The sequence below is a fragment of the Lolium rigidum genome, chromosome 1 (assembly GCF_022539505.1).
Source record: "Lolium rigidum isolate FL_2022 chromosome 1, APGP_CSIRO_Lrig_0.1, whole genome shotgun sequence".
NCBI lineage: Eukaryota > Viridiplantae > Streptophyta > Magnoliopsida > Poales > Poaceae > Lolium > Lolium rigidum.
In genome coordinates, this window is record NC_061508.1 from 258,765,669 (window position 1) to 258,836,772 (window position 71,104).

At 44.8% G+C, this 71,104-nt stretch overlaps 4 protein-coding genes, 1 non-coding gene and 1 pseudogene across 7 annotated transcripts; all 6 read left to right on the plus strand.

The window, feature by feature from the left end:
- The first annotated feature begins 20,372 nt into the window (after positions 1-20,372).
- On the plus strand, positions 20,373-20,454 carry TRNAS-UGA. Its single transcript has one exon. It is a non-coding gene; the product is annotated as a tRNA-Ser (tRNA).
- Positions 20,455-27,686: 7,232 nt separating this feature from the next.
- On the plus strand, positions 27,687-30,084 carry LOC124692964 (proactivator polypeptide-like 1). The gene is made up of 6 exons (XM_047226408.1): positions 27,687-27,821; positions 28,131-28,239; positions 28,745-28,971; positions 29,122-29,313; positions 29,402-29,461; positions 29,587-30,084. Exons 2-6 carry the CDS (start codon positions 28,158-28,160, stop codon positions 29,743-29,745), a joined length of 720 nt encoding a protein of 239 aa, XP_047082364.1. The 5' UTR covers positions 27,687-27,821; positions 28,131-28,157; the 3' UTR covers positions 29,746-30,084.
- A 750-nt stretch (positions 30,085-30,834) lies between these two features.
- LOC124692975 lies at positions 30,835-37,728 on the plus strand. The gene is made up of 14 exons (XM_047226417.1): positions 30,835-30,960; positions 31,034-31,198; positions 31,450-31,545; positions 31,874-31,960; positions 32,044-32,112; positions 32,201-32,297; positions 32,389-32,491; positions 32,878-33,085; positions 33,220-33,333; positions 34,536-34,667; positions 35,363-35,443; positions 35,992-36,108; positions 37,109-37,214; positions 37,327-37,728. Exons 1-13 carry the CDS (start codon positions 30,835-30,837, stop codon positions 37,196-37,198), a joined length of 1,485 nt encoding a protein of 494 aa, XP_047082373.1. The 3' UTR covers positions 37,199-37,214; positions 37,327-37,728.
- A 316-nt stretch (positions 37,729-38,044) lies between these two features.
- On the plus strand, positions 38,045-39,322 carry LOC124657925 (annotated as a pseudogene).
- Positions 39,323-42,132: 2,810 nt separating this feature from the next.
- On the plus strand, positions 42,133-48,059 carry LOC124692982 (stress response protein nst1-like). Its single transcript, XM_047226421.1, has 3 exons — positions 42,133-43,513; positions 43,632-44,569; positions 47,708-48,059. The coding sequence occupies exons 1-3, from the start codon at positions 42,155-42,157 to the stop codon at positions 47,853-47,855; spliced, it is 2,445 nt and encodes an 814-aa protein (XP_047082377.1). The 5' UTR covers positions 42,133-42,154; the 3' UTR covers positions 47,856-48,059.
- A 14,618-nt stretch (positions 48,060-62,677) lies between these two features.
- On the plus strand, positions 62,678-65,869 carry LOC124692993 (FBD-associated F-box protein At3g52670-like). 3 transcript variants are annotated; one of them, XM_047226432.1, is made up of 3 exons: positions 62,678-63,788; positions 64,237-64,419; positions 65,373-65,869. In XM_047226432.1, the coding sequence occupies exons 1-3, from the start codon at positions 62,709-62,711 to the stop codon at positions 65,676-65,678; spliced, it is 1,569 nt and encodes a 522-aa protein (XP_047082388.1). In that variant the 5' UTR covers positions 62,678-62,708; the 3' UTR covers positions 65,679-65,869. The 3 variants fall into 3 exon arrangements, with proteins under 3 accessions (XP_047082388.1, XP_047082397.1, XP_047082404.1); XM_047226441.1 differs by having other exon boundaries at positions 65,379-65,869; XM_047226448.1 differs by lacking the exon at positions 65,373-65,869 and adding an exon at positions 64,773-65,146.
- The last annotated feature ends 5,235 nt before the right edge of the window (positions 65,870-71,104 follow it).

A 71,104-nucleotide genomic window follows, 5' to 3' on the forward strand; every position in this document is an offset into this window, starting at 1 on the left:
GCACACGCCACAGAAGGTTCTACTGCCGTCTTCCTCGACTCCATCTTCAAGAGAGATCATTGCATTAACCTTGCAAGACCTGCCCTCGAGGCCACCATGACGACAGACGGCTCCACCATCCTGCACGCATACATCATACCGCATCTGTCGTCGATACCCTGCAGCACCATGCCACCGAGCCTCCACACCAACAATGTGGTAGATGAATACCACTCCACCGACATCCGCCAACATCTAGCAGCTGCTCCAAAAACGATGCCCCAGGAGGTAGAACGACGCAGGGCGCGCCGCCATCGTCCGATCCGGGAGACCCAGATCTAGGGTTTCCCCCGGAGCAGCGCGAGAGTGTAGATGTAGGCTGCAACAACGATGCCTTCAAGAAGGTTATGACGTGTAGCGCCGCCATCGCCCGCCAAGACCGGAGTCGGAGCACGGTTTTCACCGGCAGCTGCGCATCCCCACCTCGCTGAGCGTAGTGCCGAGGCAAGCAAGATGGCGCTGAGCCACCACCGCCGTTCCTCAGATGCTCCGCAGAGGACCAGCCCGCAGCGATCCCCCGCCGGCCCCCCACGCAGCCGCCGTCGAGCCACCTTCCTCGCAGAAGTCGGCCAATCAGCCACCACCGCCCTTGCCGCCACCTGCCCGTGCCGCCCGGAGACGCGCCACCACCACCGTCATCCGTCGCATCGCCGCAGCAGGCCATGCCCGCGCCGGCGCGCCGTGGCCCCCGACGGAACGCCACGCCCTGTCCCGAAGAAGACTGCCCGCGCCCCTCCATCCGAGCCAGAGGACGAGAGGGCCTCGCCGCCGCCGACGCCAACCAGGCTTTGCCCGGCCGCGCCCTCAGGCAGCGGCGAGGGAGGAAGGGGAGGGAGGAGGGGAGCTTGGCGGCGGTGCGATCTAGGGTTCCCCTGGTCGCCGCGCGGGGGCGACGCAGGGAACGGTTCGCTGATTTGTTGTTACTTCTATATGAGGCATGTCAATTAAGCATAGTCCTAGAGACAAAATATCTACAAGGTTTTCTGCAGCGGCATATAGTAGAGTTATTCCAAACGAAGAAACATATGACAGAGAATGGCTTGTATATAGTAAAGAGCTTGACAAAATATTTTAATTTTGTTGCAAGCTATTGAGAAAGGGGCTTGTGAGAGGATTGTTGGCAAATGATGGTTTCAGTGACTAGGTACAGCTTAGCTCTAGACTCCAAGAACATGAACTAGTAGAGAACATGTCGCAAATATAAGCACATGGTATAACTTCGTATGGGGTTGCAGAATAATCAAACAATTGATGAAGTTGCTCAGCGGGAACTTGGAAAGGAAAGGGAGCATTCGAGAAAAGTTTTGTACATGATTCTCTTGATTGTAGAATTTCTTGAAGAGCATAACATAGCATTTCTTGGCACTAATTGTAAGTTGTACCAAGACAGCAAAGGAAATTTCTTGGGACTAGTTCGAATGTTGGCTAAATTTGATCCGGTTATGAAAGAGCATGTTGACCGAATTATCAATGATCAAACTTATGATCACTATCTTGGTCCTTCCATCCAGAATGAGTTGAAAACTCTGCTAGCTACTGCAATCAGGTCAGATATCATTGAAAAGGTAAAAAAGGAAAAGTACTTCTCATCTTGTGGTTGTCATAGGCTGAATTTGACACTATGTGGTATGGAAAATTCTTGTCGTGATGCAACCGATTTTTTTGGAATTATCTAGTGCATCTATACAACATTTGCTAATTCTACAAAGAGGTGAAAAATTCTTAAAGATAATATAACAGGATTGATTCTCAAGTCATTGTTCGCTACTCGTTGGGAAAGTCGTGTTGAGAGTGTTAAGGCTATAAGGTTCCAAATGTAAGATATAAGGGAGGCTTTGCTGCAAGTGGCTGAAAGTGATAAGGATCCATTGACAAGTAGTATAGCTAAATCATTGGCAGAAAATGAACTTGGTGACTTTGAGTTTATAATTTCTATAGTCATATGGTATGAAATATTATGTTATGTTAATGTGGTAAGCAAGGAACTATAATCAAAGGATATACTTATTGATATTTCCATTGAGTTACAGGGGTTAATTTCCTTTTTCACTAAGTATAGAGAAACTGGCTTTTCAAAGGCATTGGAAGCTGCTAAAGAAATTGCAATGGAGTTGGAAATTAATCCAGGCTTTCGCACGAAGCGTAAAATTACAAGAAAAAGACAGTTTGATGAGGGACCGGCTGATGCACCTACTGAATCACATTTTGTGGAGGAATCATTTAGGATCAATTATTTTTCGTGTATTGTTGATCAAGCTATTGCTTCACTTAACACCATATTTGAAAAATACCAAGAGTATGAAAAAACTTTTGGTTTCTTGTTTACTTCAGATAGGCTACGATCCTTGGATGATGAGAGTTTGAAGGATGCTTGTCTAAAACTTGAGGCTACACTTAAACATGAAAAGGTAAACGGAAGGCTTATGGATTTTGATGGAGAAGAATTATGAAGGGATTTAATTCTGATCCAGGAGTTACTTGAGAAATCTACGGCTCCTCTTGATATTCTGATATTTTTGGAGAATCGTCCCTTTTATCCTTTTGCTAATACTGCATATAAAAATTTGTTAACCATTCCTGTTAGTGTTGCATCTGCGGAAAAAAGCTTTTCTAAACTCAAGTTGTTGAAATCCTACATGTGTGCTACAATGACACAAGAAAGAATCAGTTCATTGGCGACAATAGCACTCAAGAATGATATCTTCGAGAAGATCAACTATAAAGATATGATCAAAGATTTTATTTCAAAAAATACTAGAAAATGATGCTTTTAGGTAGAACATGAGGTTTGTTTATTATTTTAGTGTTATATTTATCAAAAAACTTATATATGTTTGAGCATTGTAAGGAATAGTGCACATAGAACTTATATAGTTAAGTGAACTTATGATATCATTTTACTAGTTATTGAGTTTGACAAATAGCCACATTTTGTAAGTCGCACCGAGGCCCCCATTTCCTAGAGACGGTGCTAATGAGGAGACTAGAGTGTACTAGAAAGACACAATGGCTGAGATATCAAAGTCAGTGAAGAAGAGAAATGGTGATAAGGAACACGGTGCTTTATCATAAAGCAGTGGCAGGGCAAGCGCTACCGGCAACAAGTGAGATTGCTTAGATATTTCTATGTTTATTTTTTAAACGAAGGCAAAAGCTTTGCCTCGTTCATTAATTAAAAAGATGGTGTTAGTTTTTAGGAGAAAATCGGTTGAAAACCTACCACAAAGGTGTCAAGCCCACACACTCACATCCAAGCCAAAAAAGACACGAAGCACAAGGGTAGCACCTACTCTAGCCGACACATCACACCACAAATCGACACGAATAAACACCCAAACACGACACGCCAACACCTCACCAACAAGGATATACCAAGACATTGGGTTGGGGGGCACCATCAAAACACTATGGATCTAGGGTAGGTAGCAACCTAGGTGGCGAGAAAACCACGAACCTCTCTGGTAACGACAACTCTAGGTACCGTTGCTTACAGTCTAGACTTAGCAAGCCCAACACCATAAGGAACTACTTGCCTGTCAGAATCAGGAGAAAGAGAGACAACAACATCAACAATAACACTCTTCTCAAAGCCAAGTGCCTGAATCGGCGGAGAAGCCAAATCCAGGATCTCGCGCGAGCCAGACTTCACTTCATCGATGAGAGGATGCATCACGACATCACCACACGACTCTAGAAGCTCAGTCATGATCTGCATGGCCTAAGTTGTGACTGTCGAGCCCACCCTAGTGCGCGGAGAGAAATAGCCATAAAGGCCCGATCCGCTCGCACCCACTTTACCAACAACATGTGGAACCAAAGGATCGGCATGAGTCTAGGAGAGCCCACCCAACACAGCTTATGCCCGCTCCAGAAAGCCCGCAAATGCGAGCAACCAGTCGTGTAGGGAGTCAATGGCCTTGTGGAGAGGGCGGATGGCCATTTGAAACAATGAGCATGCTTCTCCAAAGCAGTAGCATTCGAGTAGAACATAGCATTAGAGTAGAAATCCATAGTATTATTTTATGATAAATTCTTTTTTTGGTTTCTATAATGCATAAGAGCCCATGTACCCCAAAACTAAATTTGTTCTGCTGCGGCGATTTTAGCGCCGCAAAACGTTGAATGCGGTGTGACGGGCAGGGAGCCTGGAGCCCATATCACTTGTCTCAAATAAGTTGCATCTTGATACAACGTTTGCAATATTTGGTATTCCAAATGCCATTTCGGTGGACCAAAAACATAACTCAATGAAGTGCTTATCGTTTCTCCACTCGAGCCTAAGTGAAATTGTTGGAATCCAAATAAAGTACGAAAGTTGGTCCAAGGATTGTTTCCACTCATACGGTAGTAGTTGGACCATTTGCATGCGATGGGCCGAAACGTGAAATTTCCATGCGAGCTACCAATTATGCAATACATGGCCTGCCCATTGTTGGAAAAGACAACGTCTAGGAGATGTTTTAGCACGATTAGGCACTAGGCGATGGATAAACGTCTCATCTAGAGCTTAAGCGGTAGTCTAAGAGCATCTTCACCTGCGTCTACCAAATAGGCGCCGGCACAACATCCTCTATCTGGATGATATTCCCACACCGGTACCCCACCGAACCCCATAAAAAGCCCCAAACTCCAGGAATTCGACGTGAAGTTGTTGTTGAAGAGGCACCGGAGACCCGATCGAAGCCCTTCGCATATGGATTATTTCGGGCGAGCCGGCACTTTTATGGGGCTCCAAAACATGTCAGCGTTTTTTGGAAAGCATCGGTGTGAACGCTTTCTCTCACTAGGATCCTAACAGAGCTATTGGAAGCGCTATTGAGACCGCCGGTGGAGATGCTCTAAGCAGGTTAACCAGGAACTATCTTGTCATATTTTAATGATGAGCTAGATGGGCCATATTACAATGGTAGTTTTTGTAATTTACTTATTTACATGCTTTAAATTAATGTGTTTTCACATATAGTAGCACATATACACACTTTATGTTAAACTATTTACCCGTCTAGGCAGGCACTGGGGGTGTTTGGTGTGGCTTTTTTTGGCTTTTGGCTTTGGCAAAAGCCACCAAAAGCACCTAAATAGGTGCTTTTTTTGGCTTTTGGATTTTGGAAGCCAAAAACAAAGATCCTATTCTTTTGGCTTCCAAAATCCAAAAGCCAAAAAAAGCACCTATTTAGGTGCTTTTGGTGGCTTTTGCCAAAGCCAAAAGCCAAAAAAAGCCACACCAAACACCCCCAGGTTACGCTAGCGCTTTTGTCAACCATGCCTGAACAGATTCAGCATCTTCACTGTTTGTGCTTGATTAGCTTCTCGATTTATGATCAGCCAGAAATTTGCCTGGTAGTCACACAAATAAGTTTTTCAGTTGCAGTGGCTGCATACTAATCAACGGACTGAAAAGCCAAGCCTACATACAACCTGCACGGCCGACTAGTGCTTAAGAGGGTTGGGTTCAGAGATACAATTCAGAACACCAAGCAGACCTGTTGAACTGGAGGAACAGATCAAAAAAAATCCAAGTATGATGTCTTAAAATAAAACTGGGTTACTGCACAATTCCAGAATATGATCTAGCAATTCACACCTTTAACCGATGAGAAACCAAATTCACCTCTTTTAATCAAGAATACAAAGATGAGGAAACCAATCCGTCAAAATTTAGTCCAATGAATCGTTGGACAAGAAAACGAGAAGTATACAGATCCATGTACAACTGTCGGCTATCGAAACTCCTTCCGGAGCGAGTATCTGCCCGCCTTCGATCCCGCGGCAGCAGCAGCAAGCCCGTTCTTCCCGGCAGGCCCCGCCTTTACCAGCTCCGCCGTCGCCGACCCCTCCTGCGGCCGCTGGAGCAGAGCCTGCCGCCACTCGGCAACCGCAGACTCCGCGACGACGAGGTTGGTGATGTCCCGGAGAGGCACACGCCTCCGCACCCTCCCGAGCCGCTTCAGCTTGCAGCTCTTGACAGCGACGCCGTGAAGACGGGCGACGGCGGCCGCCGCCGGGACAGCAGGGGACGGCAGGTTCTCCTTGTCGGCGCGGTCAACTGCCATCTGGGGCAGGAGCTGCCGCTCTTGGAATCGGGGCTCGGTGGTGGACTAGGCGGCGAGGTGGCTCGAATTGGAGCTTGGGAGTTGGGATGGGACTGGGAGGATCTTCCATGGGTATTTGCAGAGGGGGCAGGGAGGGAAGAGAAGGAAAGATTTGAGCTTCGGGGGAAAATTTTGGCTGGGGAGGAGTGGAGGGAGCGAATGGATCTGTGTTTCTTGCCATTTTTGGTCCGAGGCCTACTTGAGCCGGCGAATCTTGAAAATTTTCGCGAAAAGATTGGAGGAGATCGCGATTTGGGACGGGGAGGGAAACGGGGAAGCGGGACGCGCTGAAAACGTTGTGCGGGCGGGGCTGCTGCCTGGGGGTGGTGGGGGCGAGGGAGATTCAAATTTAGTTTTTTGTTGGCTGTGTCCACGCGGACAGTCTCCAATGGAGCAAACCAACCATTTCAGCGTTCGAAAATATTTGCGCGCCCGTTTATTTGCGTCGGCTAAAATGGTGGAAATCGTCTGTTTGCATCGGACGGCTCCAGCGGCATGATGCATTTTTTACCCGAATTATTTTTTATAACATGAAAACATAATTTACATAGTTGAATACATGGAAATAAATCCTAAAACACCGGCGCCTACTGCTTCTACTCATCGTTGTCGAGCACGATGAGCTCAAGTACCACCCACGGTCATTTGGGAACCGGTGGAACGTACGCCGGGCGCGCCGGCGGTGCTGGAGGTGGAGGCGCCCAGGGCTGTGGCTGTGGCGGAGATGGAGGCGCCCAGGGATGTGGCGGCGGTGTAGGCGCCCAGGGATGTGGCGGCGGTTGAGCAGCCCAGGGGTTGTACGGCGGCGGTTATGGCGTGGCCGAGTCCTGGAGCACTAGTCGTAGGGCTTCGTCCTCCGACAGGCCAGGCGGCATGAAGCCGGTGGCGTACCGGGGCAGCGGCGGCTGCACAGGTCGGTCATTCTCGGACGCCGAGCTTCACCATCTCGTCGTTCGTCATGTTATCTGGGAACTCAAACTTGCGGCCCTGCGCCATGGCCAGCCGCCAATCCTGGAACACGACCGCGACGTACTCGTCGTTGTCATCCTTGACCTCCTCGTTGTGGTACTCCAGTGCCTCGATGTAGTAGTCGTCGTCGTCGTATTCATCAAAGTCGTCGTCGTACTGCGCAGGCGTCGGCGCCTGGTGCGCACGCGTCAGCGCGTGCTGTCTTCGAGGACGAGGCGGCGGTGGACGATCAAAGGGAAAGTCCCCGTAGCCCATGAAGCCCGCCCTCCTCCTCCGATCCCTCTCGGACACGAGATACGTGCGTCAGCTATCGGAGTCGATGGCGTACGCCGGATCGGCACGGAGGTCCAGCGGCAGGTATCGCCTCTTTCGCTGGATCTCGGTGCTCCTATCTGTCTCGCGCGTAGGCACCGGAGGGAGGGGCACCCGGCGGTAGCTGAGCCGCCAGCCGCCAGGCATGTGCACGTCCCTCCAGGCGTCGCACGGCGTCCAGTGCGCGTGCATCAGCCTCCCCACCCTAACGGGCAGCACCACCCTGCCCGGCCGCTCCTCCTTCTTGGTGCCGCTGCCGGACGCCTCGAAGTCGTTCTTCTTCTTCCCCATGGTGTTGCGACGGTGGTGGTGCGAGTGGAGGTGTGGGCGATGGAGGAACGGTGTCGGTGGACTTTTAAGGCCGGCTGCGCACGGGAAACGATACCATTGAAGATGGCGCAGAAGCCCAGCCGCCGCCCGCCAGTGCGCGCGCAGAAGAGGCAGCCGCGACATTGATGGCGAAGGCTGCGGCGCAGACGCGGAAGCGCTGACCGCGGAAGCGATGGCCGCAGAAGCGATGCCCTCGATACAGTCTCGCTGCCAGGCATACCCGGTGGAGACGCGAGCGGACACTTTGCGCGTCCACGCAACGTTCGCCTCGACGCATTCCAGGTGCAAATATGCGTCGGGTTTGCGTCGCAGCGGACTGCCCGATCACGATGCGTCGCGCCGCTGGAGGTGGTGCCAGACGCATTTTTCGGCCCGGCGGACGCAAACGGTCGCTCAGCGTCCGTTTGCGTCGCGCCGCTAGAGATGCCCTAAGAATGAAAATGGGAAATGGGGCAGGCGGCCACCTAGACGTCCGTTTTTTACACAGAACATAAACTTCCTCTGATGCATATTACTTCTAAACCAGATATATTTATAACTAAAATGTATCTAGATACATCTATATTAGTATCAAGTAATATGAATTGGAGGAAGTATTAATATTTAATATCGAAATATACCAAATACATGTAGCATTTGCAATAACGCATTGCTTTAATGGCACACAGCCAAGGAAAATATCAGTAAAGAAAAGTCTCCCTAGGGTGATATATTCCTTTTACCAGCTTCTCCAAAAGCAACCTCTCCTACAAGAGGAAGGTATGATAAGCACAGTAGCAAGTTTTTCCTCAGTAAGAATCCAAGGTTGAATCGACCAGTAGGAGAAAGGCGTGACTTCTGAAGGTGTTGCTAGCTGACTAGTGGAAGGGTGCATTACCGACGTCAGCAACAACGTGGAACCTGCACACAACACTACCAAAATACTTTGCCCCAACATACAGTGAGATTGTCAATCTCACTGTTTTTGCTGAATGATACGTCTCCGACGTATCGATAATTTCTTATGTTCCATGCCACATTATTGATGATATCTACATGTTTTATGCACACTTTATGTCATATTCGTGCATTTTCTGGAACTAACCTATTAACAAGATGCCGAAGTGCCGGTTCTCGTTTTCTGCTGTTTTTGGTTTCAGAAATCCTAGTAACGAAATATTCTCGGAATTGGACGAAATCAACGACCCGGGGTCCTATTTTGCCACGAAGCTTCCGGAAGACCGAAGAGCATACGAAGTGGGGCCACGAGGTGGCCGCCACCATAGGGCCGCGCGGCCAGAGGGGGGCCCGCGCCGCCCTATGGTGTGGGCCCCTCGTCAGCCCTCCGACTCTGCCCTTCCGCCTACTTAAAGCCTCCGTCGCGAAACCCCTGATGCGAAAAACCACGATACGGAAAACCTTCCAGAGACGCCGCCGCCGCCGATCCCATCTCGGGGGATTACGGAGATCTCCTCCGGCACCCTGCCGGAGAGGGGATTCATCTCCCGGAGGACTCTACACCGCCATGGTCGCCTCCGGAGTGATGAGTGAGTAGTTCACCCCTGGACTATGGGTCCATAGCGGTAGCTAGATGGTTGTCTTCTCCTCATTGTGCTTCATTGTTGGATCTTGTGAGCTGCCTAACATGATCAAGATCATCTATCTGTAATACTATATGTTGTGTTTGTCGGGATCCGATGGATAGAGAATACCATGTTATGTTAATTATCAAGTTATTACATATGTGTTGTTTATGATCTTGCATGCTCTCCGTTATTAGTAGAGGCTCCGGCCAAGTTGTTGCTTTTAACTCCAAGAGGGAGTATTTATGCTCGATAGTGGGTTCATGCCTCCATTGACACTGGGACGAGTGACAGAAAGTTCTAAGGTTGTGTTGTGCTTGTTGCCACTAGGGATAAAACATTGATGCTATGTCTAAGGATGTAGTTGTTGATTACATTACGCACCATACTTAATGCAATTGTACTGTTGCTTTGCAACTTAATACTTGGAAGGGGTTCGGATGATAACTCTGAAGGTGGACTTTTTAGGCATAGATGCGGTTGGATGGCGGTCTATGTACTTTGTCGTAATGCCCAATTAAATCTCACTATACTTATCATGACATGTATGTGCATTGTTATGCCCTCTCTATTTGTCAATTGCCCGACTGTAATTTGTTCACCCAACATGCTTTTATCTTATGGGAGAGACACCTCTAGTGAGCTGTGGACCCCGGTCCATTCTTTTATACTTGAAATACAAATCTGCTTGCAATACTTGTTTTTACTTGTTTTCTCTGCAAACAATCATCTTCCACACAATACGGTTAATCCTTTGTTACGGCAAGCCGGTGAGATTGACAACCTCACTTTGTTTCGTTGGGGCAAAGTACTTTGGTTGTGTTGTGCGGGTTCCACGTTGGCGCCGGAATCTCCGGTGTTGCGCCGCACTACATCCCGCCGCCATCAACCTTCAACGTGCTTCTTGGCTCCTCCTGGTTCGATTAAACCTTGGTTTCTTATCGAGGAAAACTTGCTGCTGTGCGCATCATACCTTCCTCTTGGGGTTGCCCAACGAACGTGTGAAATACACGCCATCAAGCATATTTTACGGCGCCGTTGCCGGGGAGATCAAGACACGCTGCAAGGGGAGTCTCCACTTCTCAATCTCTTTACTTTGTTTTTGTCTTGCTTTATTTTATTTACTACTTTGTTTGCTGCATTATATCAAAACACAAAAAAATTAGTTGCTAGTTTTACTTTATTTGCTATCTTGTTTGCTATATCAAAAACACAAAAAAATTAGTTACTTGTTTTACTTTACTTAATATCATGCATGTTTTTATTTCACTAGTTAAGCATAATGGAAAACAACAAAAATATGAGAGATCTTTATGAACTTTATCTTGAATTAGGACATGATGTGTTTGAAGAGAGAATTAAAAAACCCATGGAACTTTATATGCATGCTAATGGGAATGTTATTACTATGGATGCTTTGAACACCATTGTTGCTAATGCTATGGAAAATTCTAAGCTTGGGGAAGCTGGCTCTGATGAGCATGATCTTTTTAGTCCCCCAAGCATTGAGGAGAAAATTTTCTTTTATGATTACAATATGCCTCCTATATATGATGATAGCCACTTTGTTGAATTTGCTCCCACTACAACTAATAAAATTGATTATGCTTACGTGGAGAGTAATAATTTTATGCATGAGACTCATGATAAGAATGCTTTATGTGATAGTTACATTGTTGAGTTTGCTCATGATGCTACTGAAAATTATTATGAGAGAGGAAAATATGGTTGTAGAAATTTTCATGTTACTAAAACACCTCTCTATGTGCTGAAATTTTTGAAGCTACACTTGTTTTATCTTCCTATGCTTGTTACTTTGCTCTTCATGAACTTGTTTATTTACAAGATTCCTATGCATAGGAAGCATTTTAGACTTAAATGTGTTTTGAATTTGCCTCTTGATGCTCTCTTTTGCTTCAAATACTATTTCTTGCGAGTGCATCATTAAAACTGCTGAGCCCATCTTAATGGCTATAAAGAAAGAACTTCTTGGGAGATAACCCATGTGTTATTTTGCTACAGTACTTTGTTTTATATTTGAGTCTTGGAAGTTGTTTACTACTGTAGCAACCTCTCCTTATCTTAGTTTTATGTTTTGTTGTGCCAAGTAAAGTCTTTGATAGTAAAGTAAGTACTAGATTTGGATTACTTGCGCAGTTCCAGATTTCTTTGCTTGTCACGAATGCTGGGTCTACCTCCCTGTAGGTAGCTCAGAAAATTAAGCCAATTTACGTGCATGATCCTCAGATATGTACGCAACTTTCATTCAATTTGAGCATTTTCATTTGAGCAAGTCTGGTGGCCTAATAAAATCCATCTTTACGGACTGTTACTGTTTTGACAGATTCTGCCTTTTATTTCGCATTGCCTCTTTTGCTATGTTGGATGAATTTCTTTGATCCATTAATGTCCAGTAGCTTTATGCAATGTCCAGAAGTGTTAAGAATGATTGTGTCACCTCTGAACATGTGAATTTTTATTATGCACTAACCCTCTAATGAGTTGTTTCGAGTTTGGTGTGGAGGAAGTTTTCAAGGATCAAGAGAGGAGTATGATGCAATATGATCAAGGAGAGTGAAAGCTCTAAGCTTGGGGATGCCCCGGTGGTTCACCCCTGCATATTCTAAGAAGACTCAAGCGTCTAAGCTTGGGGATGCCCAAGGCATCCCCTTCTTCATCGACAACATTATCAGGTTCCTCCCCTGAAACTATATTTTTATTCAGTCACATCTTATGTACTTTGCTTGGAGCGTCGGTTTGTTTTTGTTTTTTGTTTTGTTTGAATAAAATGGATCCTAGCATTCACTTTATGGGAGAGAGACACGCTCCGCTGTAGCATATGGACAAATATGTCCTTAGGCTCTACTCATAGTATTCATGGCGAAGTTTCTTCTTCGTTAAATTGTTATATGGTTGGAATTGGAAAATGCTACATGTAGTAACTCTAAAATGTCTTGGATAATTTGATACTTGGCAATTGTTGTGCTCATGTTTAAGCTCTTGCATCATATACTTTGCACCCATTAATGAAGAAATACTTAGAGCTTGCTAATTTGGTTTGCATATTTGGTTTCTCTAGAGTCTAGATAACATCTAGTATTGAGTTTTGAACAACAAGGAAGACGGTATGGAGTCTTATAATGTTTACAATATGTCTTTTATGTGAGTTTTTGCTGTACCGTTCATCCTTGTGTTTGTTTCAAATAACCTTGCTAGCCTAAACCTTGTATCGAGAGGGAATACTTCTCATGCATCCAAAATACTTGAGCCAACCACTATGCCATTTGTGTCCACCATACCTACCTACTACATGGTATTTATCCGCCATTCCAAAGTAAATTGCTTGAGTGCTACCTTTAAAATTCCATCATTCACCTTTGCAATATATAGCTCATGGGACAAATAGCTTAAAAACTATTGTGGTATTGAATATGTACTTATGCACTTTATCTCTTATTAAGTTGCTTGTTGTGCGATAACCATGTTTACGGGGACGCCATCAACTATTCTTTGTTGAATATCATGTGAGTTGCTATGCATGTCCGTCTTGTACGAAGTAAGAGAGATCTACCACCTTCATGGTTGGAGCATGCATATTGTTAGAGAAGAACATTGGGCCGCTAACTAAAGCCATGATTCATGGTGGAAGTTTCGAGTTTTGGACATATATCCTCAATCTCATATGAGAATAATAATTGTTGCCACATGCTTATGCATTAAAGAGGAGTCCATTATACTGTTGTCCATGTTGTCCCGGTATGGATGTCTAAGTTGAGAATAATCAAAAGCGAGAAATCCAAAATGCGAGCTTTCTCCTTAGACCTTTGTACGGGCGGCATGGAGGTACCCCATTGTGACACTTGGTTAAAACATGTGCATTGCAAAGATCCGGTAGTCCAAGCTAATTAGGACAAGGTGCGGGCACTATTAGTATACTATGCATGAGGCTTGCAACTTGTAAGATATAATTTACATAACTCATATGCTTTATTACTACCGTTGACAAAATTGTTTCATGTTTTCAAAATAAAAGCTCTAGCACAAATATAGCAATCGATGCTTTCCTCTTTGAAGGACCATTCTTTTTACTTTTATGTTGAGTCGGTTCACCTATCTCTCTCCACCTCAAGAAGCAAACACTTGTGTGAGCTGTGCATTGATTCCTACATACTTGCATATTGTACTTGTTATATTACTCTATGTTGACAATTATCCATGAGATATACATGTTACAAGTTGAAAGCAACCGCTGAAACTTAATCTTCCTTTGTGTTGCTTCAATACCTTTACTTTGATTTATTGCTTTATGAGTTAACTCTTATGCAAGACTTATTAATACTTGTCTTGAAGTACTATTCATGAAAAGTCTTTGCTTTATGATTCACTTGTTTACTCATGTCATTACCATTGTTTTGATCGCTGCATTCACTACATATGTTTACAAATAGTATGATCAAGGTTATGATGGCATATCACTTCAGAAATTATCTTTGTTATCGTTTTACCGCTCGGGACGAGCGAGAACTAAGCTTGGGGATGCTTGATACGTCTCCGACGTATCGATAATTTCTTATGTTCTATGCCATATTATTGATGATACCTACATGTTTTATGCACACTTTATGTCATATTCGTGCATTTTACGGAACTAACCTATTAACAAGATGCCGAAGTGCCGGTTCTGTTTTCTGCTGTTTTTGGTTTCGAAATCCTAGTAACGAAATATTCTCGGAATTGGACGAAATCGAAGACCCGGGGCCTATTTTGCCACGAAGCTTCCGGAAGACCGAAGAGCATACGAAGTGGGGCCACGAGGTGGCCGACACCACAGGGCGGCGCGGCCCAGGCCGGGCCGCGCCGCCTGTGGTGTGGGCCCCTCGTCGAGGCCCCCGACTCTGCCCTTCCGCCTACTTAAAGCCTCCGTCGCGAAACCCCGATGCGAAAAACCACGATACGGAAAACCTTGCGAGACGCCGCCGCCGCCGATCCCATCTCGGGGGATTACGGAGATCTCCTCCGGCACCACTGCCGGAGAGGGGATTCATCTCCCGGAGGACTCTACACCGCCATGGTCGCCTCCGGAGTGATGAGTGAGTAGTTCACCCCTGGACTATGGGTCCATAGCGGTAGCTAGATGGTTGTCTTCTCCTCATTGTGCTTCATTGTTGGATCTTGTGAGCTGCCTAACATGATCAAGATCATCTATACTGTAATACTCTATGTTGTGTTTGTCGGGATCCGATGGATAGAGAATACCATGTTATGTTAATTATCAAGTTATTACATATGTGTTGTTTATGATCTTGCATGCTCTCCGTTACTAGTAGAGGCTACGGCCAAGTTTTTGCTTTTAACTCCAAGAGGGAGTATTTATGCTCGATAGTGGGTTCATGCCTGCATTGACACCGGGACGGTGACGAGAAAGTTCTAAGGTTGTGTTGTCTTGTTGCCACTAGGGATAAAACATTGGCGCTATGTCCGAGGATGTAGTTGTTGATTACATTACGCACCATACTTAATGCAATTGTACTGTTGCTTTGCAACTTAATACTTGGAAGGGGTTCGGACGATAACTCTGAAGGTGGACTTTTTAGGCATAGATGCGGTTGGATGGCGGTCTATGTACTTTGTCGTAATGCCCAATTAAATCTCACTATACTTATCATGTCATGTATGTGCATTGTTATGCCCTCTCTATTTGTCAATTGCCCGACTGTAATTTGTTCACCCAACATGCTTTTATCTTATGGGAGAGACACCTCTAGTGAGCTGTGGACCCCGGTCCATTCTTTTATACTGAAATACAAATCTGCTTGCAATACTTGTTTTACTTGTTTTCTCTGCAAACAATCATCTTCCACACAATACGGTTAATCCTTTGTTACAGCAAGCCGGTGAGATTGACAACCTCACCTTGTTTCGTTGGGGCAAAGTACTTTGGTTGTGTTGTGCGGGTTCCACGTTGGCGCCGGAATCTCCGGTGTTGCGCCGCACTACATCCCGCCGCCATCAACCTTCAACGTGCTTCTTGGCTCCTCCTGGTTCGATAAACCTTGGTTTCTTTACGAGGGAAAACTTGCTGCTTGTGCGCATCATACCTTCCTCTTGGGGTTGCCCAACGAACGTGTGAAATACACGCCATCAAGCATATTTTACGGCGCCGTTGCCGGGGAGATCAAGACACGCTGCAAGGGGAGTCTCCACTTCTCAATCTCTTTACTTTGTTTTTGTCTTGCTTTATTTTATTTACTACTTTGTTTGCTGCATTATATCAAAACACAAAAAAATTAGTTGCTAGTTTTACTTTATTTGCTATCTTGTATTGCTATATCAAAAACACAAAAAAATTAGTTACTTGTTTTACTTTACTTAATATCATGCATGTTTTTATTTCACTAGTTAAGCATAATGGAAAACAACAAAAATATGAGAGATCTTTATGAACTTTATCTTGAATTAGGACATGATGTGTTTGAAGAGAGAATTAAAAAACCCATGGAACTTTATATGCATGCTAATGGGAATGTTATTACTATGGATGCTTTGAACACCATTGTTGCTAATGCTATGGAAAATTCTAAGCTTGGGGAAGCTGGCTCTGATGAGCATGATCTTTTTAGTCCCCCAAGCATTGAGGAGAAAATTTTCTTTTATGATTACAATATGCCTCCTATATATGATGATAGCCACTTTGTTGAATTTGCTCCCACTACAACTAATAAAATTGATTATGCTTACGTGGAGAGTAATAATTTTATGCATGAGACTCATGATAAGAATGCTTTATGTGATAGTTACATTGTTGAGTTTGCTCATGATGCTACTGAAAATTATTATGAGAGAGGAAAATATGGTTGTAGAAATTTTCATGTTACTAAAACACCTCTCTATGTGCTGAAATTTTTGAAGCTACACTTGTTTTATCTTCCTATGCTTGTTACTTTGCTCTTCATGAACTTGTTTATTTACAAGATTCCTATCTTGATGGTATAGCTAGGTGTGTGGTGCTAGGTGAGTGGGTGGCTAGATAGGGATTAAATCCATGTTTGGATTTCCTTGGTTATGTCACTTATAATTCTGTTGTGTCAGGTGTTCCTTGGATAATTTCCTAATGGCTTTTCCTTATTTTGCTTGCCATATGGCTGTTAACGTTGCCTAATCGACCGTGACTCGGAGGAGGGATCCTCACGAGGGAGAGAAGAAGTAGGGGCCATAAGGCGGAGTGCACACGGGACGGTGGTACGCGAGTTACCCAGCTTCGGAACACCTGCACGATGACAGGGCCTACTGCTGCTTGTCTAGAATTATCTGGGCGCTTTCGCATTGTTACAATGAGTTGTGGTTATCCCTCTGGGGCTCCCAGGATCCGGCTTATAAAGGCGCACGGATCTAGGGTTTACATGGAGAGTCCTAGCCGCGGATTACAGATAGCCTAACTACGGTACAATATCTTGCCGTGCACGTCACGGATCCGCCTTCCATATACGTCGTACTGGATCCGGGTCCCTCATGGGCCTCCGCGGATCCGGGTTCCTCCTAATGTCGGTACGGATCCGGCTTACTGATCCTGGGCCGGACTTCTTCCTTCATGATCAACAACGAATCGGGCCGCCCGATGGGCCACATGCCTCATCACCATCTGTGGGCCACCCGGGCTTGCCGGATCTAGGCATTGTCGATGGTACACCCATGAAGTATACCCACAACAGCCACTTGGCATAACCAATTTGTTTGTCTTTGTTGTTTCTTTATGCAGGGTTAAAGAAGATGATCAAGAAGATCTTCATCACTTGCTGATCATGACTCATTGGGATAATTAGCTAGCTTAGCCATATAGTATCATTTGTAATCTTTTTACTTTTTTTTTCATTTCTTCTATTTCTGTAATGTGTTGTAATAATAATTATTCAATTTGGAATATTGTAAATTGACAATGTATCTTGTGTGATTATCAATAAAGCTCAAGGTTTCTCCAATGAGCTTTAAATATGTGTTGTATTATTTTATATACTTGATTATCTATTTGTTTAAGGAATTATCTCAATTTGAATTAAGGTATATATAATTGATGTTTGAATTTAAAATTCAAACTCAACTTGTTTGAATTCAACCATGCAACTTAAGTTGAGAGGTAGATTGTTCCCCTCTCTTCTCGAAAACCCTAGTTGAGTTTAGATAGGTTCAAGTTTATCGCACTCTCGAAACCCTAACCCTAAGTGGTGTCGAGAGAGAAACTTGACCCCCCTAACAAGCAGGTTTTCTTTAAAAGCGCGAAATTTTCCTATATTTTATAATGCAATGCACATCCCTTTTCTAATTTGTACCCCTCGATCGTCTCTAAACCTGGGATATTACATATTTGCAGATGACTCTTTGATCCTTATGAATGCAGATAAGAAGAATGCTTTGAAGCTGAAGGATATTCTTGATAGGTACTGTGAAAATTCTGGGCAAAAGCTATCTGAAAATAAATCAAGTATTTTCTTCAGTCCGAATACAGTGGTGGAAGATAGAGCCGAAGTATGCCAAATCTTGAATATCTTGACAAAATCTCTTAATGATAAATATTTGGGACTTCCGGCGATGGTTGGAATTGATAAGAGTGAGTGCTTTAAACACTTGGTGGATAGAGTGCAAGCGATAAGTGGTTGGAAAGAAAAAAATGCTGAGTTTGGGGGAAAGAAATACTTATAAAGGCTATTGCTCAAGAAATACCAGGTTTTGCTATGATGGTTTTTAAAATTCCGATTTTTTTTTGTAAAGGACTCTCTGATGCCATCTCTCAATACTGGTGGGGCGACGAGGAAGAGCAAAAACATATGCATTGGAAGGCGTGGTGGAAGTTGTGTATTCCAAAGAAGAGTGGAGGTATGGATTTTAGGGATTTACAATGCTTTAACTTGGAAATGCTATCAAAACAAGTGTGGATGTTGTTAAGTGAACCAGATTCTCTTTGTGCAAGAGTCTTGAGAGCAAAATATTATCCTGATGTTCGAATTCTGGATGCAACTCTGAAAAGTGGAAGCTCTTTTACTTGGCAGAGTATCCTTGCAGGATTACAGTGTTTTAGAAAAGGATACATTTGGAGAGTTGGAGATGGTACTCAAATTAACATCTGGGAGGATAATTGGATTCCTTCAAGTCATAATCTTAAAGTCATGACCCCACGAGGTAATAATATTCTTACTAGAGTTTCTGATTTGATAAATCCTGTTGATGGTTCTTGGGATGAAGATATTATTGGAGACATTTTTTGGCCGGTAGATGTTCATAGAATTTTGCAGATTCCTTTAACACCTGACATAGATGATTTTGTGGCGTGGCATTATAACAATCTGGGGCTATTCTCTGTTTGATCGGCCTATTACTGTCAATGGAATTACAAATTTGGACGGAATAATAGGAATGAAGAGATTGGGGAGGGTGTAAGCAACCCGATCTGGGAGAAGTTGTGGAGCCTTGAAGTACCAAGCAAAATTAAGATCTTTGGTTGGAGGGTTCTTCATGCTATGATACAAATGCCGTGGTGTCCTTGCTAACAAACATATCGGAAACCAAGGTGGATGTCCTATTTGTAATTCAGATTGTGAAGATATCAAACATTTGCTGTTCATTTGTGAAAGAGCAAAACAGGTTTGGAAGAGCCTTGGGTTGATGACGGCACTAGAAGGTATCACATGTCTTGATAGGTCTGGCTCTGTGTTGATTGAAGAGATTATCAGAAGAGGTGGTCGGGTAGAATATTTGGAGAAGGTGGGTTTGCTAAAATTATGCTTGTAGCAGGTTGGTACATTTGGTGGGAAAGGAGAAAACAAGTTCATGGGGAAAATATTCAGTCTCCTGCCCGATCAGCCAAGCCAATCTTCGTGTTGACTAGAAACTACATGAATGTGTTGAAGAAACCTGAAGCAAAGACGAAGGAGGGGTGGAAGAAACCACTAGAGGGAAAATTAATGATAAATGTGGATGCAGCGTTTGACACAGATTCGGGAAGCGGTGCAACAGGTGTCGTGATTAGAGATCACACAGGTAGTTTTATTGCAGCTATGCAAACCTATCTATCCCATGTGGTTGATGCTCCTATGGCTAAAGCTTATGCTTTCAGGGATGGTTTAACTTTGGCACAGCAGATGGGTATTCAAAATTTTACAGTTCAGACTGATTGTTGTCAGGTGGTGGAGACAATGAAAAATGGAGGCTTCTCGGCAACTTCGTCGGCTGCTATCTTTGATGATTGTAGTATCCTTTGGAGTGGGTTTGGGAATGTTCTTATTGAGTACTGTAATAGGGAGGCCAATCAAGTAGCACATGTGCTTGCTAGAAATTCTTATAGTTCTGGTAATTCTTGTACCTGGGTCGATGAGCCCCTAGGTTTATTCTTAGCAAGCTCGTGAATGATGTAACTATCCTGTGATGTCGGGCAATAGGTACCAGACGCATTTTTTTTTTCCTTCTAGGGTACCTAAGAGGGCTGGAAAGTTTTTAATGAGGCGGCCTGTTGTCCCTTAATAGAAAATGTTTCAAAAAAAAAACAATGACTGAATTATGCACAACAAGAAATTTTGAGAGAAATGCAATATGCACAAAAATTTGAAAGAAAAAAAACAGAGTCAACCAGCGCCAAGATTAAACTTTAACAACTAGTACTTCAATTTTTTCATGCTATGCCATTTTAAATGGTTTCATGGTAATGTTAGTAAAATGCCATAGGAGTACGAAAATGAGAAGTTACTCAGGATTCAGGAAGTAATATCGTACAATGCATTTGCACATTTCAATAAAATGAAGTGCTCGGTACGATATTCACATGGAGTAATATTGTACTCCCTCAGTCTTGTGGAATAAATGTGCACACTGATTTTAGTCCAATGACAATTAAATTTGTACGCATGTACCCAATCATACTAAATCAGCTACTGTACAATTAATAGGAAAATCGTCGTGTCTGCCCACTATAGGGTGGGCTACGCACTGACTTCACATTGATATCGTCGCATACATTACTTGTCGTGTTTACCCACTATACTGACTATTCCTTTAATACTAATAAAGGGAACTTGCCACAACAGTCGATATGTCCGAGTGGTTAAGGAGACAGACTTGAAATCTGTTGGGCTACGCCCGCGCAGGTTCGATCCCTGCTGTCGACGATATTTTTTGCTTTCTCCTCTCGCCACACCCACAGTTTCTTTCCACTGGCGAGTTGGGCACGTTGGCTCTGAACGTATGCTGCTGCTTTTTCCCACACACTCGCATTTCACGTGCGCTCTGAAAGTTTTTATGCTCTATGTTCCCGTGCGCTCGCATTTTCTCTATTTTTTAGGGAAAGTCACCACGGTGTATTTTATTAATTATAAATCACTAATACATTGTTGGCTAACGCATTTGCAATAAAATCAGGAGGATCGTCACACACAATCAGGAACAAAGCCACGAAAATCCTTCATTCATGTCATTCTTCAAAATCTAACAGTCTCATTTTCTAGTGCAAACTTTTTTTCTTCTCTAATTTATGAAGGGCATTTAGAAATCCATTGGTGTCATGTCATTTGACACCAATATATGGTTGTATTCTAGCTCTGCCCCTACAAACAACATTGCTCCTTCTAAATGTTTAACCAAAAGATGTGTTGCCGTATTGGCTTCCCCACGACTATGAAAAGCACAAGGTAAAACACGACAAAGCATATCACATTCTTCATAAATAGTTACAATTGATTTCTAAAAAAGGCTGGCTAAAAATATTATGCATGTAACAATAAAAACATGAACAACCTAATGTTGCAAGTTCACTACAAGGTTGATCAATCGCAACTGTTGTTGACCATGTCTTCTGCATCCAGCGAGGTGCCCTTAGTGTGACCAAGAGACAGAGACCGAGCTCAACTCCGGGGAGGGGCTAGAGCCTAGATTAATCAGTGTGTAATAACACCATAAAAAGGAGTTGCCATGCCTAACATTTTGAAGAAAGTGACAAGCATAGGGGGTTTAGCCCCTGGTCGCTCCCCTTTTGTCTCAGTCCCTGTCATCCAATACTTACCGTTAGGTTGCATCATGGCGAGAGAGGTCTGGGAGGGATTTCTCCCACACAAGCTTGTCTGGTCCCCACATGTAGACCCTAAGCTAGTGGGATGGTGGACTTCTAGATCGACAGTTCGACACCCCATGGATGGTGACCGAAAGGACTTGTGGACGGCCCACCGCACGTCTTTTGGTGCTTGTGGCGTCAACACAAATTCAATCAAGCATGTGGCTCTATCCATCGTCGGGCCCATCTTGCTAAAAAACGTGTCGAAGATGAAATACATTCGAGGTGAGAGATGCCACTTGTTCACTTCGATGACATGAGAGGTGTCGTGGATGGTTCCGGTTGCGACTATGTCGATACTATAAGAGATGCTGTAGCGTTCGTCTCGGATACCATTCGATGGTGCGGCGAGGCATCTGGTGAATACAATGCACGTCCGGCCTACCTTCTGCAGTTTCTCGGCTCCGTTACATCAGACTTTTGCACGTCCATCTGGAATTGTTGGTCTCCAAGAAAGTGCAAGTTCTTCATGTGGAGGGATGCTCTTGATCGAATTCTTACCACGAACGCGTTGTAGCGACATGGATGGGAAAATAACTACTTACGTTCGCTATGCATTCAGAACCTTGAGACACCGGTGGATATCCTTACGGAGTGCGTTTTGGGCCAGGAGGGTCTGGACATCATTGGCTAAGCTGCTCTAAAGTGCATGCCTTATGGCCCACGTCATTGAGTGTTAGCCCATTAATTGCGGAATGTCTGAATTTATGTGACCTAAACAGTCCAATAGATTAAAAAAGGAAGGGTGCAAATCTCTCATCCTCCTCGTTGCTTGGGAAATATGGCACAAGCGAAATAGGTGTTTTTTTCAAAAGGAGAAAAAACCAACTGTTGAGGCCTTAGTTGTGCGCATCCGAGATGAGGCGGCCCTTTGAAACATGGCAGGAGTAAAATCCCGTTCGATCCGGGTTGAGTTGTGCGGTGTTTTTTTTTTCTTCGACTAGGACCCTGCCTCTGTTTTTTATACCCAACTTTTTTCAAGGTTGTAACAATTATTTTATCTAATCAATGAATTTAGCAGCTCTCTTGCTAACCTTCGAAAGAAAAAAGAATGCAAAAGGAGTACTGAAAAGATGTTCCCAAGATGTTTAGTCCACGGTACCTATATTCTAAATAATACACACTAGTAGGAAAAGCCTCATCAGTGGCGCACGAAAATTTGATTCTGTGGCGCACGGGTGGTGCGCCACAGAAACGTCGCCACAAAAATAAGCTTTCTGTGGCGCACCGGATCGTGCGCCACAAAAATAAGGTTTCTGTGGCGCACTTGTTCTTAGGTGCGCCACAGAAAAGCGTGCGCCACAGAATTGCTTCTTAGTGCGCCACAGAATTTGCTTGTATTATACACGATTTTGTGCTGCCTGGTATACATATACGGTTTATACACAGCAATACGTATACACAATACAGATACACAGGTTATATACAAGCAACATTCGGATATAATATAAATATCATGTACATTGCACGGATATAACATAGACATCATCATCACATTACTTAGAGCCCGATCGAGATACATATATAGTGGCAAGTGTCAAATGTTTTGCATACAACTCTTAATTCATACAAAATTCACAATTTCGAGATACAAAGTAGTCTTCATCCGGTTCCTCCTTTGCTCCGTCATCTCTACCCACCAGGCTCGCTTGCATCGGGGTCCTTCCATCCAGTTCCTACTATGATGAAAATGGAAGAAAGTGAGACCAACAAGTATCCGATGCACAAGAGAAATGGAATAAATGCCTCATACATTGTTGGTCAACACAAATATTAACATTCAGGGACGGTGTAAGTGAGACCAAGTCCGATGCACAAGAGATTGATATTTGTGCTATCTTACCAGGCTCACTTACGCCGCCCCGAGTGTACGTTGACCAAACATTTTAATCATCGGCATTTTGAAAATCTCAAAGCAAATGGAATGACAAAATGGAATAAGTGCCTCATACATTGTTGGTCAACACAAATATTAACATTTAGGGATGGTGTAAGCGAGGCCAGGTAGGATGCACAAGAGATTGATATTTGTGCTATCTTACCAGGCTCACTTACGCCACCCCCAAGTGTACGGTGACCAAACATTTTAATCATCGGCATTTTGAAAATCTCAAAGCAAATGGAATGATAAAATGGAATAAGTGCCTCATACATTGTTGGTCAACACAAATATTAACATTTAGGGATGGGGTAAGCGAGGCCAAGTAGGATGCACAAGAGATTGATATTTGTGCTATCTTACCAGGCTCACTTACGCCACCCCCAAGTGTACGGTGACCAAACATTTTAATCATCGGCATTTTGAAAATCTCAAAGCAAATGGAATGACAAAATAGAATATGTGCCTCATACATTGTTGGTCAACACAAATACTTTGCAGAAGGGCCCCCTTTCCCCGGTCGGCGTTCCGTCAACGGGTGCTTGACGACACAACAACGCCGATCCGCATCTCCGGCGCAGAACCACGCCAGTCCCTCGCCGTCCAGCTGAACGAGTCCTTGATGCAAAGACCGTGCTGGCCTGCCCAAGCATTATGCCGGGCCGTGTTGCCGCGCTTCAAGCCGTGTGTCCCGCGCCCGCACTCGTTCGCCTTCTTGCCGGTGAACCAATAGGCTGATCGTTGGAATAAGGAAACCGATGACGACTCGGTCGCAAGATTAAATTGCGATCGGCCGTCATCGGCTTCCTTATTCCAACGATTAGTCTATTCGTTCACCGGGCAAGAAGGCGAAGAGTGCAGGGCGCATGATCGACACGGCCCGAAGCGCGACAACGAGGGTCGGCATGATGCTAGGGAGGCCGGCACCGTCTTGGCATTAAGGACTCGTTCACGTACCGGACGGCGAGAGAAGAAAAGTGGTGCTGCGCCGGAGAGGCATGTCGGCGTTGTTGTCTCATCAAGGACTCGTTCACCGAACGGCGGCCAGGGAAAGGGGGCTCGTCTACAAAGTATATTGCGGCGTATAGGTGACCAAACATTCTAATCATCGGCACTAAAATGGAAGAAAGGCCAATGCAATTAAGAAGTAGCTAGTATGAACTAAATGGAATGCCTCATACTTTGTTGGTCGAAACAAATATGAACATCCCGGGATGGCGTTAGTGAGGCCAGGTAGGATGCACAAGAGATTGATATTTGTGCCATCACACCAGGCTCAGTAGCGACACCCCGGAGTGTACAGTTGACCGAACATTCTAATCATCGGCACTAAAATGGAAGAAAGAGCCAAGTGGTATCAACTAAATGGAATGCCTCATACTTTGTTGGTCGAAACAAATATTAACATCCAAGAGATGGAGTAAGTGAGGCCAGGTAGGATGCACAAGATATTGATATTTGTGCCATCACACCAAGCCTCACTTGCTCCACCCCCGAGTGTACGAGTGATCGACCAACCATCTAATCATCGACAAGTAAATCACTTGGGGTAATGTTAAAATGTTTGTCTCCATATTTGGGAGACATTTTTAATATTGGAGTCTAGCTAATGGAAATCAAGAACTAGTCTTGATCTCCAAATGGTGATTAGAGGGAATTTATTCATCTTAAGCAACATTAGGGACAAATGGGATCATGCAAGGGACTTGGGTCATTTGGATCATAAGGCATCAATTAAGGAGGCAACCAGGGACAAAGGGAAACATTTGATGATCCATTATCATAGGCAACAAAGCAAGCAACTTTTTCCCCTCTAATCTAGCTAGAGTCCTTAAAAGAAATCCATCATAAGCATGGTCAAATACACATATATAGCATTTGGAGAGCAAACAAGCAAGTAGCCATATCACTCAATCCAATAATATACTAATTTGGATCATAAGGCATCAATTAAGGAGGCAACCAGGGACAAATTAAGGGAAACATTTGATGATCCAAGTAAGTGCATGACACTTTGAGCTACCCAAGAATAAAGGCCAACAAGTGGATAAACATCTCGCTCAACCATTTCTTGCACTAGAGGAAAAGTAACCAACATTGAAACTTGAATAGTCAAGTGACACTACAAGCAGCTCACACACACATGCAAACACATGTGTTGACAAGAACTAATGGATATCAAGAACTAGTCTTGATCTCCAAATGGTGATTAGAGGGAATTTATTCATCTTAATTAAGCAACATTAGGGACAAATGGGATCATGCAAGGGACTTGGATCATTTGGATCATAAGGCATCAATTAAGGAGGCAACCAGGGACAAAGGGAAACATTTGATGATCCATTATCATAGGGACATAAGTCAAGATGCTCAAACACACATAGCATGCATGGAGCAGATGCTCCAAAGGGATTATTCATCACTTGGTATATAGACCAAGTGATGCCGGCAAAAGAGAGGCCAATCAAGAACCAAGAAATCCAGTAAGTGATAGATATGCCTAAACAAGCAACAACACATAGCATATCCCAACTAACCGGATGAGACAAGTCTTGGTAGCCAACCGAATCACCTAGCACCACCTAGCCTTTTAAAACCATCGAAACAGTCCTTTTTCTTCAAAGGATACCACAGTGGCATTCATTTACATGATCCCCTACCGTGGATATCTCTATTTTCATCAAAGCCAACACAAGAAATAGAAATTTATCATTACTCAGCTTGAGTTCAAAACAAAGCTGGGGTACCATAAGGGATTATTCATCACTTGGTAGTAACCATCATAAGCATTCCATTTAAATCACACATTTTAGTATATGTTCTTATCCAAGTTTTTGCCTCAGCCTTTGCATCATTGGCTGAGCTAAGACATCAAACTTCTGGCCAGGGAGCATTCTTTATTTTTAGGGAACTATATGAACTATATGCACATGATCCAGTAAGCCCACCAAGTAGCATTTCATGCATTTAAATTCCTATGAACCAGCTTAACCTCACCGAGCACAACAAGCATCACTAGCAAGTAGCATCAAATGAACCAACCCAAAGTAGCAATGCATCACCGAGCACAACAAGCATCATTAGCAAGAGCATCAAATGAACCAGCTTAACCTCACCGAGCACAACAAGCATCACTAGCAGTAGCATCAAATGAACCAACCCAAGTAGCAATGCATCACTAAGCCATCAAGATTAACGAGCTAACCTCACCGAGCACAACAAATGAACCAAGTAGCATCAAATGAACCAACCCAAGTAGCAATGCATCACTAGCAAGCAATGCATCCAGAGCCAACAAATGAACCAAGTAGCATCAAGATTAACAGCCTAAGCATCACTAGCAGCAATGCATCCAGAGCCAACCGAGCGAGCATTTCGTCGAGCACGTTGTGCTCGCGCGGGGAGGAAGAGGGAGGGGAGGGGAGGGAGCTTACCGACGATTTGGACAGCTTGTGGAGGAGCTCACCGACGACGACGGCAGGGGTGGAGGTCGCGGCGGCTCTTCCACCTTGACGCGGCGGCGGCTCCTCCACCTTGACGCCGCGCCGCCCTCCTCCTCCACGCCGCAGCCGGCTTGTGCCGCCGGTGGCGGGGATGGGTGGAGCGTGGCGGCATCCGGCCATCGCGGAGGAAGGCGGCGGCGGCGGCGACGAGCCGACGGCATCGCTCGCCATGGAAGGCGGCGGCGCGGGGAGAGAGGGGAGAGAGGGGAGAGGAACTTCGTGGCGAGGGAGGGGTACGGCCTTGATATAGTACACGCTATTTCCGTGGCGCACCGAGACAAAGTGCGCCACGTAAAACATTAGTTTTGTGGCGCACCGTCGCCGTGCGCCACGAAGAAGTAGCTTCCGTGGCGCACCGAGGTTTGTGCGCCGTAGAAATTGTAAAACCAATGGTTGGGGGTGACAGGGTGTGGGGCCCACCAAGTTTTTGTGGCGCACCGTTTAGTAGTGCGCCACAAAATTAATCTATTTCTGTGGCGCACCGAGCTTCGTGCGCCACAAAATAAGTTTCTGTGGTGCACACAAAACGGTGCGCCACAGAACTAAGCTTCGCCCTCGGTGCGCCACAAAATAAGTTTCTGTGGCGCACACAAAACGGTGCGCCACAGAACTAAGCTTCGCCTATAAGGGTTTTCCTACTAGTGACAGTACAATTAAAATATGCACATGCACGTGAAAGTATATTAATTAAGGGGAGCAACATGCCAACATGTGTTGGGTTGGCGATGCTTCGTAGAGAGCTGAATCCTACACGCGAGGTTAGTGTACTTGTAATAATAAAAGAACTGGATGCCAAGATTAGCATGCCACACACGCAGTTTTATACACTTCCTTAACCGCCTCAACTTGTTCCCGTCCACGGATCCAAATCCCCCACGCCACACCCACCCGTCCCAACCAGAGCCGGAAGAGCTCACCCTTAATCACCCGCCTATTTAATCCCATCTTACGTCTACAATCGCGAGCGCACAATCATCACAAAGATCGCAACGACTCCGACGAACCATCACCCCACCTGCTCCGGCGACTTCGCTCCTCAACCGCGAGGTGGGTTTGATTCTCCTCCCTTCATCTCGCCTCTGATTTCTCTCGATTTTCGGTCGCGGTGCTCGATTCCTATCGTGTTTTCGCGCTTTTCCCCGATCGATTTGCCTCGTCCGATTTCCCCAGCTCTAGCCCGGTCGATTCAGTCGGTTTCTTGGCTCCTTGTCTCGCTGGGGCTTCGTATTGTGAATTTGTGATCTTCTTCTGGGATTGGATCGGAGACGATGCAGTCTCAGGCTCTCAGCTGTTAGCGTGTGAGGTTGGTTCCCCTCTTGCGTCTTTCCGTGGGTTTCATGGTATTTTCTATTGCAGGTCAACGGAGGGGCAGCCAATCGCGCGATGGGTCTGGGACCGAGAGTGCCGTTCTGCCTCATCCTCTTGCTGCTCGTCAGCCTCGGAGCTGCACAAGCACGGAGCACAGGTATGTTTCACACAACAGCCCTTCCATGCTGCTGGTCATCTCTGTCGCTCGTTCGTTCGTGATAGGGATTGGAATAAGGAATATTGGAATGAGAATTCAAAATTGAGGATATATTATGTTGTGAAATCTTACTGTGCTAGTTAGCAACTTTGGTGCTCTCAGAATAAAAGGTCGTCATATCGTCCATCTGCTGCCAGCTTAATTGGAGTGTTGCCAGTATAGTAGCATGATATAATCTGCTTTGTAAATCATGCATGGTTGTATAAGTATAGTTTTCGGAGAGCCAGTTTAACGGTCAAACATTAATGCTTGGTTTTGTGTCAGTAGTTATGTGTTGTTAGTTCCTTATTAGCTCCTTAAGGTAATTCAAGGCCTAGATGAGGAATGCACATGAACATGATAAACCCATGATGCTGCAGAACCTGGCCACTATTGGAAGCTATTGGCCCATGGAGTTGTTCCTCCTTGTGTCTTGGCCAGTAATATCTGATTTATTTGTTCACAGTTCTTCTTGATATCGAGAAGGAGGCCAGGAACTATGGTCAAATTTCCAAGGAGGAATTAGCTTCGAGCAAAATTCCTGTGCATGTTGAGAGGGGCAGCCCACTATGCACCGCGTGTCAAAACTTTACAACTGATGCTCTGAACTACCTTAGTCAGAAAGAATCACAAGATAAGATGATGGAGGTCCTTCATGATGCTTGTGCTCAGACATTTACACTGGAGAAGAAGGTAAATCTTTTCAAACACTTTGGTTTGTTTCTATGATCTACATACCGAGTTTTACGTATTGTAGGAAATAACCAGCTCAATGGATACGTATTAAAGCACGGTACTGTGTCTTCTCAATAAATGACATGCTGTGTTTTCTTCGCTCTGCAGTGTGCTGAGCTGGTGGACTACTATGCATCTCTTCTGTTTGCCAAGATCGCTGAGATCAAGCCAGATGAGTTCTGCCAACAATATGGCCTCTGCAACTCTCTTCTCTCTGGTGTGAGAGGTGAGAGCACATGCGCGTTTTGCCACCGCTTCGTGGATGAAATCGAGGAGAAACTGAAAGATCCTGATGCCGAGGTAAAATTCTTTTGTTATACTTGCGTTGTTGCTTCTGCCCTGACTCTTACCCTGTCCGCCTCTAATATTTTCCATGTGATATTTGTAGTTTGAGATTCTTCAGCTTCTCCTCAAGGAATGCAACAAGCTTCAAGGTCATGAGCAGCAGGTAAGCTATTTGGCCCTTCTTTTGAAGGAATTATACCACAAAGGAGTTATTTTAAGCTTCTTTAGCTAACGCTCATTATACAACATTCAAAGGTTACATCAGTTGACATTTTCCATGTTTAACAGTGCAAAAGATTGGTCCTGCAATACCTCCCTCTCATTCTGGTCAATGGAGAGAAGTTCCTTGAGAAGAATGATATATGCACGATCGTTCAAGCCTGCGATGCCAGCAAAAATACGATGGTCGGGTCATTCTCCGAGGGGGCATTGCTGAGCGACGCATGATGGTAGGAAGGCTACACCAAGCCGTGTGAACGGGCCGATCAGAATGCAGAAGTTCTTGCTGTACATAAGGGTTTTAAGTTAATTGGCCTTTTGTCTTTAGTTCCCCTGCATTCTTTTGGATGCCTTTGTATTATGAAGAAGCGACATGAATAGGAAATATTCTGTCAAGTCAACTTGGTGTTCATACATAGATTTGTATTAGTACCATCTCAATTCAGCCTACTCCCTCCGATCCATATTACTTTGTGCATGTCGGAGGGAATAGTAAAAGTATGAAGCTACGGGTTGTAATTGTTACTTTGCCATTGGTTAATTTGTACTTTCATCTGTCTGCTTTAATGGTGCTCATGTCATATGCCTTGTTCTGGTGATCAGCTTCAGTTGATCAAGGGGTAGATTTTTCTGTCCCTTCTGCGTTGGACTAGCTAACAAGTACTGTACTAGTGTTCTCTTAAAAATTATTTTGAATTTTTCCAGTGTGACTTTGCTACAAAGAAGTTTGTGAAGACACAAGATTGAGTCCCCATGTTGTCAATTGCTAAGATTGTATGATGGTTAGGAGGGTGGTTGTACCCCCAGCCCACCAGAGTTCAAATCCCAGATTTGACATCTGTGTGTCTCATAAAGGCGGAATATTCATTCAGTGGGAGGCGACGTTCCCGTCGACGGCGAGGCGCTCGTGGTGACTTCGTCAATTTCAAGATCCAATCCGCCGGCTCAGTCTTCCAGAGATGCTCATAGGGGTAGGGTGTGCGTGTGTGCGTTCATAGGGGTGAGTGTATGCGCGTGTATGTGAGCGTCTGCGTTTGTACTGTGTTTCTCAAAAAAAAAAAAATAAGAAAGGGGTATTGCTCCACCAAGTTTTGACATCCCTGCGTTTTCGAATTCGTGTCACACATGTATTTCATGGAGAAATAAGGAGTAGAAGAAACCATTTTAGATAAAATAAAATACGATCAAAATAAAATAGTACTGTACACAATATCTCAAGCACGAGTAACGAGATCGAGTGGAGAGATGGGCGGCGTGACGAGGCAGAGGCGAGTCAACTCAAACGCCGACCCTCACGGTTGCCGGCCGGAGGGGAGGATGTCGACGTCGACTCCAACGCCCCACTGGCTCCGCGCGCGCGCCGAGGCGGCGGTGGCGTCCATGGTGGTCGTCCGCCCCCACGAGATCGCCCCGCTGATGAGCGCCGCGTCCACCTTCTTCTTCGTAAGCCATCTCCGCCCTCGAGGATGAACCATCAAAACGAAAAGGGGAAATTTTGATTGTGTGGGTGATGCAGATCCTGAGCGCCTACTTCGTGGTGCTGCCGCTGCGGGACGAAGGGGCCATCTCGCTGGGCCTCGGCGCCCTCCCGGGCCTCTTCGTCGGCTCGCTCCTGCTCACCGTCCTCGCCGCCCCCGTCGCCTCCCTCGTCTTCTCCCTCCCCTCCATCCCCAAGACCAAGGTCCGTACCTTCCCCAGTTGGGCCGTTTTTTAGCTTAGCTAGAGAGCTCACCTCCACTCCTGATAAATGTAGAGAAATCGCATTAGGTTCTCGCCAATGTTAAACTTGGTTTGGCTCTAGCAAGTTCAAGTAGAGTGAGTTGGATTCTTTGACGAGTCCCTGTTTTTATTCAAATGATTTTATGAACTTGAAATTGTCATTTTCTCTCCACTGACAAAAGCTAATTGTATCATCAACACCTGGAATTTCAGGCTTTGGTTTTGATACACAGGTTCTTCAGCGTATCCCTTCTTGTATTTTTTGTGCTTTGGTTTGCCTCGAAGCATGGCTCCGCGTCTATCTCCCAGGTAACACACACTGATAATACGGTGGATTGTTTTATTTTTGTGTGCATGATTATGTTTTCCTTGAATTTCCATATATGTCACACTGATAAACCTCGGGTCATCAAATTCCCCTGGAACTTAAGTAATATTACCTCCGTTCCAAATTGTTAGCCTTTTTAGGAAGCTAGTTGAGCTTTCTGAAAAGGCTTATATTTTGGAACGGATGTAGTATGTTTTTGAAGGCATTATTGTATCTATTGTCCTGCATTCCGGCCACTTGTTTTCTTTTCCTAATTGATGAAGACTTAGCCGAACTTATTCTTGTTTATTTCTTGATGTTATGATCAAGTCAACTGAAGATAGTTCAGATAAACCTGCCGCGTGGGGAAACCACAGCTGGTTCTACATAGTTGTGAGAATAAGCTTCTTCCTTTGGGTAAGCCTTTTCCTACTGCATGACCCTGTTCATATTTTGAGACTGAAATTGTTGTTCATTTGAATTACTCTCTCCATCTGAAGGTTGCTTTGCTTAATCTCATTACAATATCATCCACTTGGGCAAGGGTAATTGATGTCATGGACAGTGAGGTACCATTTGGCAATCACATCTGAAAATATGGGTAACTCCTAAGTCATTTCCTTTTCTTTCCAAATCCTTATTTCTACTTTAATTCAGTCAGGTTCAAGATTGTTTGGTTTTATTGGGGCTGGTGCTACGCTAGGGCAACTCGTTGGTTCTTTGTTTGCTGCAAGCTTGGCATGGATGGGACCCTGTACGTATGTTTTTCTTGGTTGTGCATAACACAATGACCTCCTGTCTGATTTTTCATCAATACAATGTCATATTTCCTGCATTTTCCTCAGTTCTGCTCCTGTTTTCCTCCATCTTGATGGAACTTGCTGCTCTGTCATCAAAAGGAATTTGTGCCGATGCTAATCATGATTCAACAGAACTGCCATCAATAGGGTATGTAATACTTCTGGACATGAGTCCCAAGTTCTTGTCCTGTTACTTTTTGCATGAGCAACCTGCATATTTTATATCAGTATTTGCTGGCTTTATTGCTCTTAGTGAACCTTGAGTCTCAAAATACAATCTCTGAATGCTCCACTTTATGGCCAACTTTAACTTTATTAGTTTCAACAATTTATAATACAATACGAGTTAAATGATTTCCTTTCACAATAATTATTAGAAATGAGTTAAATGATTTCCTTTCACAATAATTATTAGAAATGAGTTAAATGCTTTCCTTTCACAATAATTTCGTAATTGTTACTGATGATTTGAATTGTTGGTGCTTCCTTGTGTTCACAAAAAGTTAAGACCTCCCAATTCATTGCCATCTGCAGAACAGAACAAAGTCCAAATACCGAGCTTGGTGATGAAATATCTTCACTGGTCACTTCACCTATAACAGCTTCCAATTCTCAAAAGACCAAACCTGGGATTCTTGTGATGTTTGAAGGTTTCTGGCTCATCATGCGATCGCCCTACCTGATATACATATCTCTGTTTCTGTGGATGAGTGCAGTTGTCTCATCCTTCTTTTACTTCCAGGTACGATGTTTCTATATCTGTGTATTGACATATAGATAACAAGTTCTGCAATGCTGTGAGCATGTTGCTTCCTTAAATAAATGGCCAGAATACAAAGGACCCCCATTTACTCCCCCAATTACCTTTTCTCCCAGAAAGTAACAATAGTTGCTACTACAATATCAAGTCCAGCTGCAAGAAGGAGAACATTTGCACTGATAAACAGCTTTATAGCAGTTTTTATTCTTGCCGGGCAGCTCACTTTGACGGTATTATGTCCATCTTCAAATTATCTTTATTTTTATCTACATTATTAACCCCACCTTTCCGGTGTGATTAACTGCATAGTAGCCAAAAAAATCACCCATTATAACTAATATGCCATATCTCATGGAGAAGTACCTTTTATGGCACTATGCATTGTGTAAGTGTAGTACTAGGCTAGTAGCTTAGTAGGTATATAGTATAATTGATTGGGGCACCAACATCAAAAGCTGTTTGATTTGCTGTTGAATTAGTACTACATATTGTGGGATTTTCATTCACAATACGGTGGATCTAAATCCATTAGGATCTGCATGAAAGAGCTACAATGTATGAGACTATTTTGATGATGGTTTCATTTAATTAGCACCCCATCATATATATTAAAAAGATTGATAAATATAATCAAACATATATCACACACTCATCATATTAATGGTGTTTGTGTCCTTAACTGATATCATAATTACAATAAGTAACCTCATCGTAACTTACACTTCAAGATCAGTTTTTGCATTGCACGTCCAAGATTGTAAATTGCAGTACAAGAATTGTATTAATTTGGTGTGCATCTCAATTTTTTACTTGTTTTTTTATACTGCATTGATTGTTTTGGTTTGGTGGTAGTCTTTGAGAAACACCCCTTACTATTTTCAACAAAATAACCTTCTATCATTCCATGGAGTCTCAAGTTTTCCCCTTCCAAGGTAATTCCCATGTAAACTGAGACAATTACTAGTTAGATACCTAAGTCTGTAGTCCAACTGGTCCATGTTGTGTCTCTACGTATCTAACTTTTCAACAATGACATTTCATGTTGAATAAAACAACACAAATCAGCAAATCAAGATATTAGGGGGTGTTTGGTGTGGCTTTTTTTGGCTTTTGGCTTTGGCAAAAGCCACCAAAAGCACCTAAATAGGTGCTTTTTTGGCTTTTGGATTTTGGAAGCCAAAAGAATAGGATCTTTGTTTTTGGCTTCCAAAATCCAAAAGCCAAAAAAAGCACCTATTTAGGTGCTTTTGGTGGCTTTTGCCAAAGCCAAAAGCCAAAAAAAGCCACAACAAACACCCCCTAGTCAAATGGTAGTTAGAGGACTCCGCAATGACCAACATAAATTATTTTTCCTTTTTTTATCCTTACTGTAATCACAACATTCTTGGCTTTGTATCATTTCATGATATCATTTAAACGATATTTATTTCAGGGTCATATCCTTACAATAGCTGGCGTAACAGTTGCTATTTGTGCATCTCCACTCATTGCTGCATCAAATATGGTTGCCCTTGCTGTATGGCCAACTTGGGTTGCTGTGGCTGTCACTGAAACTATTCGAAAGGTACCAATAGACGCACTCTGTTGCAATTTTATTGCAACCACTGTTTTTTCATTAATTGTTGATATGAAAGACACATTTCAAAAGGTAATGCATATCGAAAAGCTGAGTAGCCATGATCATTGCATATGCACAGAGGCACATTATATGTTGATTTTTTTATAAAGTATACCTCAAGTGATTTCGTGAGAAAGAACTTGTGTATTTCAGTGTTTTCCTATTGTTATACTAAGCTAAAAATCATCATTCAGGATCAGTTTCTGTTACATTTCAAATATTAGTACAGTTGCAGCTTAATCAATGCATGACTGTAGTTTTCTTTTCTGCTATGATCAAAATTCTCTTCTTTTTTTGTAGTTTTTTGACATCCATGTGTAATATTATTGTAATATATATCAAATATGATTATTTTGTCAGTGGTTTGTGACATGATTGTTTGGTCCAGGGGTTATAGCCAAGATAGATTTTCATCATCTACCAACATTGATTTAGGGCACATCATCTAGAGACAAACACTGATTTAGGGCATAATGAATGCCGCTCTATATTAGGGAAGCCTGTTGAGTACCTGCTCACTATTGTATTTTACTCCATGTAATTATTCCTATATCCATGTATACTCTGCACTAAACGCATAATTGTTCTTTTTTTTGCTATACATGATAATCTAATTTTCGTTTCCCATTTGTTCATTACAGGTAACTGCTTATGTTGTGACAAGACCTGGAAGGGAGTTATTATTCACAGTTGTCTCACAAGATGAAAAGTACAAAGCAAAGGTAGACGATTCCTTACCTAATGATAAACTTAAGAAAATATAATGGAACATAACGTGATACTTTATAGATGATCAAATCATAATAGAATATAAATGAGATGCCACCTTTTTTGCACTCATTTTGACCAGTTTCTACCTGAGTATATTTCAAGGGAGGTCCACTAGATGCCCACTTGGGTCCAGAATGATTTTATTAACTTGGATCACCACAGGAGTCCTTATGATCTTCTCTAAAAATATGATACTTGGTGTCAATTGAACAATTTGAGCATTCAACATTGGTCCTTTCTAATTAACTATGGTGCAGTAGAGCTATACTTCTCTCCTAAAAAATAAACCCAGAGTACCTGTGCATGAACTAGCTTTTTCTTATTGCACAGATAGTAGATGCTTACTCAGAGAAAAGTATTTTTGCAGTTAACTGCTTACCTTACTTGCGAATATCTGATTCTTCAGAAGCATCTTGCCTGATATTGGCAAAGCATGTGAATAAGATCTTGTTTCTCCACCCATTTTGCATAACTAATTTGGCTAATCTTTTCCTTGTAGGTATGTATAGATGTTATTGTTCAACGGCTTGGTGATGCGACAGCTGCCGGAATTTACAGGTTTCTGTTCAGCAGCTTTGAGAAGAAAACATCCATGGTCAACCTCTATGGATTGCCGGTACGAATCATGTTTTTGGCATTTAGCTGCTCATTTCTGCTTGCTGAATCATATTGTCTGCCATGTGTGGTATTTTATCTCTTAAAAAAAGCTCATTGGCGTTGTAGTCTGTTTGATTGTGCCTCAGGAGGTAATTCGTGATACAGATGATTGCACTATACTTTGTAAAATACTAATTAAGATACACCTGAAGTCCTCATATGAAGATGCTTTGAATTAAAAAGAAGTCCTCTTGGCTGCTCGAATTGCATCAACTCTTAAATCTTCAACAGCATACTCTTCTAACGGACAGCAGTGTACTTTCAGCTGCTGCTGCATCCTATTCGACAACTCTTGAGCAGGTCCCATGGGAGAATAGGAGGCACATAGCTGAATACAGTCAATTAGCAAATTTTTCTTCAGTTGTAGTTTAACATATCAAAGGGATCTCAATGGAATATCTCATAACTGTGCACATCAGGCTCTCAGATAATCTTTCTCAGCCTATGCATAGTTGCACTAATTCAACTCATAGAAACCTTAACTGTCCTATTCTATCTGTAGTTCAACAGATACAAATCACAGGTCTTGCAATACATGCTGTAAACTGCCTATGAGTTGAATAAAGTTTTGGCGCCTCTGGCGCCTCTCCTTGTTAAAACAAAGCCAGTGGCTGGAGATTTAGGTACTCAAAAGTTGTATAATCCATTAATCCCACCCGGCCACCCGGGCAGGAGGGAAGAGCCTAGGGAGTTCTGGGGATCACTTTTCTAGCTGAACTGCTGAACATAATTGAATACAGGAATCCATACTTGAAATATCTTGCTTCGAACCTACCTCTACTTGTACGTGAAAGGCCTGGCTAACTTTTGCAACTACTGGCGAACCTTGTCGTTGGCTAACTAGTAATAATTGCTGGATATATAATCTTGGGTGTTAAGTGTGAAGCATAATTTCGCATTTATTTTAGGTCCTGGGAGATACCACTAACAAGTTTTGGTTGTCCCTTCTGATACCACAGCTCTGCTTCCTCTGGCTTCTCACTGCATTTCATTTGGGACGGCTCCAGACAAATCTTGCCAAGCTTCAGGCAGCTTCTCAACCATCCTAGTTCCAAACAGTAACAGGTACCTGGAGACCTAAAAAAATAAGTACTCTCTCCGTTCCATATTAGTTGTCAGTATCATCAAACGAGCATTGCAGAGTAAAGCTGTTTATGCCTGACATTTGCTTCTCTAGGATATTGACTCAATACAATTGGAGTGCTTCCAGAATGCAGAACACGGCATGTTGAGAAGTTGGGTAGCCATCCGCTGACCCGCGTTGATTCTTCTGCACATTTTTTAGGAAACTGCAAATTGGGTGAGCCCTTTGAGTTAATACAGGATATAGTTACAGGAGGGAGTCTGATAGAGGAGGACATAAATAGTAAACCAGCATAGAGTAGAAGTATACACGATTTTTGTATCTGCTTTTAGTTCACCTGTTCATGGTGGGAAATTGTGTCATGCAAACTGTAAGCTTGTCGTTGTTTACACGAAAAGTAGGGCTGGTTCTGTTGGGCATTATTTATGCTCTGCTGTGTAAAAACTCTGTATTACCAAATACCACACCCATATATTGACATATCATTTGCAGAGAGTACAGTTTTTACAGGCAGCCATCTGAGCCCGCACTATTCATTCTATATCGAAATATTTTCTGTATTTTCTGTGTGGGGATTGAACTGTCGTTACATGTGAAATTCTCGTCAAAGTCACATACTACTTGGCAATATTTACACATCAAATGTTGTTCTCATAGTCACATTCAGATTGCACACCTGTACAAAACTATATTATGCTACCTGCTTCGATGTTTCTCTAATGCTCACGTTCTGGAACACTTCCATCTAAAGACGGCTTGCATTTCTTTACAAGAAAACCCCAAGATAGAATGTTTTAAGTACGTAGGATTAATGGCACGGCGCACGCTCTTTGTGCTGGTCATTTTGAAAATGACGCCTGTATCGAAACAATCGAGAGATATAAAATGGCGAGAGGAAGAAGACGACGGGCACATCGATCAACCGTGTAAGCATTGCTCCTGCGCTTCTTGGTACAACTCCCAAGTAATTTGGTAGGGAAGAAGAGAAAAGGTGGCAATGGCAGCGTCGAAGCGCAGCAGTGTCGTCTTACTCGCCGTGGTCGCGGTCTCGGTGATGGCCGCAGTGCTGCAGCAGCCAGCGGAGGCGTTGAGGAGGCACCGTGCCGACAACCGGGTGCTCTGGTTCCCGGGCACCAGGCGCAGCCCCAGCGGGTTCCCGGGCTTCCCCCGCGGCAGGCTTTCGCCGCCACCCTCGGGCAGGCTGTCGCCGCCGTCGGTGCCAGCCGGCAGGCTCACACCGCCGTCGCCGTCGGCTCCACCCGCGCCCAGCGGCTCGCCGCCGTGCGCCGCCGGGAGGCAGCAGGCGCCGCTTCCCGGCTTCCCCGGCATGCCGGGCGCCGCGTCGCCTCCTTCGTCTCCGACGGACTGCGTGACGCCGCTGGCCGGTCTGATGACGTGCGCGACGTTCCTGACCGGGAGCGAGGCCGACACGCCGACGCCGCAGAGCGAGTGCTGCGGCGGTCTGGGCATGTTCCTCAACAGCTCGGCGGCGACGGACGACCGGTCGCTGCGGTGCCTGTGCCCGGTGATCCTCGGCGACGTGAACCGCATGCTCCCCAAACCCATCGACCCCGTCCGCATGATGTACCTCCCCATCGCCTGCGGCGTCGTCCTCCCGCCGCAAGTCCTCTTCATCTGCTTCAGTACGGCAAACGCCATTCCCGCGACCTCTCTCTCTCTCTATCAGTAACTACTAACTCTCTCATGAACTGAACCATGGCGGTGTTCTGAAATGCAGCTGGGCAGCCCACGCCGCCGGTGGTGATGCGGATTCCGGAATCCTGGGAGAAATCGTCCACTTCATCAGGTCAGCTACTCGCTACTTACCTCTGAATTATTTCAGACAACCACTAGCGATGTCATGGTTAAGCTTAATTGCTTTCTGAATTCTGATGTCTCCACATCTGCTCTTGCAGCCTTGTCGCCCTGATTTGGTGCCGATCGGATTTGGTTACAAACAGAACTATGCTCAGATATAACACATTTCTATGTATCAAGTTTAAGATTATAGCATCAGAAAATAGGCATGGACTTGCAACCATCAGAGTCATGTCTGAGTTGTGGTGTACTGCTGATCGATGTAATAGCTAGCGTGATTTCTTTTTCTTCTCATTATCAAGATATCAAAACAAATGCAGTATATAAGAGCAGTTGCCGTGAGCTGTTGACGTGTTTTTTTTTTCTTTTGTGAGAAATTACATGATTATGTCTAGGCCGGAGGTATGTGCGATGTTCATGTAGCTCTGGCATGCGCTCCGTGACTGAGTGCATTTCACGGCATGGGCGGTGGGCATCAGCTTTAGTAGTACACGGATGCCTTATCCACTATCCTACATAGACAAGATCAGGCACTCCCCCACATAAGTTTGTTGAGAATTTTAATGAAATCACAAAAGCATCATTAAGCAAGAGAGGGAAGAAAATCAAATCATAATACTACCACTGTTCATGAAAGGATATCTTAGATCTATCCAAATTTGGATGTATCTATAATGTCTACATACATCCAAATTTAGACAAATTTAAATATCTTTTCATGGATGGGGGGAGTATGTGATGAGTTTGTACAGCCTATGTAACATTCTAAACATGGTTCTGCTATACTTCACACCTAAGCATGGAACCACATGCTCTTTGTAGCTAGTTTTTTCTTGTTATTGGTCGAAGCAATGTTTAAATCGAACAAACTACGACTTATATTTCTAGATAGGTTGATTATGATGATATATATACTATTATCTACTATTCTCTAAAGTCAAACTAATTAGGTCGATACATACATATCTATAAAAATATAAAACAAATCAGTTGGGTGGGATGATATTGATGCAAGCCGTCCATATATTTCTCATCAACATGGCACAATATGTACTTTTTCAGGGATATCACGATTTAAATTGGGTAAGTAGAATTGCCTCTTTATTGCAATTCCTTATACTGAAGTTAAAATCAAACCTAATGTTCATGGAATGTTAATTCGTCGACACTGGAAAAGGTCTTCCTTAATTGTTGTAAGTTTCCTCGGGACCCATGAAATGGGAGGGTAGGGCAACAAATACATGTTTTCACATATGCATGTACAACTACATATGAAACACATTCATCTAGACACGACCATTAATAATGATTTTGTTACTATATGAATCATCTCATCCATGGAACATCCCTCTTATGACCCCATGAATGCATTTTAAAAGATTGCTTGGTCTCAACAACAACAACCGCTCTCTTTAATTTTCTACACCTTTACTTTCCATTTTAAACCTCTCCAAAACAGTCATATTTGTTCATTTAACTTGTTGAGTGTCTAGATATTCAGAACTATTATACTCTAATTAGCAATAGCAAATAACTTTACCTTATTGCTCTTGTGGATTAGTACTCTTGCTTCCACTTTTGATATGGGTTACAACAACCCCTTGCACTTGGGGTTATACGGATAAGAAGGCTTAGTCACAAGTGGGGGATGCTTGTGAACTATGGTACACATGTGCGAAATAGCCTCTCCAAAGGCAGACATGGATCCGGGAAACAAACGTGTGTACTCATCCCCAATCTTTTTTTTGTTTATGCTATATCTTGTTTGCCTTTGTCCTTGCTCCGTGTAGTTTTCTTTAACCACCTCAACAACGGTGTCCAAATAGGGACCCACTTTCTTCAACCACACTGATTCCTCAAGAGGTTTCTAAACGATTGTTGTAAAAAGATTTTGACTCAGATTGAGCACATAACAAGATCATGTTCACCTTGAAGTTATAGCCCCCTTAATAGGACGATTGTCCTGTTTGAATCGAAGTTATTTAAAAAAGAAGACCACATCTTCAACCTGGCTCACCTTATGAGTTTTTTAAGAACGCCAAATTTGGTCCTCCATTCAAGAGGCGTTTGCGTCTTGGATCTTGAACCCACACTTTCTTCAACTCTTTTTGAGGGGACGTCTTAAACATGGTTAAACCAACTTGCAGGAGCCACAAGAAAAGCACTAGATGCACTTTCGGTCGGTTGAGGAGAGCCGGCATTAGTACAGTGAGCTAGGAAATCGTTCTTTAGCCGCCGATCCCACTTCCAAATGACTTGTACAAGTTTCTGCATAGCCTCCTTGTCGGGATGCATGGGATGTAAAAGAGGGGTGGGGATGGAGGCGAGGGTTGTCTTCGTTGGGTCCGGGATGGGAATTGAGAGATTATGGGGTCCACATGGTGCCACATGGAAAAATGCAATGCTCTACCATCCGCGAGTGACCGTAGATGAATCTCCGCGCACACTAACCGACTATGTATTTTAGTCTACCACAAATATCCTAGCTAGTTCGAGAAAGCAAATATTTTCAGCTTCAATGACAATAGAAAAATGTACAAGCTCTCATTTGTCCTTTATGTAAATATATAAGACCAAAATGAAATAGTGGCAAAGCATGAGAGTAGTCCAAAAATAACAAAAGAAAAGGAGGCAAAAATGGGCAAGAAAGATAGAAGCTCGCAGGAGAGGAGCAGTGTGTGACGCTTTATCCGGTTTCCCCTTCTTCCCTCGCCGACCAAACCTTGAAGAAGAAGGAAAAGCAAATCCAAGGAAATTAAACAAACAATCCGAGAGAGAAGAAAGCTAGGGTTTTCGCCATGGCCACCGCCCACCACCTCGACCTCGAGCTCCTCCTCCACCCCACCATTCCCAATCTCTCCTAGAGCAAGCCGGATCCCCTCCCTTCCCCCGCGAATCTCGCATCCGCGCCAAAGGAGCCGCCTTTCCTTCCCTTTCCCTCTCCTCCGTCCGAGGGTTTCTTTCCCCTTTCCCTCTTCAAAGCCGCCGCACCGCATCGCGTCGCTGACGGAACACACAAGCAACCCGCTATCTTCATCAGGTAGGCGCTGGCGATCGAGCTCCGGGCGACGGCTTTGGCGGCGGCGGCGGAGGCGGTCGGATAATGTGTATACTGTGCGCCGTGCAACGGTGGTCGCGGCGCGTCGCCACCATGCTGCCGTGGCTCGTCCTCCCGCTCATCCTCCTCTGGGCGCTCTCCCAGCTCCTGCCCGCCGCCTACCGCTTCGAGGTCACCTCGCCGCGCCTCGCCTGCGTCTCCGTCCTCCTCCTCACCCTCTTCTGGTACGAGATTCTCCTCCCTCGCCTCTCGCTCTGGCGCGCACGCCGCTCCGCACGCCTCCGCGAGGAGCGCCGCACCCACGCTCTTGAGCTCCAGAAGCTCCGCAAGACCGCCACACGCCGCTGCCGCAACTGCAACAACCCATACAGGGACCAGAACCCTGGTGGCGGCAAGTTCATGTGCTCCTACTGCGGCCATGTATCCAAGCGACCTGTTCTTGACCTCGGCGCCGCAGGGAAGGTCCCCACTGGGTGGCCTTGCAGTCAGGATTGGGCCAATGCTGTCGGAGACCCGGGTTACTGGCTTGACCTGCGCTGCTCCGCCGATAACTCGTACTCGGGGTTCTCATGGCGGCTGTTCTCGTGCTTTTACGTGAGTATCGCGTGGTTCTGGAAGAAATTGTTCAGGTTTGGGTCATTACGGGACAGTGGTGGCTTGGGCCGGGATGGCAGAATGTTGACAAAAGGAGGAGAGAATGGAGGGAAGGCTGAGGAGAGCAAAGTGGACAAGGCAAAAAGGAAGGCTGAGGAGAAGAGGTTGGCGAGGCTAGAGAGGGAAATGCTCGAGGAGGAGGAAAAGAAGCAGCGGGAAGAGATGGCAAAACTAGTCGAGGAGCGAAGAAGGTTGAGGGATGAGAAAGCAGAGGCTGAGGAACGATCCAAAGGCGCTACCCCTGTCGGGGAGAAGGATGCTAGGAAGGAAACAGAACGGAAACGGCAGGAGAGAAGGAGGAAGGAAGATAAGGGATCAAGCAAGAGCAATTCAGATTGCGATGATATTGAGAGAAGAGTAAGCAGAGAGGGAGAGTGGAAGCGGGACTTTGACAGAAGGAATGAGCCGGATAAACGGGATGCAATTAGAGTTGGGGCAGAGGGATATAAGTCTCATAACTTTGATGCTAACAGCCAGGGTAGTAAGATAGTACAGAGCAGGACCAAGTACTTTGGACGTATGACTGGTGGTTTGTTATCTTCTTCCAGAGGTTTCAGCGGTGGTTCCATTTTTGGTAAAAGTGCTCAGGCCCCTGCTCCGCAAGCTAACAAGGTGGCTAAACAAGTTGTTACCGCAACTGACCAGAGTAATACAGTTAAAAGAGATGCTCAACCTGCAGCTGCACCAGCAATGGCCAAATCTTCTACTACTGGAGAAACTAGAAATATGTGGACCAATTCTCATCAACCTGTAAGTAGCAAAGACATGACTGTATTAGTGTATTTTTTCTGCTTATACCAAGCGACACAAGTTGTTTACATCTATTTGCCATCATACATCTAATTATTTCTATTATGGCTATATGCAGGTTAGTCCAAATATGCAGCCTCATCCTACCAGCCTTAAAAAGTCATGGCATCAGCTGTTTAGTCGCTCAACGTCTGTTTCCCCTTGTCCCGATATTACCGCTTCAGCTCGTGAAAAGATTCGGCAGCCAGAACCAAATGGAGCTCAGATAAGCAGTGCCCACAATTTTCTGGCTCAGTATCCTCCTCTGGACAGCAAGCCAAGGTTAAGCCAATCCATTCAATTTACAGGATTTCCACCAGTAAATGTAGCACCTGCCAACATGCCACTATCTCATTTTCCAGCTGGACATGCACCCTTCTATGCTGAGGCTGAACCAACAGTAATGGAAGAATCAGAGCGATTTGAGGACCCATGCTATGATCCAGATGCAATTGCGTTGCTTGGTCCAGTTTCAGAGTCCCTAGACAACTTCCCTCCAGACTGGGATAACAGGTTTATGTTGGGTGCTGTCACCAGGGAACCACATGTTAAGCCGTCACCAATTGAGTCTCCCCTGTCAAAATCAAGGGTTGTTGAAGAAAAGCCTATTAAATCCTCTCATTTTTCTATTTCCGAAGGTCCAAATGGTTCCATGACACCTGAGGCTACCAATCAGCAAGGCACATGGCAAATGTGGAGCACGCCATTGGTTCAAGACAGTTTAGGTCTGCGAGGTCCTCAGACACAGTGGCTTCTACCAAATAAGAATCAGTTTAACCATGGTGTCAGTAACTTGAATGGCGGACCAGGGAGCGCCCTTGGTGCTGGTGTGCATAACAATGATTTATGGCTGCAGAAATCACCCTTCCAGCAGTTGCCTCGTGATACAGAGAGTCTGTTCCTTAAACATGATTTTACAGAAAATGCTGTTCACCGTGACTTGAGTTTCGAATCTCCAAACAAAGTAGCCCGTGCACACCCCTTTGGGCCACCTGGTCCAGGTCATCATTGGTCCAAGTAAGTTCTTTGCGATGTTCTCTTCTATTCTTTCTAAATGTTTTGCAGCAATCAGTGGTCTTTTTTCCATGAGGTCGTATTTGAATTTGCGATTTAGCTGGTCCAGTTTACTACTGAGTATGGCTTTATCTATCAATAACATGTAAGAACAAAAGTGCTCAAAACCCATACGATCTGATACTTGTATATAACATGTACATGAGTTTATATATCATGCCCGTGTTTTGAGTGTGTAGCTGTTTGAACTTTATTCTTTAGTTTTCAACCAAGACATTTTTGTATTTCATATTTAATGAACAGATAGGTAACTAATAAGACAAATTTAAAAGTAAAGTTCATGTTAGGTATGCACTACAACCAAGCTGAGCCTCATCTTTTCCTGTGAAACATACATGGAAGATTCTTTGATCTCTGAACTAGTAGAAGCACCAGTAATATTTTGCAGTTTGTTATAAATTGTGCATGAAAACATTTAAATATATTACTCCCTCAGTCCCAAAATGCAAGATGCGCTTTATTTTGCACGGTCACTATCAGCACTAACATATACCAAAACATATGGATTCAGAATGTATAAATGGTAACGTTGTTTTTGTGTGGAATTCTTTCATTTCGTATGTCTTTATGCTAGTTTTGTATACACATTATAAGTAAAATTCATAGTCAAAGTTGTATGTTTATCCGAAAAGTCGAGCATGCCTTGCATTTTGGGATGGAGGGAGTACATCACATGAAATTGGGTGCTTTTGCTTATGTGATGAATCAGCCATGCAATTAGGTTGGTTAGCTGGGTTAGTAGTAAGAACACAGAATTGATGAGAATTATTATTTGTTGGTGAGCTTACTTGACTTTATAGATGCCTTAGTTGGATACTGGGTTAAGGGGGTTAAAAGGCGATGACCTGGCTTAACATAACCCTCCCTAACCCCAGGGTGTTTGGCCGGTCATACCCCCAATCGAACTCTTAAGCCTGGATGAAAGTCATGGAATGTGACCTCTTATATGTAATGTTGGTTAAGACCTTGTTTCATCAGTATCAAGGATCATAGCTATTATTTTCGTTTTTGTTCGAGAAGCTTGCTAGTAATGCAATTTTAAGTGTAGTAGCCTAATAGCACAAAATATAAATAAAATCTGTTTTCTGGAGTGCCTGGGCTATTATGTCTTTGTTCTTAGAAGATAGATGATATTTTGTTAGGGTGCTCAGTGAAATGATTTGGTGTCCTTCGACTTGAACTTCAGCATCTGCCATTGGTGAAGTGACCCTCCAAGCTAATTATATTTTGTTTAATGGCTTGTTGCATGTATTTATGAAAGAACTTTTTGTGTGGTAATCACTCTGTTGCAAAATGTAAGGCGTTGGACTACCCATATTCAAGATTTGACCAAGAATTAATCCAATAATACATATGTTGTTCTGTACAAAATGGTTCATCTTCCAAAGCACTTACGTATGATTATGATTATTTAACCATCAACAAAATATTGTACAAGAAATTTACAGTTGAAACTCATATTTGGACAGTCAAGTACACCCTACATTTTGCTGGAGTATCTACCAGTTTATCTCCGGTATGGATTAAATATTGATCGTGGCAATACACTCAGTTAAGAAGTTAGAACACGTTGATATCTCATATAAAAATAGGGATGGACAAAATGGTTTGACCTTAAAGGCCAAAATGAATTCATTCATTTGCTTCTAGATTGTACAGTAGCTCAACCTTTGAATGTTTGAATTGATGGCTTAGTGAGGCTTTTCACTGTGGATTTATTCCCTACACTGAAAATTGATAGTTTGATAGCATATAGCTTTTGACATTCTGGATGTCTTCCAGGTTTCTTATACATGGTATTCACCAGTGGTAATTAGCTGCGTGCTTACCTGTTGGCCTTTCTGTGAAGGAGGCATCTTTGACGTGATACCTCGATTTGTTTCCTGGCTTGCATTGTGAGATATGCCTTTTCTTTCAAAAACTTAGTATGTGGAGGTGACTCCTGGGAACACAAAATTGAGTATATTCTTAGCTTTGCTAGATGAATTTGGTCAAGCTGGTTTACCTGGTATGGATGTTCCAACTGGGAACAACTTCTTTAGACAGACTTCATTCCATGCCTGAGCATCTTAGCAACCACAACTCATGTTAAACTACTTGCTGTGTGCAAACTTTCCAGTTCGGACTTTTTGAACCAGGGATGATGAAATCATCATTTTTCTCACCTGGTACTTTTTTTGTTGTTGAAAAATGTTCTTTTCAACGGGTTAGCTGTGGGGGTCGGAGTAGCAACGCTGTTGGGTTTGTACAGAGGTTGCTAATGGCTTCCATCTGGAACCAGGTCAAGAACATTTTAAAACTCTGGGATAGTAACTTAGTAGAGTATAATAGGGTTATTAGGCTGTCTATTAATTTATGTTTACTGGATTCAAAGATTTAGCTACTTAGTTTTCTAGGCTGTCTATTAATTTGTGTTTACTGGATTCAAAGATTTACCCACTTAATTTGGATAAGTACCCACTTTGAGCCCATACAGCAATATTTACGTGATGAGAGTTGCAGAGATCTATGGTTAACCATCAGTGTTAGTGTGTTACTACTAGGTTTGATGTAGGTTCTTTGCATTTACCAGGTAAGGTACAAGGGTTTCCGTTAATTATCCACCATCACTTTTCAGTACCAGGAGTCATCACAATTGATTAGTTTTTCCTTACCTGTATTGTTCTGTTCATCACTCGAATGCGAGGCTATTTATGGTCTGTTAGACAATGGTGAATTTGTTTTGTGTCAGCACTCCTATGCTGAGAAAATATTTTGAAGCTACTTCTGAACATATTTGTGCCATTTAAATATTTGTGGACTGTTACTTGTTTGGTCAGATCTTGCATCCACATGGTCTTTATTTTCTAGCAAAATATTCTCAAATGTAGATCTTTGCAGTTGCAAGGTATTAATCTGTAGTAACTGTAACTTGTCTGTATATGGTTGACGCAAGATGCAAGCTATATTAATCTACTGTATACAATCATTGTCTACGGCTGCTTGAGTTTACTTCCAAGATTGTAATCAAACTTACGAACGTTTCATAGGGGTGCTATGCTTGTTCATAAAATGAAAACTCATACCTTGTTATTGATACAGGGAGGAACTGGTGCTGAATGGACCTCAGGAAGCTAGTCAAATCCACTCACCCACTGGAGCTCATGCCGGTTTATTTCCAACTAATCCCGATGTACAATCAGTTTGGTCATTCGATAAAAAAAGAGACAGTATGGGACCTATAAAATGATGCCTGAGCCGAGGCTCCCTTGCCCTCCCACCTTCTAGCGTAAGGAGCTGAGGAGATATGTTGGACTGTATTCCCTTGGGCGACAACGAAGCATAGCCATTTATTTAGTAATGCTCACATGTTAATGCTGCGCTCACCTGATGTTCTTGTTTAGCGCCAGAAGATTTTTTGTGTGGATTTAATGCAAAATGCGGTGCAAACTAATTGAGCGTGGGCATTGCATCACTGAGTCAATTTGCTCTTACCCTTGCGGTGGACGGTGAGTAGGTGACAGAGGTTTCTGGGTCCCTGCCTGATGGCAGGTGCTGCTGTCACCATCTGCATCGCTCCATCTTATCTTGCACTTCTTTTTTGTGTTCATCTCAGTGATGGAAGATGGTGTTGCATGTCAGCAAATACTATGACTTAGCAAATACTCTGAACTGAGAACAAATGCATATATGCTAAAAGCCTTTTTGACTCACGGGATTACGAAAAAACAGAGGAATATAAACAATCTGATGTAACTTAAACCAAGAAGGACATCTTTAATGTGTAATAGGATTGTAAATACATTCTTTGCGAGAATACGGAGAATGTTTCTAGATGAATTCGTAAAGCCCATTTCGCCAACTACAACTCTTCCACGGTTTCTCTAATTTATTTAGCATTTAATTTCTCAAAACCTCTTCATTTGAAACTGACATACAGGGGAATATTTCTATGTAGCTGTATGCAGGTGCTAATAGAAACATTTTAAGCTAAATTCGTCACATTAGCAGAAACGAAGGGACACGTCCGCCCTTTTGTTTTTACATTGAACACCTCGATTCCATGAGTTCGTGGAGCCGTGTTGATATGAACCCTTTCAGTTACACGATCATCGGAAGTATGATTAATATTTTTTGTTTGCTCTCTTAACACTCGAGGTATCATGAGAAACCTAGGAAAAACATGTAAAAAAAAGAAAAGAAGGAAAAAGCAAATGACAAAACAAGGGACACCATGATTGAAAGTATACTAGCAAAAGGAGTTTGTGAAAGTATGATGGATGTGATTTCCAAATTCTAGCCAGGAGATGATGCTAATAGCAATAAGGTGCATTGGTTTGCTTGTTGAAAACTCGGTTACCCAAGAAAGAAGGAGGTACGTGTTTTAGAGATTTTCACTCTTTTAACCTCGCTATGCTAGCCAAACAAGTCGGAGGCTTATCAATGAACCAGAAGAGACGTGTGCTCGTGTTCTAAGAGCTAAGTATTATCTAGGTGGTGATACGCTAAAGGCCGACCTTAAGGAAGGCCCCTCTTTCACTTGGCAAAGCATTTTAGCCGGTCTTACTACTTATAAGAGGATGTTATGTCTAGAGAGTGGGCAGCGGTGATAATATCGTTACCTCGAATGGTCCTTGGATCCGTAGCATCCCTACAAGAAACTTATGTCACTGAGAGATGGGGCAGTCTATACTAAGGTCAATGAACTAATTGACCCTAACCGTTGGACCGATGGGATGAAAATATTGTAAGGGAGCTATTTCGAAGAGTGGATGTTCAACTAACCTTGCAAATTCTTCTTCACGATCATGCATGGGTTCGATGATTTTATCGCGTGGGGTGCTACTAAGCATGGGAGGTATACCGTCTGGTCTAGGTATTACCTTCGGTGCTGACACTAATTTGGCCCATCAGTGAACCAATTGGCACTACCAGGTGGATAAGTAGCGAAATCTAGTTTGGAAAAATCTATGGAGAATGAAAATCCCAAGCAAAGTCAAAATCCTCTTATGGCGTGATCTTCATGGTATTATTCCCCTAAAAAGTATTCTGGTTAATCAGCATATACTACAGGAGGGTTCCATATTAGTAACCTTGGCCCTCAGGATGCTTCACAACTCCTATTTCGTTTCCTAACAGCCAAGGATCTGTGGGCATCGCTTGGCTTATATGAAGCAATCGATGAAGTTGTTCAGGTTGATCGCTCGAGCTCAGCGGTACTCGAGGTGCGGGTTTGCTGGATATGTTGATTTCACTTAACAGATATGTCGATTTCGTCCTAAAGGAGGTGACCGTGATCGCATACGGTGCTTGTGGTGGCTTAGATGGAAATGTACTCATAACGAAGACGTTCCTACCATGTATCATTGCAAAATGTCGATCCTTTCATTTGCAGCAAACTCAGCGCATATTTTCAAGCCACCGACCCAGTCATGTGATGAAATGTGGACGAGGCGGATCCCAGACACGTTAAACTTAGTGTTGATGCGTATATCTTTGTTGATGTATGTGCAAGTTCCGCGAGTGCCATTCTTAGGTATTACCAGGGTCGTTTTGCAGCTACACAACAACCTCGTTCGTTCCCCATGTAGCTACGACCTCGATTGAAGAACCAATTTCTATGCGGGAGAGTTTAAACGATAGATGGTGGAGGGAGGAAGCAATGATCTTTGGCAACTATGGACTTTTTTTTTTTTGGAGAACGTCTCGACTTTATTAATTCACCACACAGCCATTACAATCAGTTCTAAGACTGTTTTGAAGGAAAACGGGGCTCGCCTCAATCCATTCCTCCGACATGTTATGCAGACACGCGTAGCGTGCACACTCATGTGCGAAATTATTGGCTGAGCGCCGAGCAAAGGAAATAGAAAAGGCCTGAAAATCTAGATTTAAGACACTAACTTCTTCGAGGAGAGGGGCAATCAAAGGGCGATTCCTTATTCTTGCCTCCCAGAGTCGCACTAGCTCGGAGCAATCAGTCTCAAACAGGACTCGACTGAAACTGTGTGCTTGAGCAAAAACCACAGCATCTCGTAACGCCAACGCTTCTGCTATTAGAGGGTCCATTATGCCAGGGTAAGCTTTGCACCATGAGCCTCTGAAGCCACCTTGAGCGTCTCTTGCCACACCTCCGCTGCCAGCCACCCAATCCTGGGCGTTAACTGCACCGTCCAAGTTAATCTTGATCATATCAGTACTTGGTCCATGCCAGGTGCACTCTGGCCTATCCACCTTTCGGACAACATTATTCTGTGGTAACTCAAGTTCCAGCAGCGTATCATGCACTGCCTTAATCGCCACACTCGGGTCGAAACCCTTTTCGCCATGTGTCCACCTATTTGTCGATGACCAGATGGACCGGACCACATCACTGTGATCACTTTAGCTCGCTCTTCTTGTGACCACCATGATTCACACAAAATATCTGCCGCCCAAGTGCTCAGGTGCAGTTTTGATAACTTGATATTCTGTTATCATCAGAATTTAGCCAGAGCAGGAGATGGGCTGTGATTGAGATGGGCTTTGAGGACATGAATGTAAAGTGTCTCTGAATCGGCCTTGGGCGAGAGTTTGGGCTAGATTGCCCGTGTATCTGTACATTATGGTAGATTTTGTTAGAATTAAGAGATAGAGTTTAGTCGTACACAGCTAGGTTTATTCCTAAATTAGAAAGTCCACGGACTATAAATATGTACCTAGGGTTATTGAGAAGGAGGACGATCACGTTCACAACAAATCAATCTAGGCGCATCGCCACCCCTTGTTTCGAGGGTTTCTCCCGGGTAAGCAACATGCTGCCTAGATCGCATCTTGCGATCTAGGCGATATCGCTTATTCGTTGTTGGTGTTGCTCGTACTGAAGCCTTTTTGATGGCGAGCAACACCCTTGTCGTGGATGTTTTGCGGCTGACGTCGATACTTTCATGATATGCTTGCTTAGCTACGCTGCCCCTCAATATCTAGCTGCCTTTGCACCTATCTTGGGTGTAAAGGGCAGCATCTTGCTTGTTCTTTATTTAGTAGATCTGATCTGTTATAGTTGTTCCTTGTTCTCCAAAGATTGGTTTGATATCCGCATGGTTAGGCCTTGCAAACGGGTTGAACGATCCGGTAGTGCGTAAGGTATGGTTTGCTAGTCCTAGAGGGATTGTTCCGGGGATCGACTTCGTGTTGGTTTTTAGGCCTCTTTAGGACTGGTTTTCCATTATCTTACGTATCTGCTAGGCTCAACTACGCGTAGGATGTTCCGGTTATGCGGTGAAAACCCTAGACTATCGTAGATTGGTTTAACTTTATATTGATAAAGCAGGATCCCCATGTTATCGTAAATCCAACGTGAACCATGGGGTAATCGGCTCTTTGAGCCGATCCACAGGGTAACCTAAGAGCCGATCGGGTCTCGTATTTAATGTTTACGTGTTTGCCATGCAGGAAACTAATCGAAGCAATCCATCACCTTCCTGACCAGGTATAGGTCAGGTGGCACGCCCTTGCATTAGCCAGGACGTGTGCCGGAGCATTGCGGGCCGTCGCCCGAGGAACCAGGGCCCACCAGCAGTCCTGGGAGCCTCCCGGCTCTTCGTGTTGCTCGTCGATGCTCACCGGTGGGTTTTGGCAGGCAACACATTCTGGCACGCCCGGTGGGACCTTCTACAACAACTACGTCGACATCTGCAGCAACTATGTCAAAATCTGCAGATGAGGTGGCGGACGAACCAGTCACCTACGCAGATCTGCCTGAGGAGCACAAGAAGAAATATGATGAGATTAAAGCCTTCTTAGAAGCCGATCTCATCGGCTCCTTCGCGAAGACCCGTTCACATGGCATTAGGTGGAAAGGGTTCTCCCCCGAAGGCGTTCTTGATGAAGTAGACCTGTCTACCCCTTCAGAGGAACGCACCAGAGCTCGCGCCGGAAGTTAATTACATGGTGGCTCATTCTCTACACCGTCATTCCGAGAGCTTGGTGAACGCTTTGAGCGCGTTGCGGTTCGCGTGGTGCAGGAAATCATGAAGCATCGGTACTCTCCGTCGGGACCTACCCTAGGGACTCACCAGGGAGAAATACCGTTCCGCACCGGACCGCCGCTGCCATTCGCGCTTGCGGCTCCGGAGCTACGAGGTTCACCGGGGAACATCGTCTACAAGGTTGGAGGCGATCCCGGCGATTGCCAATTCCCGTATGAGCCGCCTAAAGAGATCCCACATGGATACGTGTGCACATACGTGCCGGACCGCAATACCTTGGCGCGCACGAACCAGATTGCACCGACAGGGATTTCCGGAGCGGACGCCGATAAACATGCATGGCTAGCTAAATATGCCACCGGAACGAGTCATGAGAGCTCGGTCCCCGCAGCTCATACCATGGAACAAATCAGTACCATCTTGAGAGACCGAGTTCGGCATCCCGCCGAAGAGGAAAACAATCGGCTATTCCAAGCCTTACCCCGACGAGTATGACTTGATCCCGCTGCCACCCAAATATCGGCTCCCTGAATTCTCAAAATTCAATGGAGCAGAAGGGTCTAGCTCAATAGAGCACGTGAGCCGATATTTGGCACAGCTGGGCATGATTTCAGCATCAGACCCGTTACGTGTAAGGTTTTTTGCACAATCTCTCACGGGATCAGCCTTTGGGTGGTACACCTCGTTGCCACCAAACTCAGTCCGGACGTGGAAGCAAGCCGGAAGAACAGTTTCATGTTCAATATCACTCAGAAGCTACCGAGGCTGGCATTGCCGATCTAACGCAGGTGCGGCAGAAGCGGGGAGAAACGGTGTCGGAATACATTCAACGTTTTAGGACTGTCAGGAACCGATGCTATTCGGTTCTTTTAACTGAGAAAGAAGCAGTCGATCTGGCGGCATTGGGCCTCGCAACGCCGATCAAGGATCAGGCTTTCCAAGTAGAGTACAGTTCACTGTCGCACATGGTCCAGAAACTAACATCGTATGAGCAGCGCCACCCTGAATTGTACCAGGACAAGTTTAAGCGTCCGGTAGGCCCGGTCGAGACGGAAGAAGCCGGGGATTCCGCGAAGACCCGGAGGTAGCCGTGGCTGAATGGGCTCTGGGGGCAGCTTCCGTGTCCTGCAAATGGGTGAAACAACAAGGGCCTGCAAAAGGGTTTGACTTCGATGTGAGCAAAGCTGAGCAGATATTTGATTTATTGCTTAAGGAAAAACAGCTGAAGTTACCCGAAGGCCATAAAATCCCTACGGCGCAAGAAATGAACAGGAGACCATACTGCAAGTGGCATCACTCGTTCACCCATACCACCAATGACTGCAAAGAGTTTCGTCGGCAGATCCAAACGGCGATAGAACAAGGCCGATTGATCTTTGGGCAGTTTGCCATGAAAGTAGACACACATCCGTTTCCTGGCGTCAACATGGTGGAACTCAATCATTCCGCGAGGCGTCGGCTAGATTTCTCGTTCGATGTTAACATGGCAGGGCCTGTATACCACCATGGCAAGGATAAAGAAGAAAGCAGTCACTCCCGTGGCAAGGAAAAGGAGGAGGCCGGTCCACGCGATCGGCCCCGATATGATGACAGACAGTACCTCACCGAGGAACAAGTGAGAAGCGTGCGATATCAGCGACCACTCTCCACGCATCTCCTTAACAAATATGAGCGTCAGTATGACCAACGTCGGCGGTACGACAGAGAAGACGAAAGACATCGTTGGTCTGACGTAGACAATGGGAGATATCGTCAGTATGATAGAGACGACGAAGGATATGAGCGCCGCGCTAAGGGGAGGTCAAGAGAGCAGGAAGACATGGACAGACACTGGGACTGTCCTTTCTTTAAGCACTGCTGGGATTCAGGAATGAGCCGATTGCCTACAATCGACAACTGCCCGGAGTGTAGACAACAGAAGAAGGACGCAGGAGAAGTTTCAGTTTTCAAGCGTCTAGGGCCTCTCCCACCTCAGAACAGACGAGCTGAGTCATCTCAAGAGGAAGATTTTGAGGAGTCAGAAGATGAAGAAGAGGATAAATACCACCGGCCAAGGTGGTGTCCTGATGGACTCAGCCACTCCCAAAAGCGTAGGGTTCAGCGGCTACATAGCTTGGAGCAAGCCGAGGCGCAATACCTGCACACGTTGAGGAAAGCGCGACCCGATCTGGCCGTGAAAATTCAACAAACTTTGGACGAGGAGAGTCGTCCACAGAAGAAAGAATGGCGCCCCAAGCAAGTAAAAGCCGATGCGAGTACATCGGCTGCCACAAATATGGTGTTCATACTTCCATCGGAGTTTCGTGCTCCAGGAGCCGAAGAAGTGCCGATAGCACAGTTTGACTGCGGTCCACGGCAAGTTATCTTTGAAAAGCCACGAGGAAGGGCTACAAACATATGAAGGCCCCGTACCTAAAAGGTTATATCAATGGGCAGCCTGTCGGCAAGATGTTGGTTAACACGGGAGCGGCAGTCAATATAATGCCATATTCCATGCTACGGCGTTTGAGACGCTCTAGCGCAGATTTGATCAAAACCAACGTCACACTAAACGACTTCAACGGCCAAGCATCAGAGACGCAAGGCGTTCTGAACGTGGAGCTAACCGTAGGCCGAAAAACCATCCCTACATCATTCTTCATCGTCGACAGCAAAAGCACCTACGCTGTCCTGCTAGGGAGGGATTGGATTCACGCCAACTGCTGCATTCCATCTACAATGCACCAGTGCCTGATACAATGGGATGGAGATGAAGTGGAAGTCGTGCATGCAGATGACTCGATCGAGGTCTCAATAGCCGGCATGAATATTTGGGACGCGGAAGACCAAGAGCCGCTCTCTGGAGTCAGTTTGGACGGCTGTGATCGCATCGAAGTTACAAAAAACGGGGTGAGGCTGGTCTTATCCACCGGCCTGACAGAGTAGCAAGAGCAACATCCATCGACATACGTGGCAAGGCCGATCCCTGCGATCGGCCCCAAAAAATAGAAAGCGATGATCTCACCTCAAGCATGTCACGTAGTCGTAGGAGGGAGACTCCCTCCTGTAGGGGAGCACAAATAAGTTGTAAACCTTCATTGAGCAATACAATCAAAAAGGAGGCCGATTCCAGCAATCGGCCAAAATTATCCTCATCATACGTTCTGCCTGTGTTCAGCATCGATCTAGAAGGCGACAGAAAGCTAGGGTATGGGTTTACATCGGCTGATGAGCTAGAAGAGATTGACATTGGTCCTGGGGATAAGCCACGACCGACATTTATCAGCAAAAAGTTAGATCCGCATCTGAGGAGCCTGATGATAGCTTGGTTGAAAGAACACCAAGGCGAACGATCTCACACAGATGGCGTCAGGCTACAAGGACGTAGCAGGTGGAGCCGATGTTCGGGTACGGTTCTCGGAATCGGATAATCGGAGAGCCGATATCTTCAATTACTTGAAAGATTCGGCTGGGGGGCACCTAATATGGGATAACGGACAATGAAATATGGGGCCGATGCACGAAATCGGCCAGTAAAAAAAAAGCCGATGCACAGCCATCGACTCTAGAGGTACAAGCTCAATTGAGCAGTTATCAGGTTACATAGAGAGGCTCTACTGAAGGAATGCCTCAAGGGCATGGACGGCGTCAACACGAACACGATCCACCTCGGCGATCTCGGCTTCATCATCTTCGTCCTTGCCTGTCACCAGCTGCTTGTTCAGGGCACGTATTTCGGCCAGATCAGTCTTCAGTTCAGCTTTGAGGCCTTCTGCTTCCTCGTGGGAGTGGGCAATAAGAGCTTCCTTATCTTGGATGAGCTGTTTGGTTGCCCGGACCCTCTCTTCAAGGTCCTCCAACTCCTTTCGCAAGGTCTCAAGTTCAGCAGTGCTGACAGAGGTGTCAGTTTTGGCGTCCAAAGCTGCCTTTTTCTCATTAAGCCGCTAACATTTGTCTGCAATATCGGCTTTCAACGGAAGCTGGGCGTGGCGTAGGTCGATTCTCTGACGAGCCAATTTCACCCTTGACCTGTAGGCACACAGAGTCACAACCGCCGGAGTTTCACCCGCAACGTCACCGGGAGATGAGGCTGGATGTCTTCAAGAATGCTCTTCACTTCCTCGGGGTCTTCAACCAATGTCTCAATTGAGGAGGAGAGCAGGGCCTTGAGATGCTCGGAGTTGACCATGTGTAGCGCCGGGTCCCGACTCTTCACTTGCTTTAGAAGTAGCTGGTTCGATGGATTCGGTGGTCGAACTTTAGCAAGCTTGAGAGGTCATAACCCTGACAAACAACAAGAACAACGTCAGTATACGGCGAAAGAGAAGGGTAGAGCTAAGGGAAGGGAGTGTACCTCTCCTAAGACCAGAGGAACAGCCGATGAAGAGGTGATCGGCTCTTGTGTTTCTGCTGTGGGCTTGGCCAAGTTGGCAACCTTGTCAGCTACACTTTTAGAAGTTGCTAGGTCCAGGGTGGCGGATGGCATCAATACCTCCTCGACTTCCCCACTAGAGGTGTCATCAGTCTGCAAAGGAAGTGGTTAGCCGATGAGAACAGCAATGGGTTAGCATGAAATATGAGCCAAGGAGAGTATGGAGGGTAATTACATTCGAAATCTCCTTGTTTAATGAAGAGGTTTGCGGTTCCTTGCGAGCTCTCTTGATGCATCGGCTCTTTGTGCGTAGACCGCCCTGTCCTGCTTTGATTGGAGCTTGGGAAGCAGCAGGTTCAGGAGCTGACCTTTTCTTGGAAGCCGACGGTGGCGAGTCTGGCTGGCTCTGCGTGGTGGTTTTCCCAGAGTTGCCCGAGCTCGAGTCCCTTCTACTGGACTGTGTCTCCTCGCTGGAGTTTTCTTCAGTAGAGGCCTGTAGAAGAAATACAAGCATGTTGCAGAAGCCTAGAAGGATAGATGAAATCAGCCAAGGCATGGATCAGCTTACGTGCAAACTTTCTTGAGCTGGAGTAGGGTTTTGGCGCTTCAAGGTCTTCCTGGCAGCTACTTTCCTCACTGCTGTTCTCGCCTTGACTGAGGCTCGGGGGCAGCTGGCCCAGAAGATACTCTGCTCTTGGAAGACGATTTTGGTGAAATCGGCTGGCTCTGCATCACAACCTTTTTCAAGGGTGGTGAGTTTTTGCAGAAGAGGACCACCGGAGCTGGTGGGTGGAATCTGAAGGGGGAGCCGTCATCATGTACAGGTTCTGGACCATCTTGTTGCTGCAAGGAGATAGAGCAAGGTTATAAAAGAAAAGAAATCATTGTAAGCCACTTCAAGATAATTCGTGAGTAGTGGTACCTGTTCTGCAAGGATATCATATTCAGCATCAAGTTGTTTCAGCAATGGTCCCAGAGCTCTCCTGAAGGCATGAGTCTTCCACATTGACCACCAGGTCTCAAAACCATCGGTTGATGAGGTAAAAGAGAGGTTGTGAGGAACTGGGATGGCTAGAGCATCAAAGAAAGAGTAACACCTCTGACCGGTGAGGACATCGGGCAGCTCAGCTCTACTCTCTCTTAATTGGTGGAGGAAGAAATGGGGAGATACCTGCCCAAGACCAAGCTGCCGGGCTGCTACGACCGGCTGATAAGACTCATAACCAGGTTTGATGATCCTATTTGAGGTGCTCATGCCAACTGGAAGGAAGCAGGGACGGATCATGATGGAATACAATTGCCGGGTGTCGGCGTCATCGGCAAAGCTGTCTAGCCTCGAAGGAAACTGGATTTTCAAAATTTTCACACTCCGTATAAGGAAAGAAGAGAGGATTGTCCAGGCCTTGGTAGAAAATTCTGAACCACTCCAATGCTTCCTTGAGGGTTTGTTTACTACCTGGAAGGCTATATAGAGCTTGGCCGTAGCTAGTGCACCGGATTGGCTTCCCGTTAGTATCTGGAAAGGTGCAAGTGGCCAAAGGTGGAAAGTTTGGGACATGGTTCTGGAAATACAGCTGAGCCCATAGCTGAATAAACCACCAGGGACCTCCTGTTTTGACTGTCTTTTGAGAAAACAGTTTGACAGACATTAGTTGGAGATATCGATAGACCTCTCCAAGGAACAGTTTGCCAATGCCAAGCTGGGTGCCTCTGGCAAGTTCATAGGCCAGGGAAAGGTAATTCTTGGTTGGAGCAAGTGAAGGGCCACAGAATATGAAGTGTTCCAACCAGAAATTCAGGAAGGCCGTGTGTTCTTTCTCTGTTACAGGGCCTTTGTTTTTCACGTGGCGTCGAAGATAAGCACCCCAGTTTGTGCACTCTGTTTTGGAAGAGAGTGTGAAAGGGACCTTTGGCAGCAAAAAAGCAGAGGGGCTTGGGGATGCAATGTCTAGACCAGTGATCATGGCCACGTCTAGTAGGGTTGTGTGTCATGGGGCCATGGCCAAACATGAAGCAATTCAAAGCATCGGACCAAAAGTAGCCGATGGTTTTCGGAAGGTTTTCATGTTTCTCAAGGGAGACAGGTGATAAAGCTAAAGCATCGGCTATTCCTGTGGTTTCCCGGGTGGCTTGGTGAGTTTTGGATATTCTATTGTACCATGAAACCCAATCTTCGGGAGGATTAGGCCAGGCTCGTAAGCGGTCGGCCCAAGAAGTTAGATCTAAATTCCGGTTCACGAAGGGAATTCTATTGGCCTCGCATGAAATCAAATGGGCAGGACTCTCGGTAGAACGAGGGCCAAGACAGAGAGAATTTGGAAGAGAAGGATGCGGCAGCAGAATGTCTGATACCTAAAAATTAATGACGGAATGAGACATTAATTCAGATGTTTGCTGTTAATTCTAACACTATGCTCGGAAAGCGAGGAGCGGTTAAGGATTACCTTCAGGCCAGAGACCGTAGCGTTGGCGTTGGATGATTCCGCCATTGGATTCGCTGCAGAGTTGAATCTGCGCGATTGAGATCTGAGATTCGCGTGGCCGTAAGTTGGATTTGTTCGAGCGGCGATTTGGGGATCTGAGTTTACTCTTTCAGACAAGGGTTGCAGGTTACCATTTGAATAGGCAACTGATTTGGCCTTATTCGCGTTTTATGGTAAAGGCCGATGCGCTGCCATCGGCTCTTTGCGCGTTGACTTGCTTTGACAATCGGCAAAATTGATATGAAAGCAAAATCGACATAGAAACATTTTCTTCATTAATAAAGAGGGTTTTTACAGAGAAGAGCCGATTGCTCAGGAAAGGAAGAACAAAATAAGAGCCGATTACTACTACTAGTCCAATGCTAGTAGTCCCTAATCTAAGGGCCGTCGCTGCCCTCGTCGTCGCCGTCGTAGCTGCCGTCGGCGCTGCTGCCGGCGAGCTCCTCGTCGCTGCTGCCGTAGCCCTCGGCAGGGGCTTCTTCCTCCTCGTCGTCGTCATCCGACCCGGCGCGGAAGCGCTTCGCCGGCGGATACTCGTTGGAGGAGGTGTCATCCTCCTCTTCCTCCTCCTCGTCGGAGGAGGTGAAGTCGTCCCAGGAGAAGAGGTCGTCCTCGCTCTCCGCCTCCAGCTCCCCATCGACGAGGAACTGGAAGTCGTCTTCTCCGTCGGTCAAGGACTTGTCATCCTCGGACCAGACGGAGGAATCATGATCCTCCTTGTCCCACTTCGTTGGGGCGAGGACCTCGTGCGCCGCCATCGAGTCCCACTCCGGCGTCGGCTCACGAGAGGAAGAGGATAGGGAGGAAAGACCCGAGGAGGCAGAGGAGGAGGAGGAGGAGTCCATGGTGCAGAGGAGGGCTTTCCGATGGCTAGTACGGAGCAGGGGGATGAAGAAGCGAACTGCTCGACGCAGTTAAATAAAGGGGATATAGTGGAAATTTAATGCTGCGGCAGTTTTCGAGGACGCGGTGCCAGAATTGTCAATCGTGCAGAAGTGGAGAAGACAGGGCATCATGATGGAAAGACACTGAAGCGGTTCTGCTCTGTAACACGTAACCCGATGAAGAAGAAACAAAGTGGTTTTGGAATTATTATTGCCAAAACCAGGGGGGCATGTGTTATCACCAGAATTTAGCCAGAGCAGGAGATGGGCCGTGATTGAGATGGGCTTTGAGGACATGAATGTAAAGTGTCTCTGAATCGGCCTTGGGCGAGAGTTTGGGCTAGATTGCCCGTGTATTTGTACATTATGGTAGATTTTGTTAGAATTAAGAGATAGAGTTTAGTCGTACACAGCTAGGTTTATTCCTAAATTAGAAAGTCCACGGACTATAAATATGTACCTAGGGTTATTGAGAAGGAGGACGATCACGTTCACAACAAATCAATCTAGGCGCATCGCCACCCCTTGTTTCGAGGGTTTCTCCCGGGTAAGCAACATGCTGCCTAGATCGCATCTTGCGATCTAGGCGATATCGCTTATTCGTTGTTGGTGTTGCTCGTACTGAAGCCTTTTTGATGGCGAGCAACACCCTTGTCGTGGATGTTTTGGGGCTGACGTCGATACTTTCATGATATGCTTGCTTAGCTACGCTGCCCCTCAATATCTAGCTGCCTTTGCACCTATCTTAGGTGTAAAGGGCAGCATCTTGCTTGTTCTTTATTTAGTAGATCTGATCCGTTATAGTTGTTCCTTGTTCTCCAAGGATTGGTTTGATATCCGCATGGTTAGGCCTTGCAAACGGGTTGAACGATCCGGTAGTGCGTAAGGTATGGTTTGCTAGTCCTAGAGGGATTGTTCCGGGGATCGACTTCGTGTTGGTTTTTAGGCCTCTTTAGGACTGGTTTTCCATTATCTTACGTATCTGTTAGGCTCAACTACGCGTAGGATGTTCCGGTTATGCGGTGAAAACCCTAGACTATCATAGATTGGTTTAACTTTATATTGATAAAGCAGGATCCCCATGTTATCGTAAATCCAACGTGAACCATGGGGTAATCGGCTCTTTGAGCCGATCCACAGGGTAACCTAAGAGCCGATCGGGGCTCGTATTTAATGTTTACGTGTTTGCCATGCAGGAAACTAATCGAAGCAATCCATCACCTCCTGACCAGGTATAGGTCAGGTGGCACGCCCTTGCATTAGCCAGGACGTGTGCCGGAGCATTGCGGGCTGTCGCCCGAGGGACCAGGGCCCACCAGCAGTCCTGGGAGCCTCCCGGCTCTTCCTGTTGCTCGTCGGTGCTCGCCGGTGGGTTTTGGCAGGCAACACATTCAGAATATCTCTCGCTGCTGACCAGAACAGGCTCGCATGAGGACATTCAGCTAACGCATGGAATAAAGTTTTTGAAGTAGACTTGCATACTGTACAGGTGCTATTATCTCTGATATGCCTCCGGGTGAGGGTTGAGTAGTCCGGCACAATGCCTCGCATAACCCGCCACCAAAAAACGCGCACCTTCGGTACCACCTTCAGACTCCACAAACGTTTCCACAGATCCTCCTGACCATGAGAAGAAGATAAACTCGCCATACCTTGCTCCTCACCAACCTGCGAGACAAGCATACGATAGGCAGACTTGACAGTATACAGACCGGAGTTTTCATATGCCCAGGCAACCCAGTCCTCTCCAACTCTGCCACTAAGGGGAATTTGCATAATGCGATCAATATCCAATTGACTGAATTTATTCGCAGCCATCTTCTGCAAATCCCATTGATGTGTTTCTCCATTAATCAGTTCGCTCACCTATTCTGCTGTGGCATCGGATGGGCGAAATAAAGGTCTCAGCGTACCAGAGTTTGGGATCCAATTGTCCTCTCAAATGGACTTGACGACTAGAATTGGTAGTGTCTCTTTAAACAATGCTCGAGAAAAACAAATAAAGTTACTCATGAGCTACTTAGGCTTTACTTTTTTGATAATAGTAGTTCGTGTAATTGGGACGAGAAGCCTGTAGATTTTTTTTAGTGATCTAACATTTGTGGTCAATTTTTTTTGTTTTTTGAGCATCTCTTTTGTGGTCAATTAATAAAGCTCGCAGCAGACCTGCTTCCCTCAAAAAAAAAAAAAAAAAAAGATTGCCATCGCTCAAATTCTGGTCCGTCCGGTCCGTAGTTAACGGGCCAACAAACTGTAATCGAACCCATATACGTATGTGGGTTGTGGCCATCCGTTTCTTTTGACTTCGGGCCTGCTCAGCAGTGGAGACAATCCACTCGAAAAAAGAGAGCAGTGGAGACAATTCACCGTCGCTCGGCGGCGGCTCGAACCTTTCCCCATCCGCAGGCGGTGGCGATGGCGATGGCGTCGGCAATTCCGCCCCCTTCCCTAGCGAGCGAGTGTGAGCCCCATCTGCATGCGCCAAATCCTTTCTCCATGGAGCGCTGCGACGGGGAGATCCCCGCCAAGCGACCCAAGCTCTCCGATGGCGGCGACGGCTGCAGCGAGGACCGCCTCAGCGCGCTTCCCGAAGACATTCTCATCTGCATCCTCATCAGGCTCGCCAACGCCGCCGTCGCGGCGCGGACCAGCGTCCTGTCCAGTCGCTGGCGCCGCCTCTGGGCGCTGCTCCCGCAACTCTTGTTTCGCTCCTCCACTGGTCCCCACGGCATCCGCGCCGCCCTCCTATCCCATGAAGCGCCGGCCCTGCTCCGCCTCGTCGTCGACTTACGGGACGCCTCTCCCGAGTCCGTCGCGCTCTGGCTTCCAATCGCCGCGCGCCGCCTCCACGGCAATCTGTTCCTCATCAACGTGGTGCGGCAGAACCAGAGGGGGCACGACGCTGCGGAAGGAGGCGCCTTTGAGCTGCCCTGCTTCGAGAAGGCCACCTCGATCAGCCTGGGACTAGGGTATCTCGGCCTCTCGGTGCCGCCATTAGGCGTATTCGCCCGACTCACCAGCCTCTTCATGTGTTGCGTCAGGCTACATGGTCCGTGCTCTCTCGGTGATGCTGTCTCCTCAGCCCGCTGCCCGGCCTTACGGAAACTCACCGTGTATCAGGCCTGGGGTCTAGGCAACTTTGCAATCCACTCGGATTCTCTTCTAGAAATCGACCTGAAGCATCTGCATGGCTTGGAGCAGCTCACTGTCATGGCGCCGGCACTCAAACGGTTGTATGTGATCTGCTGTCTTTCTAAACCTTCCAGTATTGCAAACATCTCCGCCCCTCAGCTGGTGTCCCTCGAGTGGGCGGGTTATTATGATCCAAGATTCACGCAGCTCGGCAAGATGGACAATCTACAGCGGCTGCGCACATCCGATTTTCTTGTGTATGGACACCATGACTTTGGACATGAACTGAATAGCAATTCTCTGAGGCTTCTACGGCGCTTTGAGCTCATCCCAAGACTGAGTTTCATGCTTATCTATGTGCCGGTGAGTTCATTTTTATGCCAGCCATGGCATCATTGCGTAAATTTGGAGTCCAAATAAAAAAAAATAGCCATAGGCATACAATGGAATTCTCACTTGTTTTTCTTTGCTGAATTAAGTCCCTGGAACATGGCTTGGCGCAGCCAGACACTTGTCTGTCGTACTAGCTTTTATCCTATTACATGGTGTTACCTTTTTCTGGTTTTGAGTAGTTAGCGTTGATACAAACAAGTAAACCACTATACTGCCCTAGTATATAGGTTATTCAAGGGGGCACATGAGCTCGGACTTGCTACCATAATAAAAGAGCCATTTTGTTGTGTATTACGGACTTAATTTGTAACCGAGATTCTCATGTACTTCCTATTTATTATCATTTTCTGTGACTTCCCATGGATGTACATCAAGGCATTACTAACCATCAGAAATGATTCATTTTTGTGTACGTCAGAACATTGCTAACACACAGTACCTGATGGAAGACATTACAAGGCTCCCGAACATTGCACACATGGCACTGACTATAAAGCCAGAAGGACATTTCTTTGGAGCCAGTGTGTTCCATGTTCTCAAGATGTGTACTGGTGTCAGAAAGCTTGTACTTACACTTATTAGCGCAGCTCACCACCCCGAGGTAATACTATCTTTACTCTGTTTTCTGATTCCTGGTATGCATTCATATTTCTTGGCACACCTAGGCTTGAGCTGCTAGCAGCCCTACTCTAGGTGTTGGCTTCTTGCTGGATGCTTTTGGTCCAAATTATATCATTGACAAATATATGGCTTATGTATGCTCAATTGCTCATGACAATGCATATCACTCTAACTGTTAGTAACTTGGTTACATGTTTATGGTTAGTTTTTTTGGAAATGAGCACATTATCGGGCAATGTATGATTTAAGGTTTTTTTCCATCATTGAAATGGAATACCTCCTCCTTTTTGTCTCCTCTCCTTCAATATCGTTCTCAGGTAACCCTCTCTCTAGAGGGCGGCGTTGTGCTTTGATTGTTGGGGTGGGTGGAGTGGAGAGGCTGGGTAGGAGATGGTAACGTTGCTAGACAGCGAGGTCACCCACTCGCCAGCAGCGCCATCACAGAGGGGAACTGCGGAAGTGTCGGAATTAGAGGAGACGACCGTCTAGGAACCATCCCCATATGATTCTGCTGTGTTGGCAGCTTCCGTTAGAAATATATGGCAGTTATGTGAATTTGACTGAGTCATTGTATTGCAGGCTCAATCTTGATGAAATATGATTTAGGAGTATTATTCTTTGGGCATTTAAAAAAAAGATTGCATCTGTAAGACAATAACAATGCCCAAAGGCCAATTTAATATCTCGTTCAATGTGCTTATTCAATATACCTGACTGTGTAAGTATTAACATGTTTGTTGTACGACATTATGTTTGTATAGGGCTCATAAGTAATAAAGCGCCCATTATAAAAAAAAATGTTTGTATAGGGCAATCATATTATCTGGAATAGGTTGGCTTCAAACTGGTATCCATGTTTTTTTCTTTTGTAAATTTGTTAGACTCTAGTTCCATCATTATTTCATGGCATTAAATATACGCACCTTGTTCCAGGTACAGACTGCATGCCCATCAGCTTGTGTTTGCAATCAGCAATCAAACTGGAAAACCGAGGGACTTGTACTGAATCGCCTTCGAGCAGTAGAAATCCTTAACTTGAGAGGAACTGAACATGAAGCTGCTCTTGTGAAACGGTTATTTGATTGGGCAACAGTACTAAAAAAGGTGACAGTAACTTTCCATCGATCAGTCGCTGAAAGCACCGCCAAGGAGTTCTGGCAGATACTACGAACCTTCTCTAGGCCAGAAATACGTATGAAGGGGCCCCATTTTGCCCAATGGCGTGGTGACGTTCTCTAAGAACTAAGTGTGTCTGAAACTTAACCTGTACTGCTGCTTCTCCAAGAACACTTAGCATGTTCCAGAAGACTAAGTCAGCTTATCGCTTACGCTTGTGGTCATTTTGTAGTACATGTATCTCATGTCAGTACCAATTGCCCATTGTGCACATCAGAGTCTGGTAGACCAGCCTTTATCAATTGCACTCTTTGCCACACTACCTTATACATATTTTTGCAGGATATGGTACTTGACTGTTTTTTAAAGCTGGGTGTACTTGACTGTTCATACATGCTTGATGGTTTATTTACTGTACTTTTTACATCTTTGGTGGCAGTATAAACCGATGAGCCAGTTCATCTTTGGTGGCAATACTATTCCTATATAGTGCTTTCTGATTAATCAGCTAATGTATTTAGCTCGTACATGCTTTCTGGATGTTCAGCTGTTGTAAAAAAAATAGAGCCAGGTCATGAGTCGGCTTTGTTTTCTTTGGGAACTAGTAGGCATTGCATATATACTAGTATCATGCATATGATACTTTTCTATGATATTATCTCTATAGTGGGTGATATTATAGAATAATATCATAATCTTCTAAATTTATTATTTTGTAGAATCTCAACACAAATATGTATACAAGATCTATTTAGCATCAAGTTTTTTCGTAACGTGCGCTATGATATCCACTTATGTTACTCTAATCATATCTCTCCTCATTAATTAGATGTCACATTAGTATTTTTGTGGGCCTAGGATGCATGATACTAGCTAAAATATTAGCACTATGGCCAGCTTAAGACTACCCACAATAGGACTGTCATAGATAGTATCATGTATTTCATGCATGCAAAAATGTTAATGTGGTAGTGTAATTAAGGATGAGAGAGAGGATACTAGTATCATAGGTAGATACTGTATCATTGCACATAGTACTAGAAAAATTTAATATCAAGTAAATCTTGTACTACCTCCGTCCCGCTTTATAGGTCTTGCTTGTATCTCTAGATCATTAGTTCAACTAACATGATATAATATACTTATACTAAAAATATCATTAGAAAGTTCAAATGTTGTACTTTCTAATGGTATAATTTTTATATTGTAAAACTTATATTATATTGATCAAATTTACGATATTGGGATACGCGTTGGCCCTGTAAACCGGGACGGAGGGAGTACATATATTTGCATTGAGATTCTACAAATCAATTAATATAAGAAGACTATGATACTACTACATGATACCATGCATTGTGGAGATAGTAACATGTGGTAGTATCATATGCATGATATTTCTATATGATAATATGCATTGTGACTAGTCTAAGCCAATCTTCATGTCCGCTCAATGGAATGGATCCTATTTCGTGGTGGCAAACGTCGGCACACCACTCAGACTTTATGATTCATAGATACTTATCATTCATGTTTCTTACGATGCTATTTACTATTATGCATGCTTTGTAGAATGTAAGAGTTATCACTTGATGAGTTCATATTACTTATTATCATTATTTATTGACTGAACCTTTTAAGACTTTGCATGATTACATAAAAGAGATGCAATAAACTCCAAAGTCTATTTTAGTTTTATCACCTTCATGCTCGAGGACGAGTATAGATTAAGCTTGGGGATGTTGATGCATGTAAAATGCATATATGAACTTTGCACTTTATTGCAACATATCACTACAGATTTGCATCTTATATAATGGTATTCCCATGTTTATGATGTTTTAGGGAATTTTCTAAACAATCCCCCTTCTCCAGTGTAATTCTGTTTGGCAGGAAACGTCAATTTTTAGTGTTTTCGACTTTCCAGGAGCTACGGGACTCCAGAAAGAGCAAGGTCAGGGGTCACGCTTCGGAATTTTTCAGACGAACAAAATGAGCTAAAGTGGGCACCAAGAGGTCAACAGGCTGGAAAAGAGAGAGGGTGGCGCGGTCTCCCACTCTGGCCGCACCACCAGACCTCTTTTGGACCTCGAGCGTCCGTTACGCCTCATCTTTTCGCGAACTGACTTGTTTTTCCCTAAAAACTACTATATATATGACCCCGAGATGTTTCGTCGAGGTAACGGCGGCGTAGATCAAAAACACATAAATAGAGAGTTAGTAGGCCACGGCCGGCGGAGATCGGAGGGGGGAAACACTGCCAGGATCGCCTCCGGTGGACTCCACCCCCCTCCGGTGAGGGCATCAACACCATCTTCAACATCTACAACAACGCTTCATCATCCCCTCTGTAATCTCTTGGCAAACATGATGTATGATGCAATATTTTTTCCCATGATCTATTGTATCTCTATGTTGATGTTTGAGTAGTGAATTGTTCATGGCAATTGTTATATAGTTTGTTGTTGGTTGCATACAAGTATTTGTTATCTTCTATGATGGTCTTATGTATTGATATATGAGTGCACACATATGTCAAGGGGATGCATACGGTTATCACCGTTGCATGTTGACGGGATGAGGGATATTGGGAGCGACAGAAACCCGGTCCCGATTCTTATTAGATGCATGTTAACAGGGGGACCAATTATGGGGACCTTTGTTTTGTCATGAAAATGGCCTTGGGATCAATCACTAGGGATGTACTTGCACATGTATATGGCTACACCTATCTATGGCTCCTCCCTAGAAGAAGCACTAAAAAGACTATCATTATGCTTCACTAATTATGACAACCACACAAATCAAATAGCAATTTGCATGAACACTTTATCTCTTGAGTTACTCCACTTCACTTCACTTCACCTCATCTCATTGCATTATAATTTGTTGCACTTTACTTATTCTTGCACTAGTTTTACTTCTTGCATTTTAATTTCAACACTTGTAGTTTCTTAGTAAAAACCTCTACACACACACCATATCACCCAACTTTGCTTAGAAGGTCATATAAGTGGGTTACAGGACTTCAGAGAATAGATAGTTTACCTTCAGCTCCTCGTCGGTTCGACATTCAAATACTTACGCTATGTTTGGATGCAGTGAATTAGATATAGAATTGAATTGGACCGGACTCGAAATTCCAAATCCAAGATGGAAATGAATTGAGTCCAATTCAAATTCTATTGTTTGGGTGCGCTTGAAATTTGTTGTTGAAATCAAAGGCTCTACCTCAATTCAAATTAATGTTTGGATGTACAAACCATAGAATTTGATGTTTTATTAAGTTTGGACAATGTAAACTTGTGTATATTCAAAAGCATATATGTATCACAAGAAAATTCACAGTAACAAACATTAGCCTGGGACTCAACCTTGTTAGTTCCTGGAAAAAAATAACTACACCAACCATGCATGTACTATACAGAGTACAGAAACAGAGAAATAGACATTGACGGCGGGACAGGTGAGGCTATCCGGGTGATCCCCGGGATCAGGCCGGCAGGGTGAGTGCAAGGGGAGATGCCGACGGGACGATGGCCACCACCACCACATCATGCACCGATTCGCAGTCCATGTTCGAGCAAGGATTAGGGAAGGGCGGCGGTGGGATGACGACGTTGCTGCTCATCGAGAGAAGGGAGGGGTAGGGCGGGGATGCCTGCTTGTGACGGTAAAGCACACGTCCATTGGGAACCCCAAGAGAAAGGTATGATGAGTACAGCAGCGAGTCTTCCCTCAGTAAGAAACCAAGGTTATCGAACCAGTAGGAGATGAAAATCACGTGAAGGTTGTTGGTGAAGGAGTGTAGTGCGGCGCAACACCAGGGATTCCGGTGCCAACGTGGAACCTGCACAACACAATCAAACTACTTTGCGCCAACTTAACAGTGAGGTTGTCAATCTCACCGGCTTGCTGAAAACAAAGGATTAAACGTATGGTGTGGAAAATGATGTTTGCTTGCAGAAAACAAAATAGAACAATGATTGCAGTAGGTTGTATTTCAGATGTAAAAGAATGGACCGGGGTCCACAGTTCACTAGTGGTGTCTCTCCAATAAGATAAATAACATGTTGGGTAAACAAATTACAGTTGGGAAATTGACAAATAGAGAAGGCATAACAATGCACATACATATCATGATGACTACTATGAGATTTACTTAGGGCATTACGACAAAGAACATAGACCGCCATCCAGCATGCATCTATGCCTAAAAAGTCCGCCTTCGGGTTAGCATCCGCACCCCTTCCAGTATTAAGTTGTAAGCAACAGACAATTGCATTAAGTACTGTGCGTAATGTAAACAATACAAATATCCTTAGACAAAGCATTGATGTTTTATCCCTAGTGGCAACAGCACATCCACAACCTTAGGGGTTGCTGTCACTCCCCAGATTCAATGGAGACATGAACCCACTATGTAGCATAAATACCCCCTCTTGGAGTTACAAGTATCAACTTGGCCAGAGCCTCTACTAGCAACGGAGAGCATGCAAGATCATAAACAACACATATATGATAGATCAATAATCAAGTTGACATAGTATTCCATATTCATCGGATCCCAACAAACACAACATGTAGCATTACAAATAGATGATCTTGATCATGATAGGCAGCTCACAAGATCTAAACATGATGGCACAATAGGGACAATCATCTAGCTACTGCTATGGACCCGTAGTCAAAGGATGAACTACTCACGCATCAGTCCGGAGGCGGGCATTGATACGTCCCAAACGTATCTATAATTTCTTATGTTCCATGCTACTTTTATGATGATACTCACATGTTTTATACACACTTTATGTCATTATTATGCATTTTCCGGCACTAACCTATTGACGAGATGCCGAAGAGCCAGTTGCTGTTTTCTGCAGTTTTTAGTTTCAGAAATCCTACAAAGGAAATATTCTCGGAATTGGACAAAATCAACGCCCAGGGTCTTATTTTTCTACGAAGCTTCCAGAAGACCGAAAGGGATACGAAGTGGGGCGACGAGGCGCTGCCACCATAGGGCCGCGCGGCCATAGGGGGGCCCGCGCCGCCCTATGGTGTGGGCCCCTCATCAGCCCTCCGACTCCGCCCTTCCGCCTACTTAAAGCCTTCGTCGCGAAAACCCCAGTACCGAGAGCCACGATACGGAAAACCTTCCAGAGACGCCGCCGCCGCCAATCCCATCTCGGGGGATTCAGGAGATCGCCTCCGGCACCCTGCCGGAGAGGGGAATCATCTCCCGGAGGACTCTTCATCACCATGATCGCCTCCGGATTGATGTGTGAGTAGTTCACCCCCGGACTATGGGTCCATAGCAGTAGCTAGATGGTTGTCTTCTCCTCATTGTGCTATCATGTTAGATCTTGTGAGCTTCCTATCATGATCAAGATCATCTATTTGTAATGTTACATGTTGTGTTTGTTGGGATCCGATGAATATGGAATACTATGTCAAGTTGATTATCAATCTATCATATATGTGTTGTTTATGGTCTTGCATGCTCTCCGTTGCTAGTAGAGGCTCTGGCCAAGTTGATACTTGTAACTCCA

Bases quoted from the DNA above. Each gene is read 5' to 3' on its own strand.
- LOC124692964 (XM_047226408.1), top strand. From the start codon at position 28,158: ATGGGTCTGGGACCGAGAGTGCCGTTCTGCCTCATCCTCTTGCTGCTC. The intron at 29,314-29,401 runs GTAAAATTCTTT...TGATATTTGTAG, and splicing joins TGAAAGATCCTGATGCCGAG to TTTGAGATTCTTCAGCTTCT. The intron at 29,462-29,586 runs GTAAGCTATTTG...CATGTTTAACAG, and splicing joins TTCAAGGTCATGAGCAGCAG to TGCAAAAGATTGGTCCTGCA.
- LOC124692975 (XM_047226417.1), top strand. From the start codon at position 30,835: ATGTCGACGTCGACTCCAACGCCCCACTGGCTCCGCGCGCGCGCCGAG. The intron at 32,298-32,388 runs GTACGTATGTTT...CATTTTCCTCAG, and splicing joins CTTGGCATGGATGGGACCCT to TTCTGCTCCTGTTTTCCTCC. The intron at 32,492-32,877 runs GTATGTAATACT...TGCCATCTGCAG, and splicing joins ACAGAACTGCCATCAATAGG to AACAGAACAAAGTCCAAATA.
- LOC124692982 (XM_047226421.1), top strand. From the start codon at position 42,155: ATGTGTATACTGTGCGCCGTGCAACGGTGGTCGCGGCGCGTCGCCACC. The intron at 43,514-43,631 runs GTAAGTAGCAAA...GGCTATATGCAG, and splicing joins GGACCAATTCTCATCAACCT to GTTAGTCCAAATATGCAGCC. The intron at 44,570-47,707 runs GTAAGTTCTTTG...TTATTGATACAG, and splicing joins CCAGGTCATCATTGGTCCAA to GGAGGAACTGGTGCTGAATG.
- LOC124692993 (XM_047226432.1), top strand. From the start codon at position 62,709: ATGGCGATGGCGTCGGCAATTCCGCCCCCTTCCCTAGCGAGCGAGTGT. The intron at 63,789-64,236 runs GTGAGTTCATTT...TGTGTACGTCAG, and splicing joins TCATGCTTATCTATGTGCCG to AACATTGCTAACACACAGTA. The intron at 64,420-65,372 runs GTAATACTATCT...ACCTTGTTCCAG, and splicing joins GCGCAGCTCACCACCCCGAG to GTACAGACTGCATGCCCATC.